The following is a 67,972-nucleotide window of genomic DNA, read 5'->3' as shown; positions in this document are numbered from 1 at the left end:
TCACATGTAACTGAATTAAAATAAAGTTAACAGTATTTCTTTCAAGACATTCATGTATTCAAATTAGAACAGGAATAGTGATAATGTGGCTGAAACAAACCATTTCAGAAAAACACAATATAAATAGGAATTTCATTTCCTACAAATTTCTTTTGTTAGATGATGACTTCCTCTAGAAAGGTATTTTTCAGGATATTTTCCACATTTTTTTTTCTATTTTACTCATTTGTAATGAGGTTTTTCTTTTTTCTTCTTGTTATTTCCCCTTTTCCAAAGGACAAATGTCAGTTATTTCTTTGATCTTTGGAGAATTACTCTTAACAACAACATAAAACTCGGGTCAAATCATACTGTAAGTACAGTAATAATAGCTGGTAAAGCTTGATGGCCTCATTGTGAGTAGTCCTGAGGATGACTATTGTCTGTTGTAGTAATTGAATTTCTAGATAATGTTGTAGTAATTGAATTTCTAGATAATTTAAGGGGAAGTCATTATCATAGTCTATGTTTTTCATATTACAATGAAGTCCAGGTCAATATCGACTTATTGTACCTTTTGACAATAATAATTAGTCCTTTTTGTGACTTATCTTCTTTTATTTGAATGATTTTGTGTCTGAGTAAATTTCTCACAAAATCTTTGTTTTATTTCTTTTTTTTTGTCATCATGATACGTAATGTGGCCATTTATGTGAAGTAAATTTTAAAATGATAAAGTCACATAGGGGACGGAGACAGCTCCTAGATGTACAATGATTATTTATTTCTGCTTTTTTAAAAATTGTCCATGCTTCATGGTTGGTTATTTAAGGGTGATGAATTCTAAATTCATAATAAATAATCAACAGGAAGAAACAAATAAATCCACATGAAAATAATAGAGATATTCTGGTAGTGTCTGCTTTTCTATTAATTTTCTCTTTCACTGACTCCAAAGATTCAATAGCCATCAACACTGCCAACCTTGAACCTTTTTATGTGGAATCCTGTGCACTAATCATTATGCCTTGAACCTTTTGATGTGGAATCCTATGCACTGATCATTATTCCTGGAACCTTTTGATGTGGAATCCTGTGCACTGATCATTAAGCCTTGAACCTTTTGATGTGGAATTCTGTGCACTGATCATTATTCCTTGAACCTTTTGATGTGGAATCCTATATACTGATCATCAGGCCTTGAACCTTTTGATGTAGGATCCTGTGCACTGATCATTAGACCACCATGCCTCCCATGGGTAACTCATGGGTCAAGTTTTCATGTTCAGTATACAGCTGATAGATTTAAAAAGGTGAGACACTTACATGTCTTCACTGTCAAAGTACTGTTCTTCTTCATCTCTTCCTCGTATGGTCAGATCATCATACTCATCATTTGCGTCAACTGAACTATAGTCAAACTCTTCCTCTTCACCTCTCATGAATTTGTCTTGCATTGCACTAAGAAATTCTTCATGGAGCATAAGTTTTTCTTCCTTAGTAGGGCATCCCTTGATTGGACTCCCAGGTTCCACTGTAAGAATTAAAGGTGTTTACAGAAATGACTAGAGACTGACGATCATCATAACACAGCTGATTGTCTACAAGAAATTATAATCTGGCCCAGGTTGTTCAAATCTGAGTTAAGATAACCCATCGTTAGCAAAAGAAAATTCAGTTCAAATCTTTTTGCTCGCAATTTGATCATTGGATGTTCTAAAAAGAATAGGGAAAGTTTTCTCTAAAAGACTTTGGAAAAAAGAAATATAGAAACCTGCATTAAAATTTAATCCTGTGCTAGCACTAATCGGCCTTTGAACAACTGGGCCCTGATGAAGACTTTTGCTCAAGTTGTCAAAACATTAGTCACAATTGGACAATCATTTTTTCAGCATAACTCTCACCCAGAGAGCTACACAACATAGTTAAATAAAATTTTTGTTGGTGTGCTGTGAGAATTTCATGCTATATCCAAACAATTTCCTCAACCTAACCCTTTATTCCTAAGAACTAAACATCAATTCTCTATGTTGTTTCCCATACACTTCCTATGATCTAATATCTAAGATTTTGGCGTGGTATCAAAGGACATCTCCTAACTGAAGTGAACCCTGTATGCAGGTGAATGGAACATTCCATTTCTTTTAACCACCCCCCTCCCCCCTCCACACACACCTGAAGAAGGCCAGATTCTGATACCCAAAATTTTTGTTGTCATCACTTTTATTATTAATTTTTTAATCTGAAGGGTTCAAAATTATGTTGGTTTACTTGAAAAAATATTTAAACAGGCCCTATGCCACACCTCTTCAATGTAGGGTGTATATTACAATGGAGAAGGTGACTAAATTAAATAATCACCTTTATCGATTGAGCTGTCACTCTCCATATCTGATTCTTCCTCTTCTTCTTCTAGACAAGCCTCTTGATCTCTCTGATAATTGAGATACCAATCGTTCATTTCCTTCTCTTGTCTATTCATGATCACTTGTGACAGGCACAGATCGTCTCCAATTTCAGCTCTGTCCCGGTCAAGTTTTTCCTCTGCAGTAAGATACTGACCTATATACTGTTCGTAAAGAAGAGGAGACCTTTTTCTCATCTGCTCTTCGCTGAAGAAATCCGTGTCTTTCATTAATCGCTGTAAACATTCATATCGTCTGTTACGTATCCCTGTTTTCTTCTTCTTACCATCAAGGATATTTTTTACTTCTTTAAGACGAAAATCTATCTCATATTCTCCCCTTAAATGTTCGAAATTTCCTAGGTCTTTTTCGGAAAGATATCTTCCAAATCGCATAAGAAAAGAAGCTGGTTTTTTATCGTAAAGCTCGTGTAAAATAGCAATTTTCTCATCCACAGCTAATTCTGGTTCGCCTCTCTGCTGACTTTTTACAACAGCATCAGTGCTTGCAATGCGAGAAAGCATGTGTTTCACGTTTTGCTCGTGTGTATCTGTGATGTTTTCTTCTTGAGCACATGCCGCCATATTGTTTTGACTCCAGGCCTCGCTCCTTCATAGAATCCCGCAGTGTTTGACAGGTTAGACAGGAAGTCAACCGAAACGAAACCGAAACGCGGGAAATTTTCATTGATCAATAAATAATATCGTTTTCTGTCACATGATACTCACGGGATCGTGGCGTAACCGGTATAAACACAAATTGAAACTGGAATTCCATGGAATTTGGCTCGGAATTCTTGTCCTTCAAGGTCATCAAACGGACCGAAGAGAATTCAGAATAGGTCAGGGAAGAATCAAAGGGCGGGTATTCAGCCAAACGATCGGACTTTAGGTCCGATTTAAGCTTAGTAAAAGTTTCACATGCGAATTAGGCTCACTACGTATAAATAAACGATCGTACATTCATCTTCAACATGTCAACTTATACTTTATTATATTCATCGAAACAATATGACTTCCTTTGGACAAAAATCTTAACGATATGTACAAAATTTACAACATAATTCAAAAATTCAAATAGTTTGCATCGAATTTTATATTTTAAATTTAGAACTATCATAAGGAATCGAAGAAAAAAATCAATATTCAGCCTTTGGTGGGCACCACCTACGTACAACGTCTCTCTCCTGAAAGAGTTCGTATTCAAAATAACTACGCTCTCTAGCTACATGACAATGTTCTAAAATCTACATAAAATCATCGACTTTTTCAACGGACACCAAAAATATATTTTAACATTTAAATAAAAAAAAACAATCACTCCAGAAAGAGCGCGTCCATATTCAATAATTCCTTTAGTAACGACATGTTTACAACATTTACACTTCTTCGATCCTTTCAAAAAACGAACAACTTTGAAAATTTATACATAGACTATGTTAACTTCTTAACTAAACCAAATATACGATTTAAGAGTTCTAGTAATATCAAAGTCTTTTGCCAGCGAAGGCGATCAACATCGCACGGTCTATCGATTCGTCAAATGCTTCTGTCCTTTCACATTTGTAAAATCGAAACGTAAACAATGGAGCGCTTTCACAGCTGAGGTAGTTCGTCACGAACTTTATCTTCCCGCAAAGCGAAAAGCTTGGAGCCACATCCTGTCTTTCTCACTCAGTGTTGAGAACGTAGATGTACCAGAAAAGTTCGAAGCTCCTGAGATGGTCCTCGTTCGTTTCCTCCCTTTGGCTGGCCTTTGCCATGTGCTTGGCTCTTCAACGGACATACTGTCGATAGAGTCGATCGATTCTCGACTAGATGTTTGATAATCTGTACAAGAACAACTCCTTCCATTCCTCTGGCATCTCATCTTCTTTTTCCGGATCACAATTGGAAAACAGCCTCCGATAAGGAAGAGAAAAGCGACCAGAATTTTACCAAGAAGAGACATCTCTTACGTCTAGAATTAATGCGTGGACGACTGAATTGCTAATGAATTCGTCTGCCTATTTGAATGGTAACTATACCGACCTTTGTACCAAAACAATAAGAATACGACGCCATGACGTCATGACAAAATTACTTCTATGTAGGGTACAGTAAGTATCATTCTGACAAAAAGAAAATTGACGAGTCGCACGATTAAAATACCAAAAAAGAACATTGCCTTATTCGTGAATACCTTAATACCAAGTTGTTTTTGATGTATGGAATCTTTGATTTTTTTTTATAATCGCAATTTTCCTTCCTTGAAATAAAACCCTCGCTACACCTCCCCCGGTATGAAAATTTTTTTTACGCTAAATTTAACACTTTCCTTCGCGGGAACTCCGTGACAGTCTTGTGACAAGAGGTACACATGTCGTGCTATTATTCCCGGCATGTCATGTGCGTGGATTACTCGCTTACACAGCAAAAACAAAATTTACAGGAGGTTACCTGAAAATGTCGAGCGAAGGGCATGAACTTGCGATTTTTTGAGCAATAGTTAGATTTATGGGTGAAAATGTGCTCAGGTTCAGCTCTTTTTTTTTCTCTTTTTTTTTTCCAGTTTAATTCGCATTCTTTCCATTCCAAGACTGCATCCTATTTGCCTCTGATCTATAGAGTTACAATGCTTCGGCGGCTGCTGAAGGAATACCCTAAAAATATCTATTATGGTTGTTTTGATACCAGCGTTCTCCCAGGGTATTCCCGTGACTCGCAGAGTTCTGTCATAGGGTTGGCGATAAATTTAAAATTCGGGTGATGTAAAAATCAAGTGAAATTACACTTGCATTATTTGGGATGTTGTTTACTGACACGTCCTGGCGTGTAAGCCAAGCTTAGATTTCACTTCCTCGTATTTTCCTGTTTTTAGCTCCGATCACTTGATTGAAAAATATGATGTACATTAAAGTGTTGATTTCACATGTATTTATTTCGATCTCTCGTTCGACCTCTTATTCCAACGATTCTAACATTTTCCCCATCGAAATCAATACGATAATATGCCGAATGCTTGTCTACGAGACAAGACTGAAACGTATACCTTACAGAAGGCACAAAGCCAGTATTATTTGAGAGATGAAGTTCCACAAGACGACGATTGAATACAAAAATTGAATTGGAGAAATGGGCTAAACTTGCTCTAATCAACTTCATCTTTACTCTCTTCTGTTTGATTATACATGTTTCTTTTTATCACAAATATGCTCTGCATTAGCTTGCGTGCATGTTAATGTAGAATGAAACGGGAAGAGGATTGAATTACGACTGGGTTTTGAGACGTACTAAAGACGGGGTTAAGGAAGGTCATGGAGTGAAAATATTTTTCGAAGGGTTGTGTTGCAGAACAGAAATATGCAACCGAAACTAATACTCTCTTATTTCCCGTGAATCCGAACAGCATACTACAATACTCACCTTCCATTTATTGTCACGCGTCACGCAAGTGGTTCTCTATCACAAGAGGACACATCACATAGCGACACCAAACAACTGCCGCGCAAGAGACCAGCCACCAGTAAGCTACATACTTTAATTATGTTTTTAACAAATATTTTGGCACTTTTTCCTTGACGCTGATATCTGTGCGGAAACAAGCCAAAAAAGCAAGAGCTGAGAGAAACTCACACTATCCCAAACTCTGTAAAAAAAATTGAAAAAGTTATTATAAAATGGAACATCAAGAGAAATTGAAGATTTGCGTCACTACCGCGTTCCAGTCATGCGCATCAAGAATGCACGATACAATCATGAGGAGGCTAAAAGGGAAGTGTGGCGGCGAGCACGCGCAGTGAATAGCCATTTATGTGTCATCAAAGGCACACTCAGCGGGCAAAAGTACACCCGTACCCTATCTACCATAAAATTGAACTAACAATAGCCTTCCCGTAAGATATTAGTAGTAGGAAAAATTTACCAGAGACAAAGCGGACTTTCAAGAGTAAAAAGATTGCAAAAGCTTTTAGATGGCTACAGACGATCGTCAAATATCCACGGGTCCAAGTGCCAATTCGAGCAGACTGGAAAATGAAGAACCTAACGTTCTACCCGCTCTGAGAGGCACAGAAAGTAATAATAATCTTAGGAGAGGGAGTCTGCCATTTGGCATCTTTAGCCTGAATCAAGTTGACACAACAAACACTGCACCTCGAAGCTTTAGTGTCAATGGCACCCGGGCCCGGGACACGCCCATCACCTTGGGCCTCTGCAGGGAAAATAAATCAGCTTTCGAAGATTTACCTGTCTTTCTAGGGAAGATTGGTCAAAATAAGGAAAATAGGTGAGCAAAGTTATGCAAATGGAAGTCGATATCATCTGTAACGGAAAAGTTGTAAACAAAATGGTTCAGAGACGAGTCGACTGGAACAGAATGATTGTATAGGCTTCAACGACGAGGAAACTGCTGATAACATTTTATAGACATAGCTTCACTCAGAACAACTATTATAGGCTAAACTTCATTGAGTTTAATTACCCCTTTAGAAAAAACGGATAAAAAATTTGACTGATTTGATTTCATGGATTTCATGGATTTGACTCCCCACCTTCATCTTCTACCGAAGATGAAGGTGGGGAGGAAATAATTCCTATATTTCATGTTGGTTTAACATTCTATTCTAACTCTTGAGCATAAATTACTCTATAACCTTTCCTTTCGAGTCCAATATTCTCTCCTTCCATAACTTTTTTCCATAGTGAGGGAGAATCTTCACGACGCCCGAACGATGCGAATCTCAGTATTACCGAGTACGCACGCGAAAAAATAAAAAATGGAGTTGATTCGTCGTCGACCAGGGACAGAAATGTATGGTAAATTTTCAATGCTTGTAGAAATAAGACGTATAATAATTACTGGACGAGGTTTGATGGTACAAAGAAAGGAGTGCTCTGTCTCAGTTGAAGGGGTTATGGCAGAAATCAAATGCTTTCGCTCTTAATTAAATAATCTCTTCTGTTAAAATCTCAAATGGACACACGGTAACTCGGTTGCCCTCAGCTGTAAACATAATTGAGTTCTCTTATTCTGTACCAGTTCGGTCCAAATAGCTATTCACGAAAAACCTTTCAGATACTTTTGACGGGAACACTCTTCCAGACAAGGACCCCTGCTGCGTCCAGAGTAGAGCCTGAAAATTCGTTGTCCTCTAATTTAACCAGGTTTGTAAAATCGACAAGTTAGGAATTAAAAGGTCTTCTCTTTTGTGCCTTTTCTCATGAAATTGTTTTGCTCACGATATTTTTTGCTGTTTGTGGTGGTAATTTTAAAATATTTGACGCTTTCTCCTACAAACGGTCAAAGTAGAAAGAGAGAGACTGGTTCTAAGGTGTTCGTAGCTAAGCTAGTGAAGATTCGACTGTGAATGTCTTTATCCTACATGATTCGATGGCTTGTAAGTTGTTATCGGCCTTTCGGAAACTGTAATTTTGAATAAAGTGGCAATTCGTAAAACAGGCAAAAAGCGGAGAGCGCTAAGAATCAGAAACTCATCGATCCCTTGAGACAGCTAGTAACAGAACCAAGTTCAACAAAGAGACTGAGCAAAAAAGAAGATAAAAGGAAAGAGGGAAGCCAGAACGAGAGCAACGAAACACTGGACGCAATACTAAAGCAAACAGCCCATAGACAAACTGAAAAAGAAGTAGCTGACAACTCAAAAGAGCCGGAGGACAATGAGGACAACGCTTCTGAAAGCAGGGTAGGAACTATTGGGCTTTCTTTGATAACAAAGATTATGACCTCTAATGGTCGTAACTAAATAGTGATAGTTTCCCTACCGTGAAAATAATGATCAATGAAAAATTAGCAAACGCCAAACGTGTGGTTTCGCTTTCTGACGTCTTCTGTGATCTTTACGTCTGATTTCCGAAAAATCACAAGGAAGATGTAGAAAATCTCTTTCGTTTCTAAATTTCAAGTAAGATTTTCTCCTCTTCCTCTCCCCCCTTCGTATTCTTTTTGTATTCACGCGTGCCAAAGAACCAATCGCAATGAGTGTATAAAATTTCAAGTTACAATTTTTCTCTTCCTCTCCCCCCTTTGTATTCTTTTTGTATTCACGCGTGCCAAAGAACCAATCGCAATGAGTGTATAAAATTTCAAGTTACAATTTTTCTCTTCCTCTCCCCCCTCTGTATTCTTTTTGTGTTCACGCGCGGCTAAGAACCATCCGCAATGAGTCTATAAAATTTCAAGTTACAATTTTTCTTTTCCTCTCTCCACTTTGTATTCTTTTTGTATTCACGCGCGGCTAAGAGCCAATCGCAATGCTTGTATTAAATTTCAAGTGACAATTTTTCTCCTCACCTCCCCGCTTTGTATTCTTTTTGTATTCACGCGCGGCAGTAATGGGCTCCTGCGCGCGGCTAAGAACCAATCGCTATGCGTGTATTAAATTTCAACTGGCAATTTTTCTCCTCCTCTCCCCGCTTTGTATTCTTTTTTGTATTCACGCGTGGCTAAGAGCCAATCGCAATGCGTATATAATTTAGCCTAATATATAAACCACGCTGGTAAATAAAAGCTCGATGAACTTCGTTTGGAAGAAAAGAAGTACAATTTGTTAACTTAGCTGTATATGTCGCAAAATAATCGCACAGACTTCGTCGTAAAAGTCCACTTTTTAATCTTGTTGGCTTTTTATTCTGCTGAATTGGGACACGGAAGTTTCAAGACAAACTAAAAGGAAATCACTTTTTAAACTTTTTGAAGAAATTAATTTCTTAGAGAACAATTTTTTGTTACCGCTATTCCCCTCCCTTCCTCGAAAGTTTATGTTTCCGCTTAAATCAGTTTGGGAATACTAAGAAAGGTCTGTACTTGGAGGCAGATTCACAGTTTCGTGCTGTAAAAACCAGAGCCTTAGTCTCGGTTTTCTTTTCCACTTCCAGGAACGTTTTGATATAGTGGAATCCCTTTTGGAGTTTCCATTCTTACCTCTTCAAACCGACAGTCGCCGTAAATCATCCCCAGAGTCTTTGGAACCATCTTCTGCCCCCGCCCATCAAACTGGTGCCTCTCGCCAGAGACATTTCTCTCTTGGAGGCGTACCACAATCCCCGTCTACTTCAGGACAGTCCGAAGCCCTTTCAGCTCCGAGAAGTTCCAACGAGGCAACGAGGAGACGAAGCTCGCAATCGAGGAGGAGCTCCATAGCCGCATCGTTGGCAGGGCCTGGTGAGACTAAGAAAGGTGCGTTGGGATTAGGTACGCTGGCAGCTTCTCTAGTGAAATGGAAAATAAATAGTGCGAGAAAAGTGATAAGGACGCAAGAGACCATTGCTAAGGTAAACTTTTACTTCGAGGTTACCAGGAGCTCTCTCAACCTGGTTAAATAACCTAAAAAGGAAAGTATTTCTCTGATCAGAAGTTAACAAAACTATGCCAAAAGCTTCCTTATTCCCTTTTAAAATATACAACAGAGCCCTTGTAGTCTTTAAAAAATATCATTCAGCAGTTCACTTGTGGTATAAGGCCTCCTTGCCATAAGTTTAAGGTAAAAATGTAATGTCCTAAATGTTTCTTTTTTCAGGCAAGATAAAGTTCTTGAATTGTTTTTACTATTTCAGGATGCCAAGCACCAAGAATTTATGGATAGAGCAGCTGACCGAATCAAAACTGAGGTAGGTGCTGGAGATTACTGATCAAATGGAAGCAATTAAAGGAAAAAAATTGTATCATTCCCTGTGATTAAATGTATAAGAAATGATTGTTGTATTGTAGCAAATGCCGGACTGAAATATTATTATTTTAGCTTCCAAGGTCTTTATTGATCAGTATCCAGGAAGAGGCTTATCCTATTGTACTGAGAACAGCTCAAGGTACTGGAAATTTTACCAGATATTACTAAAACATATTATCAAAAAAACATGCAGAATTCAAGTTCTATGCCAGCATATTGTGCCCTTTATCTGTAAAATGAGAGGTTTGGCATCTAGTCCCGACCACATACCCCTAAGGATGGCTGGAATTCAATTCCAGAGTACAATCTTGCCTGTCACATAGCTAAAAGAAAGGATTTGGAAATTTTGCATGATTTGAGTGTACATAACACTTACAAGTAACAACCTTTTTCACATACTTTTACATTTCAAGTTACTTTCTTAATGCATAGGTTAATATTGTAAAACGAATTTGTTATTTTACAAGCTTATAGATCTCAGCTGGGAGCAAAACATAAGCTGACAGTTCAAGCTTCGGAACGACTGGCCGACCTTATGCGAGACCTTACCAATCCTTACTAATACAACTGTCAACAGTATCAATTTATCTCTTCTTTTAATAGAAAACTGTATGAAGAATTTTACTTAATAAACCTTTATGTGTTTGATTGAAAAACTGTCCTGGTGTCCAAAATCTGCTTTAAATATCTGCTACTAAGTAGTTTTTGTTATTCAGGATTTTTTTTCTTCTTACATTAGGCTTATATAGCATGGAGATACTTAACTCTCTCAAGACATACTAAAATCTGCTATCTCCAAATAAAATATTTTTTCTTATTGCTATAAACAATTTCTCCTTTTGAATCACTAGTAAAAATATTAAATTCAAAAGTGACATTCATATGCCGTCTATATTTAGGATTTCGCCTCAAGGTGGCAGAACCTTCAATAAAATTACCAACATGAACAGTCACTGGCTCTTCTAGTAGAAAAAGATTTTGTTTCCAGTGAGTTTGTTCTTGATCAGGTGCTGTTGACAGTATCACACATTCTGATGTATCTGTGATGGGTATCCCTCCAAAAGTTACACTGAACCATGAACACAGCCCATGTAATGTGCCTTCCTTACTAATCACAAACTCAAAATTTTCCGACATCAGTTCAAGATTTTCCTTCACAAACGTGGACATGTCAATATCCAAAAGAACTGCTCCTTGAGACAAGCAGTCCCTTGGGTCAAGCTCATGGTTATGCAAAGGTCTGTTAAGAACTTCTGTCTTAGCTCTGTTAAGAAAAGGAGAAAAATCAAAACCATATTGATTGTTCCATGCAGTAACTTTCTCTTTATAAGCTTCTTCTGCACAACAAGGTACAACAAATAACTTTGCATTTGAAGGCCATATCACACCATCAGGCTTCAACCATCTGTCTCGTGCATACAGCACTGTGTCGATCATAAACTCGAAAACAAGGAACGTACCCATCCACTCAGAGATAATAATGTCAACTTTCTCTGGTAACTCAATTTCTTCAATCTTTCCTGTGATAACGGTGATTATCTTGTGTAAATCGTTTCTTTCAACGAGTTCTTTGGTCAGTTCCCCGATATCTACACTTCCATCCACAGCGTAAACTTTACTTGCCTTTCCATCTTTAGCACAAAACAAGCTCAGAATCCCTGAACCACATCCAACATCTAAGACAGTTTTTCCAATGAAAACATCTCGATGCTTTTGGATGGCGTTTCGATAAGCAAGAGTTCTTGGATGATCGCTTAACATCTCAAGGTGGATTTTCACTTTGCCGTATGCGCCAAAGTACTCTTCATCCTGCCAATCGTGATTCTGTGTGTGCCGAGATAGGTACTCAGAAACAGGTACCACATAGGACACCGGAACATATCCACATATCTCATCTAGTTCGGCCCACCACCAAACACTGGAACTCTCGCTTAAAATAGTCATTTCGTCACCTTCGTTGAAGCTCAATTGAGTGTTATCTTCTGCGACGAAATCAGCCATTGCAACAACTAATTTTGGAGACTGTTTTTCTCTCTTATCCACATCGTTGTTAGCAGCCATGTTGGCCGGGAAGAATGGTGATGAAGCGAACCAATCAACAAATCCCAGCGGTCATCATTAAGGCTAACCAGTTCGGAGAGCTTTTCCTCTAATTTTATTTTTCCAGATATGAAACTACTCTTGCCTTGCGGGCTTCAAAGCGAAATCTAAGGGCTCATTGACAGGTCTCCATGTAAAATTATGTGGCGAGAAATTGGCGAGCGCAAAAGTTTTAGCGAGAGGAAGGCGCCCTTGCCATGATCATTGCGTGACCTTATTCCCAGACCACTCTCGGCTTGCTAGCCCCTCTGAGGATTCTTCCCTATCACAGTTCAAAGGGTATCCATCTAAAGAAAATATGAAAAACAGCTTCCTATCATTAACGCCAACTACTGTGCGCTCTTAGTCATTGTGGCCTCCCAAAAGATTAATGCTAAAATGACAATACCTGACTAAGATATTATTTTGGATGTTTCAAACTCTTCTTTATATAGTCCTATATTTTCTTGGGGGTGTTGTTTTTCTGTTCAACTTACTTAAAATGTTATTAAGAGATCCTCGCAGCTAAGAACACTACCGAAACGAGTAGTTGTAAATAGGACCTGAAAAAAATTCAGGCCCGTACGGGATTTGAACCCATGACCAGCTCCCAGTTGGCTTGTTAGCTCAATTGGTAGAGCGCTGCACCGGTATCGCAGAGGTCATGGGTTCAAATCCCGTACGGGCCTGAATTTTTTTTTTCAGGTCCTATTTACAACTACTCGTTTCAGTAGTGTTCTTAGCTGCGAGGATCTCTTAATTTCATCCCTCCACCGCTGTGCAAATATATGAATTTTCATATATCTAAAATCTTCATTCACTTGGATGTTTATTTGGACCCAATTCATTGATCAGCTCCCAGTTGGCTTGTTAGCTCAATTGGTAGAGCGCTGCACCGGTATCGCAGAGGTCATGGGTTCAAATCCCGTACGGGCCTGAATTTTTTTTTTCAGGTCCTATTTACAACTACTCGTTTCAGTAGTGTTCTTAGCTGCGAGGATCTCTTAATTTCATCTCTCCACCGCAGTGCAAATATATGAATTTTCATATATCTAAAATCTTCATTTACTTAAAATGTATTGTGATACGTTATATGTACCGCCCCTTGGCAAAGCTAAGTAGCATGAATGTCACGTTTCTCTAAATCTATCTGCTGTGACTTTTGAAGAGAACTTTTCACGGATACATCCCTCGCGGAAATTTTGTAGCTATTTGACTACGAGTTACAGCATAAACTGAAAAACCTGTGCTGTATGTATATTTAAATCCTGTCAATGTTAAAAGCGGAATATCATATTTCGCGTTGATAATGTACCGATAACGTACGGCCTGGATAACATAAGTGTCAGTTTAAACTTAGATCATGCGGTAATGCTGTCAACAGAAAAACTTTGTCACATCACATGTGGGCGCATGGCCAAATTCACGCGAAAGTCAAGTTGTAGCTCATTGTTGACTGGCTAGTACAAAGTATGATTGCCTGTACAAGGGTTTTATGTCGATTGCACAGCATGTTTTATTGAGTAAAAACAAACAATCTGAGCAATTATGGGAGCACCGGGAATTGTAGCTTTCTTGTTTCTCGGTGGATGTCTACAATTTTTGTTTCCAAGAAGACGACAGCGAACACAAAGAGGAAAGAGAGATTGTGCCATAGATGGTAGGAAAATAAGGAAAGTTCCCATCAACGAAACGTTTAGCAAATCACATGAATCGTCCGTTAGCCGTAAAGGAACGAAAAAACCATCCCGAGTTTCCCACTTCTGTGGACCGCAAAATCTGAACAGAGAAGATCAGCTGTGGTTACAAGCATACCGCTTTGGAGCGAGATAAACAAGGAACATTTTCAGCCTGCTACACGTCAAATACACAAGATGAACTTAATGGAATTTTTTATTATATTTTTTTTATTTTGAAATCTGAAAGAAGGGATGCCGCCTTTGTTCCCAGTAATGTTTGACAGGATGTTTTAACAACCGCAACAGGAAACCCGGAAGTCAACAATAATTAGCTTCAGCCAAAACGACGACATGCATTGAGAGACACTCGTGCTATTGTGAAACTTAATTTTTTGCTTAAACGCAATTTTACAATGATTTCTGCGGTGAACGAATATTGCAATATTTAAAATGATAGTTGCAGAGATTTCATGTTTATACCCGCTAACCGGTCTATTCGGACAAGATTAATTTGCCTTAGCATAATTCAGTCAGTACTGAGGTCATTGATAATTATATCAATATTTAAAAGGGTAACGAGCAAATTTTGGTTCTTGTAGAAATGAGCCACTTGGATGCTTTTTTCTATTGACATATCATGCTTCAGTAATGTTTATTGGTTCAATTTTTATTTGCTACCCTTGCTATATGTTTTACCCGCCCGGAGCTAAACTGTAATCTTATTGTTTACAAAAGATAAAAGTTGAAGTGGCCTTTGATGAGGGCAAATCTTTAAAGAACAACTAATAATGTTATCAGAAATGCACATACGATAAAAGAGACACGATAAGTTTTAAATTACAACTGTATAGTACGAATGTAAAATTGTATGACAAACTTTGACCGATAATGTATTCTTCAGCGAGCTGATGGGTTGCCAGGTTTCAGCTTGTAAAGCAAAATTATTGATATAAACGGGAATAAAGTTTTGCGGAGCTACGTAAAAACCTGTTTAAGACTATTGAGGAGAAACAGTTACTGAAGCTTGGTGTACCAAGTCGAGGTCAAAACCAGGACAGGAGCAACACAAGCACAAGGACCTGCTCAGTCGCATGCTAAACAAGCAACCATGGTGAGAATTTGAAGCCTACGTAACACGTTGTATGGAAAAGAAAATAACCTATTCTCCTCATAAAGCGAAGCAAGCGCTTGACACGAGAGATGGGTTAGTATTATGATTTTCAACGATTCCTCGAGTAAATTAATGCCGCAACACTTTATGCTTTCATGCTTTCAGGGAGTGAATAGATTATCAACCTTCGCCCTTCTCCGCGAAACATGAATCTGGGACACCTGAACATAGCTCAGTGACAAATTTTTCATTGCTTGAATGACACTCCTCCTAGCCTCATAAATTTTAATAGCGTTCGCCCAAAACTTTAAAAAAAATTTCCAATCCTTCAGCTGCAATATAGGTTTCCCCTGGTAAACAACATTTACAGTAAGGCATGAAAAAAGCAGTGCTGATAATTTGCAAGAATAATAATCTTAATACTAGTAATAAAAAAATGAATCGGTTGACTCAATTGGCCACTGGATTAAAGCATGCTCTACAGACTGCAAAGGAGACTTGAGGTGTTCTGCAAACGCATACTCCCCAGGGTGAATTGGAACACTGGTAAATTCGCGTAACATACATCCCGTCAACCTGAATAACCGCTGACTGTCAGCTATGTCTGGGTGTTCTCCTCCAAGTAGTCTCCGTCGAATGTAAAGCGCACGCCATACAGACTGCATCGCTGAGTTTAAACAGCTTAACTCATATTGCGTCCATCCAAGAAGATGATAACTCTCTGCAGTCCTTATTTGTTCCTCTCCAAAAATTGTTTGTCTGATGTGAGGCGCACGCAGTGCAGACTGAAGAGCTAAGGCAAAGTTTTTCATCTCATGCTAGGTCCAACCAAGTAAATGGTAACTGTAAGCTGTTCTTGATTGAATCTCTCCAGAAAGCTTTCGTCTTCGTCTGCACAGCGCTCTCTGCGCAGATTGAAGAACTGAGGCAAGATCGTGTAACTCATGTTGGGTCCACCCAAGAAGGTGGTAACAGTCAGCTGGGGGGAGTGTCGGGGTGCTCTTCTCCAAAGAGCCTCTGTTTGATATCAACGCACGCTCTGCATATTGGAGTGCTTAAGTGAAGTCCCCTAACTCATTTTGCGTGCACCCGATTAGTTGGTAACTTTCAGCTGTGCATGAATGTTCCTCTCCATGCAGTTTGCGTCTAACAGCAAGCGCATCATGAAAAGACCGAAGCGCGGAGGTAAAGTCAAACAAAAATGCTCCATTAAGAGTCAAACTCGTACTTCAAATGCTTCAGCACGAAGCTATCCTACTACACCACTGACTTACAAAGAGTCCATGTCACAAATATTCTTCAGCCTACTACCGAGAACTTATTTCATTTGTAGCTACTATATAAGAGTCTCCACCAGAAGGACTTCTGTTGATAGCATTTGGACACATCTTTTTTCAAAGGCTGCCAGTGGAATTGATTATAAAAACCATAACTGTCTTTTCACGCGGAATTCAGTCCTACGCAGGACTTTTACCTACCCCGAAACTTATCAGTTTTCAGTCCCATTTCGTACACGTTTGGGTTTCAGTTAGTTCATCTAGCAAGTTGAAGATTCAACGCACTGTGAAGAGATAATTTGAGTCCATAAAATGAACTCATAATTTCATCTAACATTTGTTTCACATTCTTTCCCAGAAAATAATTCATTATGACATTAAGCTTTGTCTGTTTGTTTGTTTTGTTTTGTTTTGTTTTTTTTTCGTTGTTGCTTTGGTTTTTTTGTTTTTCAGCAGTTTTACCCGCTAACACGCCCGGCGGTAGGAGACCTTGTCGACTTACTTGAGCTACTTTTGAAGATTTGTTTTCCTGCTTCGTACTCCTTCTACAAGAGGAGCGTTTATTTCTTTCTTTCTGAATTCTGGACTTTTGCAATAATGATCCAGAAAATCATACTGTCGAGGACCATCCCTTCAGTTTTTTTTCGTTTTTTCTTGTTTTATTTTGGGAAAGTGAACTTTCTGGACATATGGGGCGGGAAAGCCACAAATGAACAAAATCCACATTTCTCAACAGCTGAATAGTTAAACCAACACCTTTATTTTTTAATTATTTGCTTACAAGTAAGTCCATCGTTACTTCGATTAGGTTTTTTTCCCAAGAATCTCAACACTACGGCTAGTACTTGAAGTAAACTAGTGATAAGCCTTTTTCTGACAAAGAATCACAGGGGCATCTTTGGTGTACCGTGGAGTTTCAACACTGCAGTTATAATCATTCCATCTTCCTTTCCTGGAACCTGTTCCCCACATATGACCACATTTCTCTGAGAGCTTATGGTTGTTTGGTTCACCCGGAAACCAAGCATTGTAGCCAGTTAGTAGAGTGTCATCTGCCCAGTAGAACTTATTGTCTGCCTTACGATGAAGACCAAGCCATACACCAAATAGGGTTACTTTTTTCTGCTTGACGAGGAGCCCGAAGATGAACTGATTCTCTGCGCTCGATGTGATCTTTGCGAGGTCTCCGCCGAGCCTTTGGCAGTTTCGTCTGGCGTCTTCCCATTCCAAAGTTTGAGTGTCGATGATGAGGAAACAGGAATTTCCATGGCGCACCCAACCGTCTGGACAGGCCGACCCTCTCTGATCTAAGAAGAGGTTGCTGTTAATAGACAGACAAGTCACACATCTATAGATCTTCGATCAGGTGCGCTTGTAGGTGAAGCTGGTAGGGGAGGGAAAAAGTCAGGGAACACCCAGGGGCGCTGTGACTGACTTTCGGGTATTCGAACGTAATTTAGTTGAAAAAGTTTAACTGTCACTGTAAATTTTGATAATTTCTGGTGGTCAATCTGTGTTCCTTAAGCAAGATCCATAGCAGTTGCTTCAATAACCGTAAACAAGTCAGATTTCCCGAGAATGAAAAAACTTTTGCAGGGAGGCATTATTTCGAGAAGGGTCCGATTTAAGAAGTTCACGAATTCAAAGAAAAAGAGACTTCGAACTTTTTCAGAACGTCAACAGCTTGAAGAAACTCCAGTCTATAACGATGTTTCTCAAACAGCATCAATAGAAATTACATAAACTGAACAAATTTTGAAAGTTACCACAATCCGAGTACCTGTGGATCGTTCGGCGATGTAATCCACTTTATCTTTAATGTACTTCATCATTTCACGATCTCCTCTTTCCAATCCACAATTATTGTTCACCACAAAGTTCTGATCTGCTTTACTTTTTTTGACGGGTTGAACGCTGGAATTTTGAGGTTTACCATCAGAAAAGGTCCTCATTATTAACATAAAACAAAGTAGCCATACGTAATTCGAACAAGCAAACATTTTCGTTTAGCGCGGCAATTTGTTTTAGGGTTTGTTTCAAGAATTTAACCCGATGATAGTGCAGAGCCTTCAAACACCGTAGCTGCTACTTATTGCTATATGTAGCGAGGTTTTATTACAAAACAAATAATTTACATCTGTGAAACGAGAACTTTTTCGAGTGTGTTGTGTACACATCTTGATAGCGGAAAGGACACGGACCCGGAGGCAATCACTTCTTATGTAAATCTGACAGTGTTGATATTAATCCACGATACCAATGTTTATCTAAAAATATGTGAATAGCCGCATTTTTCACCACGTTAAATTCTCCCCCCTGTTTGTACCTACTATTTCTGCCTTTCTCAAAGAGGATTTTGTCCGAGCGACGAAATATCTCCAAAAATTTAAAAATTATCATACAAATTTCGTACTCAAGACAATAATTTTTTCTTAAGGTCAGTCTCTGGGTCATGACAGTGTCTATATATTTCTACGTGTATTTATAAAGGAGTCGTTCAACCCATTTCCCAATGTTATTTTAGGAAAAGAAATTGTGTACTTGAAATATAACACATTTAATTTTGACCGTATGGCATGAGAAAACAAGTAACGGAATGATCGTCCTATGTTACAATTAACTGCAGTGAGAGTTGAATTTTTCGCGGTGCCGTCAATTTATGCCGCGATTTGATAAACATCATGCGCGGCTTTGATTTTGGCATCTCAGGAGTGAAGAGGGCAGAAAGGTATGGATGGAAGGCCAAATCTTCAGCTTATCAGTTTCCTAAATTTTATTCTAGCCACAATAAATACAAAAGGTTTGTTGGCAGATTTATTAAAAAAACAAAAACAAGTTAACACACAACAGAAACTAAAATTAAGTACACCCCCTAATAGATTAAGATGAGTGTTCTCCTTCTCCTCTTACCTAAATTTTATTCTAGCCACAATAGATAAATAGGTTTGTAGCAGATTTATTTTTAAAAAATATATTAACACACAACGGATACTAAGATTGAGTATACTCCCTAATAGATTATGATGGATTCTCTCCTCAGACCTCTTGTTGCGTCAAGGAGGAGGCTGACTGCGTCACAGGTAGGGGGGCGGGGGGGATATTCTACCTCAGCGCCTCTGCGGGGGACCTAGATGAGCCATTGGTGACAGAACCAAAATTGACCCATACGGATGATTTCTTTTCTACAAATTTGGTTCTAAAAATTGGCTGTTTCATTTTACGAAGCATCAAAGCGTTCAAACAAAGAGTTGTAAACGTTCTTAGCATCCGGAGCGCGTTCATTGCTGGTTGCAAGCTGGGTCTTAGAGGACGCAGCAACAGAACAGCTCATGAAGCATTTCTTCAAACACCTGGACAGTGAAAGAAGTGCCAATGAATCTCTTCACCACGCCAATAAGGGACTGAGAAATAACGGCTTCACTAAAACCTCCTAATGGGCTCCGTTTATGCTGATGGGAGATAACTTCACATTTGATTTTGAGAAATTGAGGTAATTAAATATCTTTTCAGTGATTATACATACATACCACTATCTAACTGGGCTTGTTCGTGTTACTAAGTAGCGATGTATTTCTTTTTATTTGTGAAATTTTTGGAAGACGTTTGATACTTTTATCTAATGGAAATATTGTAATGGTTTGTTAACTAAACTTAATTGATAATGGTTCAGAGTTGCTTCTGTATGCAAGATATTTCATACATATTTGACCAATGCGCTCTACAGTTGGAACTTCTCCAATCATAACAAATACTCAACACAAATACTCAACATCTTTGTATGTTTTTGTTAAGGAAAGAAAAACCAACTGCAATGGAAAAGAATGAGGGAGAAAAGAAAGAGAGTGATAACTAACTCTTTTATGAAGATTCTTCTCCTCTTCAATTGTCTTGAACAAGAAACTGGTGGTATTTAACAGACTTTTAAGTCCATACCTCAGTCTCCCTGGATCTGCAAAGCTGTTATTGGCAAAGATCAAAGAAAACTAAAAAAGGCACCAACCTCATGAGTTTATCAATTATCTCTCCATACAGACTTCTTAATTTTATTAATGAACTGCATTGCAAAAATTACATAACTCCATCTCAAATATTTACAAATATAATAATAAGTTAAATTTAAAAGTTTTTTGTATGCAGTGTAAAATATTGATAAAACCGTACTTTAGTGATAAATTTGACAATATAAGATATAATGTAAAATATCAACTCAGCTTTGTTTTAAAATTGGTTAGTTTTTATTTTTGCCAGATTCTTTTCCTCTGTACAGACCAAAAAGATGATTTTCTTCCTCATGAATCTGATGATGTTGTCAGTAAACAGATATTTTAATTTCCAAGTAATGACCGTACTGGAGACACCAAGGCACTGAAATACAAACGGTAAACTTCAATATGATAAGCATATTCAAAGCAACCTTTAGGGCTTAAAGATATTAATATCAATAAAAGAATGGCTGATTTTTCTGTTGTGGGGGAATTAAACATAAGTTACAGAAAGACAGAAGGAAGGTTTTTACTTATTCAAGGTCATAACATTCCAATACTTTCCACAAAAATATTCTTGGACTGAAATTGTTTCAAAACTTTATAAAAATTATCATTTAACCATGGCCTTTCTTAATTTTGTTTTCCTCAGAAATATAATTTTGCATGTATTCCATGACTGTCCATAACTTTCCAGATTTTCCATGATGTAAAGAAACCCAGAACAAACACACTTAAGTAATGAAGACATCTTTTTTTCTGTTCTGGAGAGACAACTAAGTTTACTACTAGAACATCTTAAGTAAAATTAAAGAGAGAGGAAATACAACCAGATTTTCATACTTGAATACTTTTTGAAGTCCTGAAGTGGGCTGCTCACTATCTGTCAAAGGAATGAAATTTTTTTTTTTACATAGGTTGTTTGCATTGTATCTTTTAAATCAATTATCTAGGAGATAATTAATTTGAAAGATACAATGCAATGTAGACATAAAATTGGAGAAGTGAGATGCAGCTTACCATTTATTGCACTGGCTAGATGTATTCACCAGTTTACAACTGAATAAAAGCAACCTTGGATCTTATCTCTAAAAATATATGAAAAATTCAACTCTATTTTTAACCACAATGGAAAATTTGGCTTCTTATATTTTCCAAACTTAACATTTATTTAATTTGGAAAATGAGTGATTTTGCTGACAGTTCTGTTAATTGCAAGATGCCCTAAGTTATTTAAATCTTTTTTTCTTTAAAATGTTCAGTTTATGTAACATACCTTCAGTTTGCTTATCATCTTTACTTGCCAAATTTTGAAGTCTGAGAAACTCCTTCAGTTCCTTCTCTTCAACATCATGACGGTTTTTCTGTCCATACTCAGTAACTGAAATTAAAAAGCCTTCAGGTGATGCCTGTGAAATCAATGGATGCCTAGAAATTTTCCACAAAGTTTGTCTAAATGCATTGTGTAATTCACAAGGTTAAATTTACTACTAATGTTTACTCTATAAGCTGCACAAATAGAAAGATAGACTGATCTGGAAGAAAGGAAACAACAAAGAAGTCCTGATGAGTCAGATGTACAGTGAAGAACATAGCTTCTTTGCTTTTTCCTTTATGGTTCCATAGCTTTCACCAGTTGTCTAACAGGCAAGAGAGGTCACAGGTCTTTACCTTTTGTCTAAGATTCTAAATACTAAGAACAACCAGAAAATGCAAGATATTAAAAATCCTGAAGCTACATACCAATTCTCTCTTTGCTACCACTTGGCTGTAAAAATAATGAAAACATCTGGTTTGAATACATAGGTAATTGTCATGAACAAGTCCCTGTAAAAAACCTATCAGCTAAATAATGGCAAACAAAACTTTTTTTTTTCCCATTCCTCTGAAAGCTTGAACCCTCTACACCTTAACATCAGTATGCATATTCTCCATACTGTTCTCTAAGCATTTCTGTCAAGGCTGTCCAGGAGAATTTGTTCAACAATAACGAGCTTCTTAGAGTAGTGATCATTTTCATTTTTAATGATACCTTAGTGTTTGATTCAAGGGTAAAATTGTGAGGAGAAATTAGATGCCAGTCACTCTTAGGGATCTAAGGGTTAAGTTATGCATGTATAATGCACTTACTATTGAAGTCTGATTGACATGCTCTTCCTGTTCTTGAGCTCTGTCTAAAAGACAACAATAACAGACACACAAGAATATGATATTCATATAGGACCCTCCAATCTTCATCCTGTTCACTATGATGCACCTCAGCCATGAAATCTTGAACATAAGGTGCACCTCAGTTATCCAACACCATAAAAGAATAATATTAAAAATCCAAAGAGAGTTGCTACATTTAAAACAAAACTTAGCACATTTTTACTCAAGAAATATTTACATTAGTCTTTACTCTTAATATTTTTCAAATATTTATTATGTAAAAAACTGTCTTTAACATGTCAGCCAGGACTAAAGATTTTCTTATTTATTCTATAATTTATATTTATGGCAACTGCATTGAGGTCAAATGTGCCCTTAATAAGAACTTATGTATCATTATTAATACCATTAATACATTTACAGAATTGATCATATCCGATTGGTTTAATATACCTGTCTGTACAATTTGTCCATGGTTTTTTTGTTTCTCTTCCACATAAAATGTAAAGGAATACTTATGAGCCTCTAGGAAATGACCATGCTGAGAAAATACCAGTTTTTCTCTTGTTTCCCAGTAGTTTTTATCTAAAAGCTTTGGGTTAAGTTGGTTTTGCAACAAATGTTTCATCGGAAAAGGACATGACAATGACTCTTCACAATTGTCCCCCACTATTATTTCATCTTTGAAAAACAATGGCAAGATTTCTATGTAAGCCCATATTTTCTTTTTGCATACAGTTCTTTGATAAATTCAAATGATTTGAAAACAATAAATTATCTTTAGGGCTTAGGCTTTGTTTTAGAATAGTATCAGATTGGACATAAATCTTTCCATAACATCCATTAATACTACCCACAATATAATATTCCCATCAGCATTTGCAAATTGTCAATTCAATTTAATTGCATTAATTGAGTAGGTGGACATTTTCAGCATCAAATATGATCATGACAAGGGCTTATGTTTGTCATTATTAAATAAAATCCCTGTCTGGAAACTCTGGTAAAAGACAGTGTTATTTTAAGCCTCTTCCTAGGGGCACATCTTAATCCCTTATTGCTATCTTCTTCCTGGGTTCTCTCTCTCAGACTTATGAAATGTTATATGTTTAGTTTTGTAGCAATTAACCCTTTAACTTCCAAGATCTAATGGTCAACTCTCCCCTCCAGCTACAACATATTTCCTTTTAAATTGGTTACAAGAATTTGGTGTTGGATCAAGACAACAACTTCTTCTTGATATTTTAAATAACTGCTTGCTGGGTGCTGTATAGATATTGCAGGAGAAGTCGGATGTTAATCACTTGTGGGTTACTGTGTTAAAAATTAATAATTACTGATTGCTAATGCAGTGTATTTACTGTTAAAAGGATACATGGATAGACGACAAAATTATCTGTTTGCACTGGTATAAGATCATATGTGTTCAATATGGCACAAACAACTCTCTGAGGAGAAGGAGTTAAAATTATGCATAATGATTACTTGAAATCAGACAGTCTGTAGTGATGATTCCAAAAGGTTTTTCAAATTTAAATGGACTTTGACGTAGGTCCGACCAAAATGAACTCACCTCTAGATCTTTATTGTTTTTGTCTTCTAAAAACAACCGTCGAATACTTTCTCTGTTTGGGAATTTAAGAATAGAGACGCTTTGGTAATTTATTGGAGAAAAATAACAGCAATGACAACATGTACATAACAGCGACATCAAACATGTGAAAACCAATCGCGTAAAATTACCTGTCAGAAGATTGTCTACAAGTCACCTTAATCTTATAGACTATATTTTGGTATACTACGAGTCGAATGTCTGGTTTTTTGTCGAAATTAAAAGGCTGTAACGGCATTTTCTAGTCAGTCACTTGGCTGAGTCACTTAGCCTGACTTGACTCTCCCGCCATTTCGTGTGAAAGCGCACCTTACTCCAGCCTCGATTTGATTAGCCGAGGAAGACTAAGGCGACTGCAAGTGCCACAGTGAAGATGGAGGATTTCTTAGCCACGGTACGATCCATTTCTGCCGATAAAGATTACGTCCAACTTGCAGATTATTTAAACAGATCTAATGATTTATTAGCCAAGTATGCAGGCCAGATTGATGCTGCGATTGCATCGCTTGATCCTGATCAGCATTCATTGGCATTCATGGCTCTATTGTGAGTATCTCGTTCAATGTTCCTGTTTGTTTTTCTGTAATAATGATCGGCTTCCGTTTTTATTTTCTGTTTTAACTGCTTGTTCTTTTTTTGTCCTGATTATTGCTTAGGTTGGTGAAACTATCCTTACCAAATTATGGAGACTTTGAGTTGTTATTCAGTCAGATTCAGCAGTTCATAACAATTTGCTCAAAGGAACAAATCCAATTTGCTGGGGATAAGTGTAAGTCGTTGTCAAACTATTCAGTCTGGGTCGTTTTGTTTGTTTGTTTGTTTTTTTCCAATAACATTTTTATATTTGTGGTTTACAGTCGCTCACCTGTGTCATTTCATAACGCATTGCTTAGTGGATCTCAAGCAGGTAAGATATTATTTTCAAGCTCTTTACTATGCATTAGAGATTACCCTAGGAATATAATTAGGCTAAATCGATGGCCTGAGCAGTTTTTTATTCAGACAAGAACATTTTTCCCCGAATGAACTTTTTAGAACAGACTCACTTAACAAGGTGGGTTTTCAGATATTTTTTTTATTATTATCTAGGTGTTTAGCTTAAAAATGGATGAAAAGAACCTAATGTTATTAATAGTATAGGGACAAATTGCTAACTATTGTTTTGTTTCAGCCAATGAGAGGGATAAGAATGATGTGTATTGCAATAAAAAAGGCACAGCAGTCCCCTACACAACTGACTTCAATTCATTCAGATCTTGCACAGGTGAGATCTCTTGCTGAAAAAATGTTCACTTTACAGCAGGTTAAAGTTCTATTTTGCAACTCTGTTTTGATCATGTTTTCATGTTGCACTCAGACTGTCATGATTGTATCAAACATTAGAAATCAGATATTATTTCTTTTGTTCTCTTGACAGCTTTGTTTACTTGCCAAGTGTTTAAAGCCAGCCCTCCCCTTTCTGGATACAGATATAACAGACATTCACAAAGAGGTAGACCATTATGTCCATGAGTGACCAAGAGAGAATTTTTCATTACAATATCAATTCAATATCAAGCAGACACATGATGAGAATAAAGAAAAACATCAATTAGGAGATGACTGGTTGATCCAATACCAAATTCTCAAAACTAACAAAAAGAGAACTGTATAGCAGACAGCAATGAGAGTTGACAATGGAATCTAGGGAGTGAAAGGGTTAAATATTTTATGTTTGAGTTCGAGTTTATTCTAGCTAATGCTGTTGATGAACCAGATCAATATCAATATCTGGGCAACTGCCCACCTACCCCTTCCCTAACCCAACATTAACCCTAACTTGTTATCAATTGACTGTTTTTGGGTTAGGGAAGGAGTAGGTGGGCAGTTGCCTAGATACTGATATTGATCCAATGAACCTACAAGTGCAATTTAAAGTGACTTCAAGGCTTTTAGGCAATAGAACCCCTCTTTCATAATTCACAGTTAACAAATGGATATAGTTCTCTGTGTGTGTTTTGTTCTTCACTGCAGGGTGGGAAGTATGATGCAAAGGCATTACTCAGTTATTGTTATTATGGTGGAATGATTTACACAGCTCTGAAAAAATTTGAAAAAGCTCTGTACTTTTATGAAGTGGTGAGTAATCTTAAATGCTGTTAACATGTTTAATGAGATAGAAAATTATGTTTTAATCTTGTAGACAAGGTATTTCTATATCTCTATCCCATTTCCGTAGATGGTGATTTGTGCATGTAAAGTATTATTTTTTTATGTTGTTCATTTTGTATCTGTTGTACTGAGATCCCCTTAGACTTTTGGTACCTCAAATAAAATTTTACTTGATTAATTTAAGGTATCCATAATAATTGCTTTCTTTAAGTATTAAAATGTAGTAGCACTTGCTTGTGTAATAGGAAAGTAATGTTCCTTATCAGGAGGTAAATAACCAAAAAATAAGCCTTTAGAAAGAACAATAAACTAAATATCATTTTGTATGTTAGAAAATGTTAGAAAGCCTCTTTGTGACTTTATAAACTTAAGAAATATACTGAATGGTTGTCACACATGTCAAATTAGGTGGCAGATTGAATTGCCAGAGGTCTGTTTTCCAAATCAATAATTTCTTAACTCTTAACTTAAATTTTTTGTTCTTCAGGCAGTCACCTGTCCAGCTGTTGATGTTAGTCATATAATGTTGGAATCATACAAAAAGTTCATCCTAGTTTCTCTCATTCTTCATGGAAAGGTGAGACTGATATCACTAATGTTTGTGCTTTGTTAGTTCACAGATGTTTTGCCCCATTGCAATTTCCCCCGATCAATTTCCCCCATCAGTTGCCACAGACTTTCACCACAGTCTCCTTTACCAGATTGTGTTCTTTTAGTCCTTTACAGCCTAAAATCAGTATGTATATTCTCCATACTGTTCGCTATACATTTCCTAAGGTTCTGACAAGGAGACTTTGTTCAACAATCTAGAGCTTCTTTAGTTGGTGATGATTTATTTTATTCTCATGATCCTAATGAATGATTCAGCAGTATTAATTTAGAGAGAAATTAGATGTGGGTCACTCTTAGGGTTTAAAGGGTTAAGAGAAGAGGGGAATAATAATGGTCTTAGTAAATTTCCAAACATGTGCAATTCATCTAAAAGGAAACACATTCTGCCTCTGAGGAAATTAGTTGAAAGATTCCAAGACAAATTTGTGAAGGTGGAAGTAACCTTGCTGTAGCTGATGGGATAAATGTGTCAATATGAGGCAAACTAGTAGTAGAGAAGAATTTGCAATGGGTTGAAACTTCCTGATACTGCTATGAATAATTACTAAAGCTTTTATTTTTGTGTTGAACTTTCAAGGAAAATGTAGCTAACCAACAGTTTGACTTACTCAACAGATTATGGACCTTCCAAAATACACTTCACATGTGGTAATGAGATTTCTTAAGGTAAGAATGAATTTAAACACTTCTCATTGACACAAATGCATAATATAACTGGGACTCATACTGTCCTCTTGAAGATGATATTCGTCCATGCAAATGTGTGATGCATTGGTTTAAAACCTGTTTAGTTTTTTCACAGTGAACTACGTAATACAGTGTAGTGTGATATATTTTTATGCAAAGAGGTGAACATGAGAGAATGGGAAACAAACAAACAAGAAAGACCTTTTATCACTTCTTCCAAAAAGGCAAACTTTATTTATTGGTTATCTAAGAAAATAAGTGAAAGTTTTAAATGAGCAAATTTTCTTTTCAGCACTGTGGTATGCACCATATTTGTTATTACAAAACAATGATTGAATAAATCTCTGAAACAAAAAAACAATGGATGATTTAAAGAATCATTTGTGTATGTTTGATTATGGGCAGCCTTTCAACAATATCATCACCTGTTCAGTTTACTTTTATAGAAGACATTGTACTTTTTATTTAAAATAAATGTATTTTATGTTATGTCCTTATATCTCAGCCTCTGAGTGCTTCATATCATGAACTTGCATCAAGTTACTCTTCAAACAATCCTAATGAGGTTCGAACAGTAGCTACAAAGAATGAGGAAACATTCAGAACAGTAAGTAAAATGTGGAATGAGTAGTTAAGTGTTATCTGTCAGCCAAGAAATTATTTCTGCTGTACAGAACACTTTTGGTATCCATAATCCTTTTACATAATTTTCTCCAATGTTTGTTCTTAACTTTTTAGGAAGGAAGTTCTGTACTTCCAAATGTAAATGCAAATTTGGGCTTTTGGAGGTAGTTAGAAATGAGATGAGCCAATAAACAAAATTGAAAAAAGGTAAAAAATAAAATGAATTGGCTACATATGGAGGGTTTTCCCTAATTGTTTTAAATAGTCCAACTTTATATTGGAGATCATATATGAATTGATTGTATTGTCCAGATGGTTCTGATTCATATGAGAATTTCTTTGGTTGATTTTTTTGATGGAGTGAAGCAGATCTCAACAGACTCTTTGTTCTTTGTTATTGTACTGTGTTTAAGAATAGTCTGTAGTATTCTGCTTAGCCAGTTGTGAATAATGGTAGATACCCCTTTTGACAAAAGTTAATTTATTATGTACTCTAGGACAACAACGTTGGTCTGGTGAAGCAAGTGGTTAGCTCTCTATATAAGAAGAATATTCTCAGGCTTACAAAGGTATTTTAACTGCCAAGTTAAACTTGAAAAAGGAATACATAGTTACAAAACTGAGAAATGGGAACAGGTTTAGGTGGAGACTTGCATTCATTGCATTCCAAAGCAGATGTGTTGGACATTAGAAAGTTCTTTGACTGGGTTCAGTTTTAAAATAGAAAAGTTAAGAGTGTGGGATTCTAAAAAGTGAATTCGACCATGTTCATTAGGGTCCAGTGCTTAGTGGCAATTGACAAGAAAGCATTTTGGGTCCATCATTTTCTGACGGCATTATGCAAATGAAGTAGGGTAGTTTGGTGTCATCAACTGAGTTGATAGCGTAAATTGGCCACCGTAAAGAGTTTAAGAGCTGACGATTCAAGCATTAGCCCTTCGTCAGAGCAAAAGATTGCGTTCTGACGAAGGGCAAACGCTCGAAACGTCAGCTTTGTAACTCTCTACGGTGGCCAATTTAACGTTATCAACTCGGTCGGTAAAACCAAATTACTCTGCTATACTCTCCCACCGCACCACAGTTTCTTTAGAAACTTACCCTCTATTGTTATGCAAATGAACACTGTTTGTTTCGTGGCGCAGTCGTTGACGACTTATGCCCTCATTTGCTTTTTATAATTTTACGTACATGACAACTGATGGGGTGAAAGGGTTGTTTTTGACACAGAAACGATTTGTTAGACATCACTTTTATTGACTGCGGAAATGGCAATCCAGATCAGTTTTTGCGAGAATGGTGACACTGCAACGGTTTTTTGCTTTGTTAATCAAGAAAGGGCTCAATTATTGTGCAATAACGATGATAATACAGTTTTTTTGCTTACAAAGAACGCCATAAAGGTTCTCAAAGAATACAGTTCACTGTAACTTCTCTAAACTTGGAGACAAGATGTGGAGAACATATAGACGAGTTCAACTTGTTATTAAACTCGCCTCCATATCCAAATGTCCCTACTTAATTTAATTTTTTTTGTTAACCATTGTTTTTTCTTTTTGTTTGTCTTTTTTTTTTTGTCAGACATTTCTTACCTTGTCTCTGTCAGACATGGCCAACAGAGTGCAACTAAGCAGCCCCAAGGAAGCCGAACAGTACATTCTCAACATGGTAACAACATTTACATTGTGCCTCTAAGAACAACCTTGGTTTGTGGAAACAGTTTATGCAAAGAGCAAAAATCGATGTGTTGCTGGAAGTAATGTGAAACTGGATTGGACTGTACTCGTTTTGTATAACTTTGCTTTCTGATTGGTGTAGAAAATTCGTGACACGCTGTCAACCAATCAGATGCAAAACTAAAAGCCGTCACAGCTTTGTGTCTCGCGTTTTCCCGCGCTACAGGTAGTTCCTGCCGAAGTTGCTAGTTGCCCTCTAGACTTAGTAATACATTTTCCTTCGTTTTGATCGGCCGTTGTCACCACATCTAAGCTCTCAAAGTTTTTGACACACGTACGAAAACGCAGCGCGTAAAGTACATGCATAGTGTGTTGATGAATCCTTTTGAAGTCTTTAAGTAATATTTCTCTTTTCTTTCCAGATAGAAGATGGGGATATATATGCAAGCATTAATCAGCGAGATGGTATGGTTTCCTTTCATCAAAATCCGGAGAAGTACAACAACCCAAAGATGTTGAAAAAGCTCGACAGTGAGGTATAACTGGTTGTGCTTGGTGTATGAGCGTGTGCGTGTGCAAACAGGGGAGGTTTTCATTACTTTAGATAATGTGGCAACATGGATTGCAAATAATTGAAAAATTAGGCCAAAATAGTCATTGTATATTGTCACTGATGAAGTGGATAATAAAGCTCCTTTGTTCTCTTTGCAGATGCGGCTATTCCAACATCTCGACGAAAAGCTACAACACATGGACCGAGAGCTGGCTACAAACCCACAGTATGTTCAGAAGGTAATACAAGTTTTGTGTTTGAGAGTAGTGTTCCTTGTTGGAATTCCGTCGATATCGTCATTTTGCCGACAATTTTACGAAATTATCTCGTTTCTCATTTCAAGTCGGGATGAACTGCAAATTAATTTAGAATTTCAAAAGTATTCAAAAGTGAAACGTTCCCCTTCGTTGCTAGCGTGCATTTTGATTGAGTTTCCTTAAATCTAGATCAATGTAATCTTGATCACACGGCCAATCAGAGCAAAGTTACAAAATTACAAGGAGCCAATCATGAATTTAAGTAAAAGCAAGCACGCTGTCTAAAGTGCGGGTAAAGGTTTGCAGTCAAGTCACCAACGTTGTGTCAATGTTGTATCTGATTGGTTGAGGGGATGATATCAACTTTTTTTCCATTGACTCTGTGATAAACTCATGCCTCTTAACCAATCAGCTGCGAAAATGACCTGTTCTCACGCATTTTTTTCGCGCTTCAGGCAGTGTTCTAGTTTTTACCTTGAGTTCTTAGTGGTTCCACTTGATATTTACCTTTGCTTTGTTAGCCTTTGTTCTTACTCTGGTTTGATTCTACGATAATTTTTCTTTCCTTTTTTCTGTTTAGACCATGGGAACACATTGTGACGAGGATGTAATGATGAGTAGAATGAGAGGGGATGAAGGACTGATGTGAGAGCCATGTCTCGTTCAACAATTTTGCTTCTGAGCATGTTTGCAAATCGATATCTTCAATGACCCTCTGTCTATGAAGTTTGTACCTTTGAGAAAGTAGAAATTATGGAGCTGTTAATCTACTTAACTCTGTACAGTAGGAATTATTGAACACGTGACTTAAAAGTTAACCCTCGCTTTCTTTTAAGGGAACAGTAAAAATAAAGTTTAGTAAAAATCTGGACTTTGTTAGCGTAATGATGTTCGCGTTTCGTTTTGTTTTGTTTTGGTTCATTATTGTTTCTTTCTTCTCGATGACATGGGACTGGGTGGCTCCATTCTTTTTTTCCCTTTTTTATATATCTGGTTGCTTTTCGGGGAGTTGTGGAAGTAACACATTTTAAAATTTTAGGGTAAGCACGCCAAAAATCTGTCGAGTCCAAAAGAAATGGAGAAGGGGGTTTTTCTGTCTTGGTACTTTACTGTAATGACTTCATGAAAAGAGAACTTTAAACGTTTTCCAGATTAATGCCATCTCAGCCTTAGAGAAAGCATGTTTCCGGGAGGCATTTGGAATTGCACCGTCTTGTTTGTTGGATTATAATTTAGCTGAGAACGTCTTCAAGGGTGCAATAAAATTTGTTCTTATCGTGTATCCTGATTTAGTTTTGGCATGTCTTTTTACCACTTTCTCTCTTTGGTCAATTAAAGCAATGATCCTCGCAGGAGAGCACCAATTTCAGCAATTGCAGAAATGAACCTTGGTAAAAAATTCAGGGCCCCGACGGGATTCGAGCCCATGCCTCTCAGAGCGCCCTAATCAACTGAGCTACGAAGCCTTATGTTGGGAGCGAGGCAAATCCTTGATGAGGTTAAATGGGGGAAATTTGGGGTACTTTTGTTTTGCTCGTTTTCAAGAGCGATATTCATTGTACTTGCATTGAAAATTTCATCCAAATGGAACCGAATGGTCTTCTTTTCTTAACATTTTAGTCGACAGTGTCTCGAGAGATGAGAAATATAGCAACTGAACTTCGCACACATCAAATAATCCAATTTTAAAAAGTGAAATTTTAACTTCAGTTCACAGTCTTTTGCATTTAAATTTAAGTTTCTTTCTTTCCCGACCGACCAAGTACCGACATTAAAGTTTTTAAATCTATCCTGGAGTGGCTATCCATAAAGCTTGCTTAATTTTCCAGTCTGTTAGTTTATGAACATTACTATGACAACGACGTTATACGCAAACTCCGCTAACTCGTTCGAAAGCAAACAATTGTTGGGTTGCCTTTGGTGTCCACGAACTTATGTTATAACTTTTATTCCGCTCGCGCTGATCTTTAAGAGGTTTCAGATGAAATATATATATCATATCCGTGAACAATGACTATATAAATTCATTCACGCCGTAGGAAATGCAAAGTGAGTGAAAGATTGATGTTGCTTCACATGTAAAATGTTCGATGACACTTCATCGCCAACTGCGTTCTAAGCGCGCGCTGTTACTCATATTTTCTGATCTTACTTCGCTCCACAGAATACCGTATCCTCGGCAAGAAAGGGGAAGGAACCTTCTCAGAGGTTCTGAAAGTTCAGGATATTCGAGATGGTACTTACTATGCTTGCAAGAAGATGAAACAGCGCTATGAAAGGTAGATTTGATTTCTAGTCACGGCATGACTTAGTGAGCTGCGGCTTCCCGCACGGCCTAAGCATTGTTCTCCTCTTAAGTAAGGAAAAGAAGAGCTTTTGTTGTTTTTGTTGTAAGTTTTTACTTCAAGATGTAATGAAATTGTAGGAAAAGATTATGTAAGGTACTTACATTCGTTTTATCTTATATATTTTCTTCTTCAGCATTGATCAAGTGAACAATTTGAGAGAGATTCAAGCTATGAGACGCTTGAGTCCCCATGGAAATGTGGTTGAATTGAAGGAGATTATCTTGTAAGAACATATTTGTAGCCCTAAACTTATTTAACGAACTTGATTTTCTGGGGACAGTAGTTGAATTATGCAAATCTTCGAAGCACTAGCATGTGAAACTTAAATTTGTCGTTGAACGTGGTCACAAAGATCTTTCATCACCCCTGAGCTCTGGATTGAACATTTTAAAGCCTTTTGACCACGAATCGATGTTATTCAACAGAGTCAAATTACTTTTCGTGATATATTTTGTTTAAAATATATTCGGGATCGCATGTATATTCATTTCAATTCTACGAACAGTGATGTGGAATGGTCTAATAAGCTGTTTTTGATCTGTTAGTGCTACGGAAAGTACATGTTTTTAATAGAAGAGCAGTTAATTTACACTTCCTCGAAATGAAAGGAACAACAAAATTCTTTGAATGAGATCATTAAATTCACACGTATGATCGTGAGGTAATTCCACTCGCCGCTCATGTCAAAATTTTGCATGCTCGTTGTCAAATGTAATGGATGTTAATTGATTTGGCGTTGGGAATACTTCGTTTATAATTGGTTAGTTAATCTCCTGCAAACAATGTCGAGATGAAAACTGTCAACAACTGATTCTGTGGCGTGGGGTTTAATTGCTTTTTAGTGTTTATGGACCTTAATACCTGTCTATGTTGTTGTTGTTGTTTTTTTTTTATGAAAAAAAGAACTTTCAATTTCATTTTGTATCCTCTGCTTTTGAGCGTGTTAAGAAATGATCACCAGTTTGTTAAAACTATGTGATTTGAATACTTTAGTGACAAGAAGAATGGAACTTTAGCCTTGATCTGTGAGCTAATGGATATGAACCTGTATGAAATGATAAGAGGTAAGAGCTTTTATGAGAGCATTTGTCAATTAAATTTTTAAATTTTTTTACATTTGGTTTTTAAGATTTGATGGGAGAAATTTTGAGCTTTACAAGTATTAAATAGTTTACAATATAGATTTTTCAAATTCTTACATACTTAACATTATCATTAAGGAAAAGAAAAATTTAAATAAGTACAATTATAAAATAAAATAGGCATAGACAACTAACTAACATAACTCCTTAAAAAACACCATATATATATATATATATATATAGTCTTGAAAACTATTTTTTTTAGGACGGCGACACTACTTGCCAGAAGCAAAGGTTAAAAACTATATGTACCAGCTTTGTAAGGCCATTGATCACATGCACAGGTAAGATTCAAGGACTGGTAAGATTATATTTGGAAAATAAACATGCATGTACATCTAACTCCTAATTAATGCCAAAAAAAATTTTTTTCACTGCATATTTACTTTCCATTTTTCAAGTAATAGTGGATCAAGTTGGCATTTGATGCAAGATTTACCAAGTTTCTGTATTTTTACCCTTAAACTCCTGAGATCTGATTGTTGATTCTCTCCTTTCTAGCTGCTATATGTTTGTTTGCAAATTAGTTACAAGAGTTTGTTGTTAGATCAAGACAACAATGCTTACCTGATAAGTTTGATTATTCTTGTGACCTGTTTACTAGTAAATCACATCTGGCAATTGAAGGGTGATACACAGACAGTGATGAGTTGTATGTTAATCTTTTATAACTGATCCCATTCTTTTAATACAGAAATGGAATATTTCATAGAGATGTTAAGCCAGAAAATATTTTGGTTAAGGTAACTAAAGGGTCTTTTTTTATGTTTTAGTTGTACATGACCTTATTAGCATGATTCAAGGGTATTTTCAACAGTTTTGAAGTATGTTCAACAGTTTTGAATTACTGGTTGCTCTAACTTGGAGGAAAAATAAAAGAAGGAATCACTGATATTTTAATTATCTTTTGATGTCATCTTGTTCACTTAACTTATTGTTTCCTGTGGTATGGTTTGCCTGATAGAGCATCTCTAAACAATTTGTCAAGGTTATTTCATTTCACCAAAAAGTTCCATCAATGAAAGTAAGCTTTTGTTGACAATGAGAAGTATTTCAAATTCATGGTTTTTTTATAAACTGTCATATTTCAGGATGATGTTGTAAAATTAGCTGACTTTGGATCATGTCGAAGTGTTTACTCAAAACAGCCTTACACTGAATACATATCAACTAGATGGTGAGTTGGGTACAAACACAATATTTGCTTGACTGCATTTTCTGTGATGACTTAAAAACAAGTTACTGTACATCTACTATTAGCCGAAGAAAAACTCTGAAGAAGAAGAAATGTTTGAGTAAAAGCTCTGTCCGATGAGAGTGATATTTTTGATCAAGGTTTAAATTTGTTTGGTCCATAATTAAAAGTTAGGGCTTTGCTTTGCATAAAAATTTGCAGAGAAATGTTTAAGAGATACTGTGGCATATGAGACAGCTGATCTACTCTCAAAGTGCTGTCCTCCAATATAAATGGGTACCAGCAAACTATTATGGTATTCTATTGAAGTGACAGACGTGGTTGCCTGGGGTAGACTGCGTGTCAATTCCAGTAGAAGAAACAAGAGTCCGTCATGTTGTAAAAAGCGCTGTAAAATACTAGGAAAAGCATTATCAGTGGTGTGGGCTCCCTTTCCCATGTGCAGAATGAACTTTTGTGAGAAAATCTAAGAGTTCATGGCAGAAATTGACTTAAATGAAGCATTGACAGTCCTTTTCAAAAGCTTGTTCCACCTTGTTTATCAATTATTTGTTTGTTTTCAGGTATCGTGCCCCTGAATGTTTATTGACAGATGGTTACTATACCCATAAGATGGACATGTGGAGTGTTGGTTGTGTGTTCTTTGAAGTTCTAAGGTGACTTGAGCTCAAACAAATATTTTTATCAACTATTGATTAAATTTCTTGCGTTTTTTGTTTTATAGAGGAAGGAACTTATAGGTAGACATAATTGTCAGAATTATAGTGATGTCTTGAGGATATGTGTACTGCTTTTAGATATTCAGTATGCAAAAGTGATTTTAAACTTATTTGATATGATTTCTTCTTTGCTATTAAAATAAAAGTGTACTGTGAAATAATTTTAACCAAAATTAATTATAATCTTAAATAGTCACTAGTCTAAGAGTTTCCTAATATTTTTAATTAACATAAAACACATGTTGAGAATTTTCAAGTTTGATTTGGCTTATATATGTTCAAAGGAAACATTTTTGTTACTTTTATGAACTTTTCCAAAGCTGATCTTCACAGTTAATGAATAGTATGATGTCACATAAATGAAAGAATTATTATGAAATATTACATTTAATATTCATTATTTTGTATTCACAGCTTACATCCTCTGTTTCCTGGTTCTAATGAAGTTGATCAGATTGCCAGAATTCATTCTGTCCTTGGAACACCATCACCTAACATACTAAAAAAGTTACAAAAGTGAGTTGAACTTATCAAGTGATAATGAATTTTAACTCTTTATACTTTAATGTCAGTATGTATATTCTCCATACTGTTCTATATACATATCTTAAGGTGCTAACAGGGAGAATTTGTTTAACAATCAAGAGCTTCTGTAGTTGGTGATCATTCCTTTATTGTTGTGATCTTAATTAATGTGTCATTTTGGGGTGATATTGTAAGGAGAAATGAAATGCTAGTCACTCTCTAGGGCCAAAGGGTTACCATAACTGGATTTTTTTCATCAGCTCACAGCAATTTACAAATAAGCTAAATAATTTTTCTCCTTTTGTCTTTCAGTAAATCACGCAGTATGAATTTCAACTTTCCACCCAAAACAGGAAGTGGCATCAGTACCTTGCTTCCACATGATCACGTGTCTCAGGATTGCATTGAGCTTATTGAACTCATGTGTGCTTATGATCCTGATGATAGGTAATTTGAATCAACCCTTTGCACCCCAACATCAGCATGCATATTATCCATCCTGTTCTCTAAACATTTCTTAAGGTGATGATAAGGAGGATCTGTTTAACAATCAAGAGATTATTTTGTTGGTGATCATTTCCTTTATTCTCCTGGCCTTGAAGTTTGATCTAGGGCAATATTGCAAGGAAAAATTAGATGCTAGTCACTTGCAGGGTTTTAATGTCACTACATGGCTTAATAATTTTTAGGGGAGATTTATTTTGTAGATTGGTGAGATTTTTTCCTTTGAAGGAAAATTGTTTTGCAGTTGGGATGACTGATTATCAGTAACTTTTGCTTGGAAAAGATGTTTTGGGAATTTCTGTTTGAGCAGTGGAGAATTAAGGAGGAAGGGAATGTGCAGATTATTTTCCAAGTTCTCCAATGTGTCCTATAGTGTTTCCAGCTTCTGTTTGATACTTATTACTATAAATGTTCTTTTGCAATTTTTTTCATAGAATATCAGCCAAACAAGCTCTGAGGCATCCTTACTTCAAACAACTCAGGTATAGTTGCAACCTAAATAAAGTCAATTACAAAGAAAATAAATTAAAACTTATGAAAATTAAAAGACACACATCATTAGGAAATGAATTTGTCTACTAAGCATTTTCTCGTATGTAGATAGCCTTGATAAAAAAACAAATATGAATTATGTTTTATCTTTAAAGTATTTTGAAGAGGTTACTCATTTTGGGCTTCCAAAATATAACAGCAGGAATTTCAGTTTGATGGTTATAAAAGAAAATGTGATGTCTATAGAATAAAAATTTAATGTCCTATGTAGACCAATTAGTTTCCAATTGATTCAACTTAACAGGGAGTTAGACAAAAGGCAAGTTGCCACCAACACAAGGTATTCATCGCCATCCGAGGCTTCAGTTATAACCAAACCACATCGAATGGTGAAAAAGAAGGTGAACTCCTTGTACAGTGTATATCTGAATTGTGTTTACAGAAAGGCTTTCATTTTAAGGTTGAGCTTTGCTTTTTCCTCTGTAAGGTTTTTCTAACACATAGTTTTTTGTTATTACCATCAGAGAAAGCATGTGAGAGGTCATGCACGTTCACCAACTGAGGTAAAGTTTCACAATTTCTGTAAGAGGCTCAAAAAATATATTTATTGACTACTGATATCATACATACAGAGAGCATAGTGTGCAAAATGTCAGTAGATAGCATTTTGACTGTCAAAGATGGAAAGCTTAATGCTGAGATTTACTTCAGGGGTAACATCTCCATGTGTAACAGTCAGTGGAATGAACAGCAAACATCCTCCTTTCTCCGGAAGATCATAAACTTTCCAATCATTATACGTGTTCTTAAAACAAGGAAGGATAAAAAATTGAGCATTCTAGTGAAAAGCATGGGACTAAGAGAAAACTATGAATTTTAATATATTGTGATTATAGTAAAATCAGTTCCATGCCTTCTTTAATGTAATATTTTTTCTTTGTTACAGTCTATTCTTCCAAAAGACGATGGTTTTGGCCTAACTGGGGGAATAGTTGCTCATCAACAGCCGTCATTACCATCTTTAGGTGTAGGCTTCAAGACCAATGCATATGGTACAACTTTACCCAAGATACCAGTTGCAACTACCACACATACAACAACTTTCCCAACATCATTTCCTTCAATTATCCATCAAGAAAAAAATAAAGTCAAGGTGATTATTTTCATTAATGGTCGCTAATTACAATCATTGACAAAATTGAAGAAACAGGTAAATACACTTGTGATAATTCTCTGAGATGGACAGCAGAGAATTTAGAAAAACTTTACTCTCAATTTAAGCTGTTGTATTTGTTTGACTGTGTTGTCATTAGAGACAAACAAGGAAGAGAGTGATTTAGGATGCATGTTATGACTAAGATTAATGGATGGTTACAAGTATATTATTTTACCAAAATTTTTGAACACTGTGATGGAGCATACTATACTACAGATCAGGATAAACCACTGTTGAGTTGTTAATTTTATCATGATAAATGTTGTTCAGTATGTATTGTGGTTTTTTTTTTCCAGAATCAAACAAGCCAGAAGTTTGGACATTACACATTACCAGCAATTGATAACTCAAAACGAAGTGGTGCTCATGGCTTTTGAAGGAACATTTGGTTTCGGCAGAGAGATTACAAAGTCTGAGAACTATTATGGGTTGTGCACATGTATGACGGTATTGTAAATAATGAAGGCTTGCCTACTAGCGTCAGTTTGTTTGCATCTTGGCCTTGCTAAAGCAAGGCTGGTGTCTCTCAGAGATCATCAAGGAGCCTTAAAGGAGGATGTGCATTCCTTTTCCTTTTTTCTAAAGAATCAAACTGCTCTTTTCAAAAATGTCAATGAAAACCCCGTCAAAAGGAGATCAACTTAATCAAGGTTTAAACAACAAGAGGACTCTATCCTATTACAGAACTTATTTTTAATTATTTGTGATATTGAAGACAGGTCCTTAGTTTCCTGCCATCTTTATGAACATCTACATATATGTATTTGTTCAATGTTATCTTGTTATTTAAGATATTTTAGTTAGACAAAGAAATGCAAGGTATCCTATAAATAATGTACAGAAAATATTTTTATGAACGAGAAAGTATTTTTTACATGTTCAAACATTGTTACATGTAGGTGATGATTTTAAGTAGAATTTGATTTTGGAAAAAAAATAATTTAGCTGCCAGCCCAACAGCTTTGATTTCACATTTATAAAAATGTGGAGGATACCTGAGATTCTGTTTTTAAAAAGTTGATATATTTCAACAGTATACATTGTCAGCCATGTCTAGAAAGTCTGCCCTTTTTAATTCATCTGGTGTTACAACTCCAGATATTCATGGAATGTTTCTTTAGTTATTCCTGATTGAAGACACATTCTTGGAACAAAAAAAAAAGAACACAAACTTTGAACAATGGCTCACAAACTTTGGAATAATGGGAATGGAGATTGCTGATTACAGATAAGGCCTAGGATTGTTCCTTTCTGGAACACTTTCAGGAATTTTTGTTTCCATTGTTTTCTAAATATTCTAAAAGTTTATTTATCTTTCAGTTTCAACAAATGCAGTTTATTCCAAACTCCCAATGCATTGCATAATTCAGTTTTCCTTTTTTACATCTCTCAAATCAGATGTCCTTTCAGTGGTAGTTGCAGAATTAGATTGTCAATTAAAATATTTTGTGAACTAGGAGATTTTTTCTTATTTAGTGAACCCTTTCTGTATTATTTTCCTTTTGTAGGGTTTAATTAAATAGGTTCCACATTTTTTGTTTTAAAGAAAAGGTACTTTAGAGAATTAATTTGGATAACAGACATTCTACAGAGAACTGAGTTGTCTAGTTAGATCTGTAACATACTGTCAAGATCTTAACCAAGTTAATTTTTGTAAAAAAAAAAAAAGATTTAATTTAGTTTTGAATTGACAAACCAAATGTTAAGCTACAGCAATAGTGTGGTTTTGAACTTAAAAAATAAAGGTGTGAATCTATGAACAAATTTGCCTATTACAGCATTCATTTTCCCACTGACATTGTCACCAAACCTTCCTTCAAAAGAAACTCCATGCTCATACACACATTTCTTATGCAATTTATGGAAATGATATCTGGTCAACAGAGTTCTCAAAAAAGTGCCAAAGCAATCAAGAGAGCCATACCAGACTTCATCATCATCATCATCATCATCACCATCATCATCACTCATTGTGCCAGTAGGCACATAAGGCTGTCACATTGTCTGCCTAACCCCCTGTCATGTGCTGCTGCTTTGGCTACGTTTCAGCTCTTTCACCCTGCTTTGCCTCTCTTTCTTTTGAAAGTCCCTCTCCAAGTGGTCTTTGGTCTCCCTCTCGCCCTTCGACCTTCATGTGTCCACCCCAATGCCATAAAACAGTCATTCACACCCTCTCTCCTAAGTACGTGTCCTAACCAGTTCCACCTTCTCCTTTGTACCTTGCAGCTAACTTCACTGATCTCTGCCATTTCAACTACTCCCTTGTTTGTCATTCTTGCTGCCATCTAATCCTAAGTATCCGTCTTGGGCATTGGCATTGGAAACTGTTCAGTAAGGATAAGAGTCCTGATATTAAACATCCTTGCTTTATTCCTGACTTAATCTTGAACCAGTCTGATATCTTGCATCCATCAATTACTGTGCATTCAAACCCTTCCTATATGCCTACTACCACTGTCTCCATCTTGCGTGGAACTCCATGGCTCCCCAGGATGTTCCACAAGCTTTCTCTGTAAACTTAATCAAAGGCTTTTTCAAAGTGAGAAAACTGCAAATCCAATCATACCACAGAAGTCACATAACCTTTCCCCATTATCATTCATGACTTTAACACCAAATTTCCCCATTACCTCCTCTCTGTTAATGTTGTTACTCCCTACCTTAATGTTTAGATCTCCCATCACCACAATCATATCATGACTACTGCAGCTTGCCACAGAGTCTTGCAGCTGGTTGTAAAACTTATCCTTCTCCTCATCCATTGCATTGTTTGTTGATGCATATGCTTGTATCACCATTAGCTTTTTATGTTTTGAGTAGAATCGTGCTGATTTGCATTCATTCCATTAAGGCTCTCTTTGCCCTCACACTCATCATGAAGGCAACTCCTCCTTGTTGCACTTCCTCATCTCTCACATACACCACCCTCTCACCACCTTGCAATGCCTTGATCCTATCCCTTTCCATCTGCTTATCCCTAACTCTTCAATTCCACATCTTGCCATCTCTGGCAACTTAAATTGTTCACGTTTCCTCCGCTGTAGTCCTTATGTTCTGACAACTGATGGTGATCTGTTTCTTGGGGGCTACTACTATGGTAGCATATTAGCCTTTGGGCTTCTGCTGGCTTTTGCCCAAGAGCATCCTTATGGCTCCTGAGCAGCGGGGGGGGGAAACACCTCCATTTAGGGTTGTATCAGAAATTGCAACCACTTTCCCAACTTGTAGGACCAGGGGATCATCCTTTGGTACCCTTCGACCCTGTTTGGCATAGGGTGACCCTAACAGGAGTGCGAGAGACTTCAGCCAACATAGCTCTAGGGGTCAATTGAGACTTGCAACACTGCCCACACAACAAGGGTTGGGCTACTACTCGGAGCAGAAACCAGACTTCACTTCTATAAAAAACTTGATCTTAAGTCTAGTTATTGACCTAGTGTAACAACAGAAAAATTATTTACCTCATTAGTCCCCACCCTTGGCTAGTGGCTTGGTCTACATTAAAAGAACCCCTCCCTCAAACAAAAACGAATTGTTGCCCTTGGAAAATATTCCATCAAAGCAGCCAAGGACCACAAGACTCTAGAGGTCTGGAAGGATCTTGTTCCACTTTTGAGCAACACCTTTCACAGACCTCTGGGACCCACTTGAATCTTGCAGGCTTTCATGATGAGAGCGTTCACCATGGAGCACACTCACAAGCTCATCGTAAGGCTGTCCTCCCTCCTTAACTCTGTCTCCTTGACTCCTGCTCCGCAAGGCAAGTGTCATCCCCCATTTATGGTGTAAGTAAAGTTTTAGCTTTTTCTGGTGGTGAAATGAAGTGAAATTTGATGATAACCTTGTTTGTTAATCTTTTGGCCTCTCCTGCTTCTTGTCTAAATATCTCTGGCAACCAATTTAGGGATATTATTTGTGTCATCTGAATTGTAAACAGAGGATACTACCTCAATTTTTGACCTTTCTACTAAGACATCTTTCTACAGGTCTCAGATGGGGGCATGGAAACTAGTGGTATAGAGTATAAGTGTTTCTGTATCGCAATTCTGTTGAGGGTAGTTTTAAATACTTCTGCACAAATATGCTGGAGGTAACTTCACAAAGTGCCTTCAAACAATTAAAACACTTTTGTCCTTGAATGAAATCAAAGGCCTTTGTTCCAACAGGGTAATGAGTTTTTATTGCACTTCTAATTGAGGCTCACTATCACTCTGACTCCCTTTCCCCTTCTATGGTGTACAATCTGAGACTCATGAACAACATTTTTGGCAGTCAGGCCAAAATTTTAATTGACCTAATTCAAAAAAATTAAAAAATTTCTGTCTTAAAAATATCTTATATTATTTAAGATGTTCATCGACAATTGCCTAGAGGATAATATAGTTCTCCTAAAATTATGCAACTACAGATTTTAAAGACTCCACTCCTGGTTCGGTAACCTCTGACAATAACAGGCGCCTGGAACCACAGCCATTTCATCTGTGTTCGCGTTAGGGGGGTTCAGCTGCTCGTCAAGGGTCTGTCCTTACACTTATCTTACATGCTTTGACCTCGGTTGGGTGGCTTGAAAGATGATTGGTCGAAACCATTGGACATGTGAAGATCTGCTAGCTGTATGAAGACAAACATTGAAGTAGGGATATATCCTTAAATGTACCGAGGTCTGGATTCGATATCAAGCGCCGTATCAGCTTACGACAAGAAGACTTGCATATTCTAGAAGTACTTCTCCAAACTGTTCCTTTCCTCAGGGTTCTGAAAGTCTAAAAGATATCGTTCTTTTGGACTAACCGGTGTTGACCCCAGTAAGATTAAGCAGACTTGACCACTGTAGACATAAACAGCTTGTTTATATTGTCAGATAAACACTCTACATCTTCGTATACTTTCTTAGCGTTTCTTGTACTCCGTGTTGAGAAATCGCCGGGTCACAGGTTGCTCTACAACATTTGTAGTTATATCTTGCTTTCTGTTCCTCTTCCATCATTCTTGTGAGTTCGTGGTAAGGCATCGGTAGTTGTTGCCTTTGATACAAAAGGTATTCAATGCAGCTTTTTAAAAGGGCCGACTTAATGATTTGCGTGACATCTTCATTAAGATTTAATATAACTTCTACCTCTTTTGCCATATATAATAGTACCTAGAGAAAGAAATCGTCTGCTAAAAGATTCCTAAACAGTCGTCCTTGCGAATTTCCACAGCCCGTTTTCGTTAATCAAAGACGTGCCCGAAAATGACCCCAAGATTGGATATGGAACGCCTGTCACTTTCCTCACCGTGATGAGTTGGAACAAAATGGCGGACACTCACGAAGAAATAGTCCCTAGAGAACCAACCTCAGCTGTGTTTTCCAGGGCAGATTTCATGAAAGAGTCTTTTAGCGTTGACAGCTTCGTTTGGAAACTGCAAAGGGAGTGTACCTTTGGAAGTGCTAAAATCAAATTAGACGAGTATTTGAAGGCCTTGAAACATGCATTGATTGAGTTGATCAAACGAAGATTACGCCGACTTGTGAACTTGTCTACAAACTTGGTGAGTGTTTCTCTCGTTTTAGTGAAGAAATAGAAACTTTTCTGCAAGAAAATTATTTGTTAAGGTACGAGATGTCATAGTTTACAGGCTAATCTGTATAAACAGGGGATGAACGGGGAAATATGTACTGAAGCTTTTGATGATTTAGGGGTCGTTTTCGGGAAATTTCTGACGAGGCTAGAGGCCAGAGGTCAGATGGTTCCTAAGGGAAATTTTGATGACCTGAGTTACTTTTTATTCAGACGAGTAGAGTAGTCTTTTGTTATATGATCTCTTTTATTTTGCTACTAGTCACACTCCTTTACAGAAAAGCATGATATACACAGTGATGCCAACCTCTGGACATCTCAAATCTGGAGATCTCTTTTTCAGACCAGAACCCCCGCGACCGAATTTGCCAATGAGATTCGGCCCTGGAAAATTTATTTTTTATTTGGACGCGCTACCCCCCCTCCTGAGTAATTTTGCAAGAAAAACATGGATCTATCTGTCAGGGACTTAAATAGTTGAATACTCATCCAATCAGACTCTCACTTAAATCGGATTGACAAATAAAAGACTCTCTTCTTTTTGAATGAACAACATGTTTCATGCAAGAAAATGAAGCCAGAAACTGTAATACAAGCATAAGAAGCTAGATGATTTTGGAATTTGGGAACATATGGAGCTTAAATCTTAGTTTTTTGTGAGCAACTGATCCAAACTTCCTTTTATTGGGAGTTTTGGTCACCTGTATGCAAGAGTGGGAGATTGGCTCTGTAACTGCGAGACTCCCTGATAATCCAGGAGAGTTGGAATATATGTATACATTTAAAAAAAGTGCTAAATTTGAGGAAAACTAACTAAAAGAAACACAAGAGGTTTACCTGTGATGGAATTGCATCCATGTAAACTTCTAGTTACCAGATCTTCCCAACTGCAGAACTTGGACTTCCCAAAATTTTAACTTCTTGGATGACACTTTACACATTTTTACAATCATTGAATACATTTTAATTCTAATCGTGGTACTTTTTAGGATCAAGGGCCACAAGTTCATCAGTTGAATTACTGTTGTGTGCTACCCACCTTAAATAAAGTTGTTTGTTTGTTTATTAGGTTGGAATGGATAAGAGTATTGCCAACTTGTCAGTTCCTCTTGGTCAACTGAAGGAGGAAGTTTTGGTGAGTATATTTGCAGAGAGTAAACTGTAATCTTTGTTTAGAATTGGATTAATGAAAGAAAGTTAATGGGAATCCAAGATGTTTGAAGGTATCACTCTTCAAGTAGATTGAAGTAATTTGACTGAGTGAATTTTGTTTCCGTAAACATTGCAATTGTCTATCCCTCAGCTCATAAAGTCTGACCTTGATGGAACAATTGGTGCAATAGAAGACAAATTGGATGAAAGAGCACTGCTAAGACAGACAAAGGTATCATAAAAGGACAATCAGTCATATAGCTTGTTTAACAAACTGTAGATATCAATTTTTATGAAAGAGTAATCATGGTAGTTTTTTGGTCAATAGATTTCTCTTCTTTAGGGATTTTCAAGTCACTGAAAACAGAGGAGCCTTGAAACTCATATTTAAAAAATAATTCTTTTGGTAAATTTTTTTTCCTTAGAAAAAGAGTGTTTGGGTTTAGATATTTTCATGTACACATTTTGGGAATAGTCAGTAATAAATGAGGATTCTATGCATTAGCAGAACTTTAAAAAGAACTTTGCTATTGGAGTCTTGGTTTATTTTTATTGCAAACTTCTTATTTCAAATGTTTACTTTTCATCCAAGACGTGCATGCAACATTTATTGAACATCACAAAGTCACTGGAAAAGATTGAGAGACTCTTACAAGGATCCCGCCTCTCTCAGGAAGTGACAGCTAAAGAACCTGAAGGGTGCGTAAAAACTAACCTTTACAAGTATTTTGGAGAATTTTTCACTTCATCAATGCTAAATAAATGACCTTTGTATTTGTTTTAGGGATGATGACTCTCATTTGATTGAGAGAGTTGCCAGTGAATTTAATCAGCTGCAGTTTTACGTTACTCAGAGTCAGGGTCATCCATTGGTGGAAAGTATCAGAGGGGTGAGTTGTTTGATTGGTTGATTCCTGAATTAATAAGAAAATGTTGCATTATGTGTAGGAACTATGCAGATAAGATATTTTATTGCAAAAATATCAAACTGGCACTGGTTAAGTTTGGATGTTATTTCATTACCTTATTCTGCCAGAATGCTAGTGTGACATGGTAGGAATTGAATGTTGTCATTAGGTAGGAGTTTAGCCTTGATGAATTAAGTAACTACTCCTAACATTTCAATACTTAAATCAAAAGCAAGGTAATGAAAATATTTAAACCAGTCAGCAAGTGGTTGCCAAATTCTTCTATCAACTGAATTTGTTTACTACCTCAGAAGCAGCAGCAAGATTTTAACACAAATACTTATTTTAACTGTTTCTTTTATATTTCCTTGAAAAGCGCATTGCTGCCATCACAAGTACCCTTCAAAAAAAATTGGAAGCAGCATTTCAAGAAGGGCTCCAAACAGGAGAATTGAATCTGTTGTCCAGAGTGCTAAGAACTTATGCTATCATTGACAAGACAAGAGATGCTGAATTGTTGTTCAGAGAAGTTACTGTTAAGCCATATATGAGCGAGGTAAGAGATCTGAACAAGGCAAAACCTCATTTAGCAACAAGGGGTATTGCTATTTTATCTAGATTTGGTGTTAGTCTGGTTTATGTTGTTGGTCAGATTTCTGCAGTTGTTCACCTGTTTATATCAGGAAGTAACAAGGGTTACTGTTATGCCAACTGCAAATTCAGCCACTTCAGTACAGTTTACCAACCAGCATTTGTCAGCTTTACCATAGTTTCCTGGCATTCATTACTCTTTTGTGGAAAGCAGCACTGGTAGACTTAATATGTGTCTTGCCCAAGAACACAGCTCAATTACTTCACCAAAGTTGAGACCAATGCTTTTAGCTCACAAACTCTCAAATTGCTACATCTCCTATGGCGGTATAAATTGGATAAGTTTACTAACTTTGTACAATTTCTCTTAAGGTTATTGATGAGAAGATGTTGACTGCAGATCCCTCTCAAGGCCTGTTCAATGTGTACAACAAAGTTCTTGAATTTGTCCCCAAACACTGTGCACAGATGATGAACATAACATCAGGTAGATTTGTTGCCAGTGATGTGGAGATGTTCGGTGAACAGAGAGCAGGAATAAGAGGCTTTGATTTCTTAGTGAATGCTGTGTGGCCTGAAGTAGTGGGTCTCATTGATGCACGGTTTGGATCAATCTTTGCCCCTGGTAATCCAGATGCATTCCATCAGGTATTTGATGATAACAATGATAAAATAATAAAAACAATAACAACATCAATTGACCACTCCCCCAGTGGGGCTTTTCAAAGCCACCACAATCCAATCTCATCATAAATGAACTTTGAACTTTGAATTAGACTTAGAGTTAAACAATCCTGACTGGCCTGAGGCAGATCAGTTGGCCATATGCACAGCCAAGGAGTTGAACTCTGGGCAACTGAAAACAAATCAATTGAGGAGCTTGGTGGAGGTCTTGAACAGGAGACTTCTAGATTACAAGTCCAGCTCCTTACCCATTGGCTACGCTGCCTCCTTTATAGTACCATTAGTGATTTGTTAGTCTGCATAGCAGGCTTGTTTTTACTTTGTAGTGTGTCTGGCATTCTGTCATCTTAACAAAACTACTTTAATTAAAGTGATCTCAAATTTACGCTACAGAAATACATGACCACAATATGGTTTATCAATAAGTTTGAGGGTTTGTGTGGTTCTAAAGCAAGTGTACAAAGACTGCGGTCACATCCCAGCTTTACAGCTTTCATGGCAAGGTGGAGTTTGCCAGTCTATTTTCAAATCAGGTGAGTGTAAGATTATAAAATTGTATCTTGTTTTTCTTTCAGTTTTCCATTAGGCTTTGCAGAGTATCATATTTTTGGTTCACAATTTTCTGACTGAAAGTAAGTGTGTTTTGCTCCTTTCTTTTATTAATTTTTAGTGTCTTGTGTCATTTAGGTTCCAAGAAATGGTAACTAAGTTTGAGAATTCACTCCAGTTGACTCAAGACAAGACAAAAGGTACAGTTTAGTTCATTTGGTTGAAAAACTGTAAGTACTCTGCATTACTTGGACGGGAAAGTCTCAAACAAAGGAAATAATTATAGGTAGCTTTAGGTAATAAATTTTTTTAATCTGGCTGAGATGTTTTAATTTCATCTGGTACAAACAGTACTTGAAGTCTCAAGGAATTAGAATGGAAAAGGGAATTGTTCTCTGTTTTGTTTTGTGGGTTTTTCTCAGGACATATTGTGAATTTGTTTACAAATTATTAGAACCATGAAATAGATTTTTTGTGGTACAAAGTGAATAAAAGTCTGTTTTATTATTAATTATTATTAACATTATTAATTTCTGCTCATCACAGATGTTCTCTTGGACTCTGACCTATTCTTGACATCAGCTGTGAGTGTCTTGTGGTGGTGCATTGAGAGATGTTGGCAAGACTCAGTTTACATTCAGGCCCTCTGTCACAGATTTTGGAAGATGACCCTACAGGTAAGGATTTGAAAGGTAAAACAGTCTGTCCTTTATGTTCCAAGCACGTCTCTTCACTTCTCTTTCACTTCTCATACATCCTGGTTTGTAATGTCTACTATGGATTTTTGCCTGAGCTTAACATTCCTTCCAGAAAATGGGTAAGATACTGTTTTTTTTTTTCCTGTAGCTTCTGTCACGTTTATCTGTGTGGATCAAAGAAGATGTTTCATCTCAAAAGGTAGTCATTGTAATTGGAGAGTAAGTTGATAGATTTGTTTTTAGTCACTCACAGGAGTGACCTGAAATCAATTTCTCCCTTGAGTATCAGTTTATTTTGAAGTAGAAAGGTAATGAGAAGAAAGAGAAACATCAACAAAGGGAGATTATTTAACACAAAATTCTCAGATCTGACATTGTTAGAAATGTATGACAAACAGAGTGAAGTATTGATAGTGAGGTTTTCTTAGAAAATTTTTCTAATTTATTTGATGAAAAATTAAATAACACTGCAATGGAAATAAGAGAAAATAACTCATAATTGCATTAGCTTGTTCAAAGCTCCCAATTGAAAAAAGACAAGTGAAAAAGGAAGTACACAAAAATGGTAGGGTCACTGCTTCCCTTATCATTACATCTGTTACTTGTCCATTCTCTTGCTCATCTCCTCTGTCTAAGAGCTTGGAGCAGGCTGTAATTGAAGAAGCAGTGAGAGTAAGAGATGTCTATGTGTGCTCTCTCTTTTGTTGTTTGTGTGGCATTATCAGACTGACTCTAAACAGACGAAGTGTAGTGAGGCTTAAGTGAATCAATGAATTTTATTAGATTAGTGATGGTGACACAAAGCAAGGATCTGGAGAGGAGTCTACATTGTACTTAGTTCATTTGCTCAGTGACTTAAACACTCTTCTGACAAAGGTGGGTTTGGAATTTGGAACACCACTTGAGGAACATAATTTGATTCTGAGTTGATAATAGTCACTCCATCATGTCTGTCAATATTCTTGGCATGTTTCACTGTTTTCTTGCCAGACTTTATTGGAGGTTGTCCCTCCTTCCCATCCCCAATACAATGTTGAATTGTCTAGTTTGCTTTCAGGCGTAGTTCAGCAAAGTCAAAAGGGAATTTGTGGGGTTAAGGGGTTACTAAAGACCTCAGAAATTCAAGGAATTTGTGAAGGAACGTTATTTTCTGTGGTATTTTATCACTCATTGTGGTCAAGATTGTTTTCCTAATGAGATCAGTTTATTGGAGCAAAAAATCCAAAATGTGTGTGAGATATGAAAAAAGTATGAGTTAGTCTCATTATCTCAGGGAGCTTCTTTCCCGCTTCTTTATCTTAGGTGCCAGAGTTCTTTAGACTGGATATATTACCTAAACTACGACAAACAAATATTCAAGACACAGAGCTCTTGTCAGGTTGGTTTATCCCTTGCTTTCTTTTTGCCAACAGTCATTTCGCAGCCAATGAGACGCTTTTATCTTAACACTCAACTATTCTGTTTTCAGAGGCCATCCTGGAGTCTTGTGGGGCCATTCAACAGATGGTGCCGACACTGGAGGCTCAAATTGTGAGCCAAGTGGTGAATAGAGCCTCTCAGGGACTTGAAGCTGTTAAGAACATCCCCAGGTTATATCGGAGAACCAATAAAGAGGTAAGCCCTCTTCACTTCCTACGATATTGGAGTGATAAGTAATGACACAGTTATTTGAAAATAGAAGCAAATTAAAGCAGTATTCAGTAATACAGCGTATTTAACAACAAAATCGAAGTTCTCAAAGCCAATCGGGAGAGAGCTGGTTATCGCAAGCAGCCAGTCAGATTTCAAGGCGAACTCTTGCAAACTGCTTGAAACGCGGGAAAAAGCGTGGCCAACCCTGATTGGTCGATAGATTAGCGTGAGTTTTCTAGACCAATCACAGAGAAGAAGAAAGCAAAATTAAAGCAAACCCGGATGTACTAGAAGCAAAACATTTCAAAACAAACACTAACCCTAACCCTAAGGAAGATTTGTTTCTGTTCTTGAGTGTTCTTCAATTTGCTCCAGGTTCCTTCAAATGCCATATAAATATTTGAAATTCAAAGAATTCTGTCTATGTTGATTCTCGGCAGGCTCCAAGCAAGTCGTCTCCATTTGTGAGCAGTGTGCTGAAGCCTGTGCGTGAATTCTTGGAACAGACCCAGCCTCTAATTAAACAACAACAGCGCCAAGCCTGGGCAGCGACAATCTTACAGACTTTGCTCGTTAAGTCAGTGATTTTTCGCTTTCGACCTCTACCTTTTTTTTTCCTTAGCATCTATTTGTGTTCCTTTTTCCGTTTTCAACCACTGTTTACATCTTACTTAATTGAGATTCTGGACCCTATGTTTTTACAGCGAGTTGACATATCTTTGCCTGAGGATGCGCGCCGGTTTTATGGTTAACGCGCTAGAATTCTGATTGGAAAGTCTGGGCTCGAGTTCTAACTGGCTATGTTTTATTTTCGGGCCAAACACTTTCCCCTCACAGTACCTCTCCCAAATGGGAAATATGCACCAACAAGCAGGCAGGGCTGAATATGATGGTATGCGGGGGCATAGAAAAAAAAACTCACCCTCGCTTCTAGCTTCATTCTTCAGAAAATGGGATAAGTAACAGTTCTATCAGTGTGGCCGCGAGGCTCGTATGACCCAAGCTAATACTTTTACGGGTGTGGTCATGTATATTAAAAACCCGGGTTCTTGGCACCCTCGGGCATATTTTTTACTCTTTTAGACGTAGCTACGCCCTTGATTCCCTTGTCAGGAAACCGATTAGTCCTGTAGTCTTGCTCTGTTTGTCTGATATATCACTTGTTGAAATATCGAGCACATTTGTCGTTAACCAACCACTGTGTTATACATTAACTGTTAATTAAATTTTCCCCAGGTATCACGCCGTTACAGGCGATGTGCTCACGTCCATCAAACGCACTGAAGACAGCTTGATGCGTCTGAAACGCTCCAGAAAGCAAACGGGACCTGGAGCGAGTGGCCAAGCTGTCAGTCAAGACAGTCAATCACCCATGAGTGATGACGACAAGATTCGTCTCCAGTTCTCTCTCGACACGGAAGAGTTTGGACGAGCGGTAAGGAACAATGATTTACTTCATATGATATTGAAAATGCTTACACTAAAATTCCTTCACTAAGCCTAAAAGTATACTTGATCTAAATTTAACTTTCGGTTTTGACCAACTCAGCCCAACTTCATTAATCTGAAAATTTTTCCTAACAGCTAAAAGAACTGGGTGTCGAAGAGAACCGAATCCCTGCTTACACCGAGTTACTCAACACAGTAAAAGCCGCACGTGCTTCGAACATCGCCAACAGCTGAAGCCAGAAGCAAGCTTTGGGCTAAAAGAATATGGAATTTCCGTTTCCTTTAACCTAAATTCACTTCTACGGACTTAAAAATGGGTCGAAATGGAACACAAACCGTGGAAGAGATAAAAGTTCGTCTAATTCATTCTACCAGAGAGAGAGAGAAATGAGGACACCGAAGCGCAATTGTGTTACTGAGAATTCTACCAGAAGCTTGCGTGTGAAACACGATTAAGGGAACAATATAGTGATGTAAAGGTTAATTGATGTTCAGTATCGGTTATACATCAGATATCGTGGCTTGTGTTATTTTTAAATTGTTGGATATTGAGCGGTATCCAACCTTTGGACAATAAGAGGCACGGCTTACCCTACCCGTGCCTCTCCTTGCGGTCATGGTCACTGATACAGCACGTGTTTTTGAGGGTATACGAAGAGTAAACTTGTCTTGGTATTAGTGCGCTAAGTGGAAATAGCGAATATTTATTGGGCCTAAGGACCTTATATTTATGTCACGAAGAAAGAGACTTGAAAAGGAAAGTTTTTAATCGAGAACACTTTCATCTTTCTCCTGTATGAGTCGAGTACTCTTCTGAACGGGACGTTTAATGTAATTATAGAGAAAATAATAATTTTATAGAGACTTTCAATTACGTACTTAAATTCCAATAGAATGTGAATAGATTTCTAGACAATAGCTGTATATTAGCTCAGGTTAAGAATATGACAAATGTTAATAAGCGCACGATTTAGTGGAATAATGGAAAAACTTACCAGTACTTTTTCAGCTATTCTGGAGCTTTTAATTGTTCAGTTATCATTTCTTTCATCACCAGAAAAAATAATGTTTCTACTCCTTTTAAGAACTTGAAAAAACACACATAGAATACATTTTGAATTAATTCACTTATTTGAATGGAATGAATGGAACTTTATTTGCACTTTACCATGGTTATGTGAAAATCAAGACTCTTACTTGAGTGTCAAAATAAACATATGAAATGCATCCTTTTAGAGGGGAATCACGTGAGAGCTTTTAAACAAACGTTCAAAACGCAAAAGAACAAAAGGTACTAAGTTGCAGTGAAACTTATGCCACTGTTTAAAATGGTACTGAACCAATCGCTTTAATGAGTCACTCTAATTACAAAGTGCGCGTGTCCTCAACACTTTGAATGACGTATCTGACGATTGTGACGTGAAAGATTCGTTATCAAACGCAAGGGAGTTCTTGTTTTATGTTCGAGAAATCATGGCAGACGAAGCGAAGAAAGATATGTCTATTGTTGAAGATAACGTTTTAGAAGTTTACGAGGTAGAGGATGGAGCTCTCCAAGAGTGCATGATGTTTGTTAAAAAATTGAGTGAGACAAGTTTACGTGAGCTGGAAACCGAGAGGAACAATTTAAATGATCTGTTAGCCGAAGCCGAAAAGGAAGTGAATAAATTGAAAACTTCTCTCAAGAAAGCTAATGAGAACGTAGAGGAACTTACATCGAATGTGAAAGCTGAAAAAGAGCAACGCCATAAGGTTGAAGATCTTCTTGAAACAGTACAAACCACTGTGGATGAGTTGAAGATTGAATTGAGTCGCAGTAACGACTCAGCTGAGGACGTGCAAAAGATTACGCAGGAGAAAACGCGGGCTCTGACGGAGGCAAACGAAGTGATTGCTGAGATTACTGAAGAGAAGAAAGCTCTGCTAGAGGAGATCACAAAACTGCAGCGCTTGAGATCCCAGGAGGAAGAAAATACTAACGCTATACATCAGCGGCTACTCAAGGAACAAGAAAAAGTGTTGGTTCTTGAAGAAAAGCACGAGGAAGAAATATCACAATTGAATCAAGAGTTGACTGAAGTACAGAGTTACTTGACCTCGCTGAAAGAACAAACCGCTGCTGAGGTGGCACAGCTCAAACAGAAACTTGACCTAGAGCAAAAGATGAACGAAAGCTTAAGCAATGAGGCTGACAGCTGTGTTGATGACATCAAGAAACAGCTTGTGAAAGTCTCGCGTGAGAATGAAGAAATGCAAGCAAGTAAAAAATCTCTTTCTGATCGACTGAATACCGCGGAAGAGGAGATACTGATACTGAGAAGGAAACTAAATGAAGAAAAACAGAGGAGAGAGGAACTTTACCAACATGACAAGGCGCATCTTGAAGAAACAAACAGCCAGTTAGAGAAAAAGATATCGGACAATGAGGTTTTGAGTGCGGAGAAGGAAGAAATTGAAAGGAAACTTCTTTCTTTAGAGGGTGAAAAAGAAGAACTCATAAGTCGCGCCAAGAAGTTGGAAGAAAGCATGGAGGCTACACGAGGCGAAATGTTATCCCTTCAGGAAGAGTTAGAAGCCTCAAAAACTTCTCACAAGGTACCTTCTGATCATGATCATACTGAAGAGGCCGCTGACTCATGGGCGAACAGAGTGGAAGAGGCAGAAGACTGGGAACAAAAATACAAGGAACTTGAGATTGAGCAAGAAGCGTTGCAGAAGCAGTTTACACAGGTCAGGAAACATCGTAACCGGGTGCTGCGGGAGAATGGAGGGCTACGGCGTCAGATGTCCATGGCAGCTGCTCAGCTTGCAGTCACCAATCAGAAGTTTCAAAGGCAGCTTCAGCATTTTCGCACGCAGCTAAACATGGCCGAACATTTGTATCGTGAAAAGATGTTGGAATGCAGTATTCTTGAAGTGCAACTTAAGCATCTTCTGAAGTCCTCTAATTCTTCCCAACAAAGTTATGATTATTCCAGCAGCAACTCCGAAGACCAATCGCGTGAATACATCAACCGATCCATTAACTTTGGTCGCCGTCACGACTTCTCAGTTTCCCGCCCTGTGCAGCGTTCACGCGATGACAATATGAGGCACGTGCATTACGCGGGAAGACAGCAGCATCCGTTCAAGAACGTGACACAACAGAAACGCGTTCTACCGACCCAACCCGATATCCAGCAAATTGAAGACGTCACTGTTGATGGCAGCGCAAATGGTGTGGAAGAGGAGTGTAACTTGCCAGATAATTGTACACCAGAGTATTCTGAGGAGCCTGTTGAAAGCATCAGTGATCCCGAGACTCCTACGCCTACTGACTTGGCAGCTTAGCTAATTTACAAACTGTACTCCAGCTGTTATCTGCTTATAGCTCAATAAATTGTTTTGATTAAATATTGCTCTAATGTGGTGTGCCAGTTCTTTACCATAATTAAAAATGTTAGCCTGCCTTACTGAATGCATGCTAAACCTCTTCCAAAAGTTCTGTTCTATCTAAATTTGCCAAAGACGACAGACCAACAAAACTTAGCAAAAAACTGAAAAAATTGGAAGAAATTTAAAAAAATAGAACATTTGACTTACGCTGTGAATCCCGCACAATGAAAACGATTTTATTTTGGGGCGCACGACAAACTGCTCAAACCTTAACAAAATTGCACCCTTTAATAATTTTGAAAGTTTTATTTCGCCAGTTTAAAGCGAGAAAATCTAACCCAGATATTGAAATGGAAACCCTGTTCTAGGCCTTCCATTAGTGAAGACAAGCGATAAAGGCCAGTGAGCAGAGACCAGTAGTTTATTAGCACACACCGTACCCAGATTCTGGCATTGGCTATTGAGTGGCTTGGGGTATATGCTTTATTGTACATATTTCCAATTTCAGACAGCCATTTCTTTGATAATTTGAATTGAAATCGTTACTGAGTATTTCTTTTACCATGCTTGCAAGAGTTTTTATACTTACTAGTAAATTCAATTTAGAATCTCAATCCCTAATATAATATCTTATGTTCCTATCTGTACAAGGTGAAGAGTTAGTCGAGATGGAGCACTGAGTCATCAGCCCCAGTCTTCACACGGTCATGCCAGTGGACAAAAATTCAAGATGTCGCGTGGTACCAGCGCTGGCTTTGACCGACACATAACAATTTTTTCGCCGGAAGGACGGTTGTATCAAGTTGGTGAGTTAATTGCTTCCAAATAATGATTGCTAAAGTGTTCAAATAACGATTTTTTTGGTGCTTTCCACGCACAGAATATGCTTTCAAAGCAATAAATCAAGGCGGATTAACATCTATTGGTCTTCGTGGGGCTGACTCAGCAGTAGTTGTGACTCAAAAGAAAGTCCCGGTGAGTTCTTTTTCCTTACTTACTATCCACACTATTGTCTGAATAAAAGAAACGTTGTGCTGTTACTGTCATTCAGGTTGATTTCACCGATTTTAATTTTACAAGCCGTGGAATTATAAACTTTCATTTCGGCTTCGAAATCGTTTGATCGAGATAGAGGATTTATGGTCGCTCTAAAATGTTAAGTTTGTTTCCCTATGAAAAATTGTTAGTTATTTTCCGTGACTAGTTTTTTCGAACTTGATTTAGTTATTTCAGAATAAATTTTATTCCTTTTTTTGTAAGAAGTTATCTCTACATCTAGATTGTGAAGTTTTTTACATGGACCTACTGAACTTCCAATGACAATTTTGACTTGGTAACCTCGCTTATTCTGTTAGGGGTATCCAACAACCACATGCAGGTTAAATAGACTTGATCTAGTATTAAATTTTAACCATAGGCTCACTGCATTGGGTAATGGAAAGTCTAGAGCTAAAGTTTTGAGTCTGTGTTTCTAAGACAGCATACCTCCTCTATTTTTTAAAGTGTCTTTCTGTAAGTCCATTATTCTACATTTAATGGTTTTGTTTGCAAGGTTTCATACTTAATTTTTCAACTTAGCACCTTGCTTGAACATTGTTATTTGTATTTTAAAGGCTTCATGTAGAGGTAAAACTGCAAATTTAACTTGTTGACATATATGATTATGAAAGTATGTTTGTTGGTTGTTGTAAACCCTGAATTAATTCTTGCTTTCTTGTTATTTTGTTTTACAGGACAAACTACTGGATGCCTCTACTGTAACTCACATGTTTGAGTTATCAGAGAGAATAGGATGTGTTATGACTGGCCTGATAGGTACTTTTATTACTTTGGACTTGAATATCTCTCTGTTCTCAGGAACCCTGACACCATACTGTCCAGGTTTTTCTGTATTTTGCATGAGAGATTGAAGAATTTTCACTTAACTATATTTCCACTTCTCTGGTGAAATCTTAATGGCTTGAGCTATCTTTTATGGAGACATAAAGAAGAGAATTTTTCCTGTCACTTTTCATCATTTTTCTGTCAATACAATTGTTAAGAAAACCCTGTAATACTTTATACACATACATCTCAAGATACACTTAAACTTCCACAATGCACCAAGATTCTCTTGGTTGATGAAGTCATCCTTATTGGTCAGTCTAGAACTAAAAGTGATTATGGGTTATAGCTCTTCACATGTAGTCTGTTAAAAAGTCCCAAGTTCCTGTGTTCTTAAGCACCTGTTATGCAATGATTGATTATAGAAGGTATATTCATAAACCACAATTTATAAGGACACCAAGTTGATAATGTGACCACAAGATGGGAGTAATCTACTTGGATCTTTAGCTTATAATGGGTCTGGCAATCTGACAATTATCCTTTGGCTACTTTTAATTCCCTGTTATTAATTCGTTACTGTATTACACTTATTTTGTTTGTAGCGGATGCACGTTCCCAGGTTCAGAGAGCTAGATATGAAGCAGCCAACTGGAAATATAAATACGGGTATGAAATTCCTGTAGACATGCTGTGTAAGAGAATTGCTGACATTTCACAGGTGTACACTCAAAACGCTGAGATGAGACCACTTGGATGCAGTAAGTGAGAAATAGTTGATTAATTAAGCTAATTCCCAACAGTTTTTTCTGTTTTGCTTTGTTTTGTTTTGTTTTTTTGTTTTTGTTTTTGGGTTTTTTTTGTGGGCCGAGACAATGTGGCCAAAGGCTTAGCAGGCTTGCCTTTTGGTTGAAAGGTTCTGGTTCTAGACCTGGTCTTGTCACTGTGTTTGTTCTAGGGCAAGACATTAATTCCCGCTGTGCCTCTCTCCATTAAAGAGTCTAAATGGATACAAGTAAACTGTCAGGGAATTGTGAAAATGCTTGGGGAAGGGGGAGAGAGGTAGCCTAAAATGGACTGGCATCCTATCCCAGGGGAGTAGCAATACTCCCAGCAGCTTCATGTGGTAGGAAGTGGAACAAGCTGTGGTAGGGTAGAGCCCCCTTGGCTTAAGCCCTGAATTAATTATGAAAGTAGATGAAAATAATTGTTTCATTTTTGCAGGTATGATTTTGGTTGGTATAGATGATGAAAAAGGTCCACAGTTGTACAAAACAGACCCTGCTGGATATTACTGTGGTTTCAAAGGTTGTAGTGTTGGTGTAAAGCAAACAGAAGCAAATAGCTTTCTGGAAAAGAAAATAAAGAAAAAACATGCATGGACACAAAGTGAAACAATTGAGGCAAGTATCTTGTGGTCTATGCAAAAAGTTTCCTCATTTGACCTAGAAATTAGCACAAATATTTTCCAGTGACAGATCATGACTTAGGACACATATAAAAGCACAGTTTTGCACTAATACAAGGCCTTTTTGTTTATTTTCCTAAAGTCTTTTCTTCTTAAAATATTTTTTCCACTTAATGAGAAAAGTACTCTGTGTCTTCTTCTGTATCCAATAAAAATGCTCTCCTGTGCAAATTGAATCTTGAACCCAGAATTTTATTTCAAGTGAGGTTTGAGCCCTGGATAATATCACCAGGAATTCCAAAGGAGACCTGTGGCTTAGGTCCTTAAAAACCATGACATGTATCTTATTTACATACCCACAGACTGCCATCAGCTGCCTGTCATCTGTGTTATCTGCAGACTTTAAGCCATCTGAGATAGAAGTTGGCATTGTGACAACTGATAATCCACGCTTCAAGTAAGTGTCCCCATGAATTAATTCATTGCATCTTCCTGTACTGAGTGAGTTTCAATTGATCATCCAGCCAGGCTCATGGTTTTGAGAGAAAATTGCAAAAATTTTTTGCTGCTTAGCCATATTTATTTTTGTATGTCTGAAAAGAAAAAACTGCAAACTCTGTTGCTACAAAGCAAAGTAATCACTATGACCCCTCAGAACAAAGAGAAATTTAACAAGGAACTGAAAGTAGCAAGAAGTCGAATACGTGAAGTGCAGGAAAGGTACAAAGGTGACAATCAGTTTTACTTGATGATCAGGTTGGTTGAAAACTTGGTGCAAGTTCTCCACAACAATTATAAAGTACAGTGAAGGAACACCAAAGGAATCTCAGATTACTTTTGAGTCTTTTTTTTTTAGAATAGCTCGCTTGATTATTGAATTTAATCCAGCTTTCAAGCTTGGTTTGACTTAGTGCAATTGACGATTGGTCTGGAAAATCTTGCACTACTCTCTCTACGAAGTGAATACAAAGCCAAACCAAAAAGTGACCTGATAACTCATTTTCCTGCACTTTGAAGTTGGTTACACATATTTTTACTTCGAGTTGTCATTGGCTCCTTGTGATATTTTCCTGTTTCCTATTTTTTTTCTGGCTTGAACACTCAACACCTTTGTGTTTTGAAACACATTGGGAATATTACTGAGTTTAATAGCTCCATTGTTGGTCTTACAGGATCCTAACAGAAGCAGAAATTGATGTACATTTGGTGGCCATCGCTGAGCGAGATTAGCTGCTGACTAGGAACATTGCTCAACACAGGAACTGACTGTCTAAAGAACCTACAAATGCTACTTGTAGACTTTCAACTCTGTTATAACTTGCTACTTTCACTCACAAAATAAAACATGATTGAATTCTTAACTTTGTTTCCTTTTGTCAATAAAGTGATAGCTCTCACATCATTATTTTGTAGCTGAAGTAAGAGTATCTTAATTGTTCTAATTGTTTCATCATGTTTGTTGACATTGAATCATATTAAGCATATAACCATGAGCACTCACTCCTGGTGACTATCTGCAAAGCTGGGGTGACAGTCTTTTGTGTTTCCATTTAAACAGTTTGACTGGTTTTAAATCAAGCTCTACAGCTTTTGTATTTGTCTCTTTCTAAATAAATTTTGTTGAAAAATTGTAATTTTACTTGAACTTGTGATATGAGATGCTGTTGATATTGAGCAACAATTGTATATAATGCAAGAATTTGCCTTTCTTGAGAAGTCTGTTCATCAAATCACTTAAAAAAACATTGTTTAAATTTTCCTTGTTAGCTTTGAACTAGCCTTGAATTAGTAGTACTGAATATGAGAATTTGAAACCAGCTATAGTCACAACAAATTGTGAGCTGATTTGTCTTTGTTTCTCAGGCTGTGATTGTTTGCAAAGTGATGCACATTGCATGAGTGCAGTTTGAAAGAAAGGGTCAAGTCCGTTGATTTGAGGCCGTTTTATTTTCGCTTTTGAGCCCTTCGTGGGATTTTGACTGATGTAGTAGTCATCAGAAGAGTGACAGTACATGACTGTTACACAACATGTTCAGATTTTTACCCATGCGTAGGCTTGGGGACAAATTACAAAGCATCCGAGTGGTGGCCTGGGAATAGTAACTTAAAAATCTGTTGCAACCAGCACTTTCCTAGAGATTTGTATGTTTGAACTTAAAAACACAATTTTGATGCGGTAGATGTGGCTGAAAGGACATTGTTTTGATGGGTGCATTTCTAGACAAACCAAAGACTGAAAAACTGACAAAGTCTGCGTCGGGAAATGGACTTCGCTATGGGCTGGCGTCTATGCAAGGCTGGCGTATTGAAATGGAAGATGCTCACACTGATATCACTGGCTTGAACCCGGAGCTTCAAGAATGGTCATTTTTTGGCATTTTTGACGGCCATGCAGGCTCAAATGCGAGTCTTTATTGTGCAGAGAATCTCCTAGGATGTGTTTTATCGAGCGATGATTTTAAATCGGCACTAAAAAACGGGCCATCTTCGCCTGACTTGGAGCAGCTTAAAAGCGGGATAAAGAAGGGATTTTTTGAGCTGGACAAAACGATGCGAGAACGCCCAGCCTGGATAAACGGGGATGACAAAAGTGGTACTACAGCCGTAACAATCATGATTACCCCTAAGCAATTTATCTTTGCCAACTGTGGAGACTCTAGGGCTATTTTATGTAGCAACGAGAAAGTGACTTTCCATACAGTCGATCACAAGCCATCCAACCCAGACGAGAAAAATCGCATTGAGAGGGCTGGGGGTAGTGTTATGATCCAAAGGGTAAACGGCTCTTTGGCAGTTTCTAGGGCTTTAGGAGATTTCGAGTACAAGATGGATAAAGTTTTAGATGCGGATAAACAACTAGTTTCGCCAGAGCCGGAGATTTCGGTGATTTCAAGACAAGATGATGTGGATGAGTTTATCGTGGTCGGCTGCGATGGTATCTGGGATGTGATGACTAACGAAGAAGTAGGAGATTACGTTCGCTCAAGAATGCTTCTTTCTGACGATTTAGAACTAATTTGCAGCGAGCTCCTCGACACCTGTCTAGCAAAGGTGAGATTGTCAGTTTTTATGTTGTTTTTGATCAGTTTTGTCGTCGGATTCACGTGGTTGTACACGTAATGTTAGGTAGTAACGGCAAATAAGCGTTTGTGTTAAAACAGTTAGCCTTAACTTTGTTAGGAAAGTTCTCCGTCGCATTAACTTGCAGACAGTCTGTTAATTGAAGTGATCTGAAATGTTTCATAAACAAGTGAGCTTTCTCAGCTGTTTTGAGCTTTTTAAACTAGAATATTTTAAAAGCCAGCTGCATAGTACGGATCGTATTGTTACAAATCCTACCATGTATTTTTCATGTGGATTGTACAGAAGATTTTACGGAGGCATAATTACCTAATATTTTCGTAGAGACAACAAAAATTGAGTAAAGTTATCTTTGATGTATTTGAAGCATAATTTTTTGAAGTTTTGCGTCGTTCACAACTCGTTAAGACATTCCCGGAAACTCTATGGCTTCAGATAAATAACGAGTGACTCTACCCTTAAATACCAGACCTCTAAGCACGTCTTTTCGCAAATAGTTGTCTTGATGTTTACTGTTAAAATGTTTCCATGTGTTCCTTTGGTGGTTTTTTTTTTTTTTGGCTTATTGATAATCCATATCATTTCCAAACTGACTGGCACCTTTAGAGTCATTTATTTTACATGTTTTTCCGCAGTGTATTAGAATTTGAGGTTCCTTGGTGTAGCTCATTTTCACTTTCACTTAATTTCACAGGGAAGTCGTGATAACATGAGTGTGATTTTGGTCACTTTCCCTGGAGCACCTCGAGTTTCTGAGGATGCCATTAAACAGGTACTTCATGTTAGTACAGGTTATTTGTATTGTTGACTTTATGAACCTGACAACAATTAAATTGCCCCACTTTTGAATTAGGGAAAAGACAAAGAATTGTGTTCTGGCACTATTTGCTAGAAAGGTGACAATCTTACAGTCATGTTTGAAAATCTTAATTGTAATAAGGATAGTGAGGGTCATTCTGCCATGTTTCCTGATATTTTCGAGGTTTGAATTTAAAAAGTATAACATTTTTTTTATCTAGGACTTAACATCACAACATAATATATCTCTTTAGGACTTTTCTCTTTTGTTTATTTATTTTTAGGAAGCAGACCTTCATGCTGACATAGAGAAAAGAATAGAAGGTAGGTCCAGTTTAACAGTAGAAAGTACTGTGCATGTCAAAAAATATAACTTTGCTCTGTAAGTGTTGATAAAATTTACATGAGAAACCACATTCTTCACCATCCCTCATTTCCTGTGAGGTGTAGCCACTGAAAGTTTCTTAAAGGGTTGATCAGTAGTGAGGTCATATGGCTTTTGGCGGTTTAGGTTTTTCCTGGTTAATTGTGTGCACTAAGCTTCAGATGTAGAGTGGTTTCTTGACAAAAGTTGATTTACAATGTTCTCAAGTTAATTGAGAACATTACTATGTCATCTTTTCAGCCACCAACAAGAGAACTACCTTCATTCAAATTTTTTAAAAATGATCCAGCAAACAAACTTTTGTTAAAATGGAGGATACAAAAGTTCCTGTTATTGATTTATTTGTTGTCTAAAAAATTGACTCTAAAGTTTTTCTGTAGTAAGCTCAAAGTACATTTTTATTTGTTCTTCCACTTTAGCGATACTCCAAGAAAACCCTGGTGGGGTTGATTTGTATTACGCCATGCATTTATTATCCAGTGAGGACATTCCTTCCTTGCCCCCAGGGGGAGGACTCCAGGCTAAGTAAGTATTACCATGGTGATGCCCTCAGTATAATTAACTTCCAGTACATAACAATTTTTACAAGTAATACTCTCTGTATTTGTCTTGCATTTATTTCCACTTAGGGTTGGGTTGTTCTAAACATGATTAACGTTACCCAGGATTAGTGTAAATTTTTTATTTATTTTTTTAGCTTTGCAATGGGATTTTTCTTTTAAAAAATTTTCCCCATTAGTTTCAAGTCATATTGAGATAGAACCCAACAAAACCTTAGCCCATATCCCAGGTTTTTGGCTTACTATAAAGTTTTTGTTTTGACTTCCATTTTACAGGCAGATTTTTGTTCAGAAGACATTGGAAAAACTGTCAGCCAAACAGGAAAATGAGGTGAAAAACATCCAATCTCACTTTTCTATATTTATGGCTTAAGCCAATTTAAACTGTCTAACTTTTCAAATGCTGAACCTGATACCCTCCAGTTGATTCAATTATGCTGTGAAAAAGAACACAAAACTGGTGGATATAAATAAACAAATCAGCCGACAAACATGTGCAAATGTTTCTTAATTTATCTTATACAAAAATTAAACACCACTGGTTTCAACAAAGCTAATCAATTCCTGACTCCTTGTTGCCTGACCTCAGATGCCTGTGCTTTGTACTATACAGAGATCACAGTTGTCTAGGTTTGATATATTCCTGGTCTCATTTATTAACTTTAAACAGGGCAAAAAACATACTCTCATACTGATTAAACTTGAATGCTACAATTTGAGGAGCAGAACACACTGATTTTGATTTTTAAATCAATTATTTGGTTTAACCAAAACAGGGTTGTAATGTGGTAATTTGAACCAGGCTTATGTTTATTTTCTCTGTACTTTTAATATTCCTGGCAGGTGCTTTCACTGTGGTGCCAGGCCCAACAAATTTTTTCTGATTGTTATAGAGCATAGTGTTATTTCCCTTGTCATGACACCCTCTCTTGTGTAGTAGAACATATGGAGAAGTATGCTCCCTGTTTGAAACCACATAATATTTATCCCCATGCCTCCATCCAAAAGTGGTAAAAAAATTATGACATCAAACAAGTATTGAGGTGCTGAACAATGGCTACTAGCCAACCTTTTACAAGTTGTCTTCAAATGTGTTAAAAATTTGACAGGGACACAGCTTTTCCTTCTTGTTCAGAACTGTGGCAGCATATCTATGATGTAAAAAAAATTCTCTCTCTTCTTTTTCACCTTTTGATAGTTTTTCTGGAACGATAATAAGCCGCATAAAGAGGCATTCCTTTACTCTAGTGTTCAGTAATATATCTAGAGCAGTAACTTTTTCTGACTCGTATGTTGAAGTTTTGTGTGTATGGTTAAGCTACTGAGCTGTTTTCAAAATGTGGGTGTGTTTTCCCGAATGTTAACTCATTTAAAGACAATTTCAAACAGATAGCTTACTTGTTTGAATACCAAAGCACAAATAAAAGTAAATTTGTCCTTATGCTTTTGAATGACATGGAGAAAACTGTATGTTGTTTGGATTGTGCTTCTCCTTTAACCCTTTTTACCCAAACATCAGGATGCATATTCTCCGTACTGTTCTCTGTACATTTCCTAAGGTGCTTACAGGGAGAATTTGTAGAACAATCAAGTGCTACTTTAGTTGGTGATTATTTTCATTATTCTCATGACCTTGGTGTTTGATTCAGGGTTAATAATGTAATGAGAAATTAGATGTGAGTCACTCTTTGGAGTCAAAGGGTTAAGCTGTTTCTATAGTGATGATTAAGTTTTTTTTTTAACATTGACTGTGTTATTATAGGCAGAGTGATGGACCTTAAAAGCCTGGCTGAAGACAGTGTTCCTGAAGTGTTTACCTTAACTTGTAATATGTTTGGTTACAAATTGTTAAATAGACCTTGGTGTGGTTTTAGATAGATTCAACATCGTGTGTTTATATAACTTTTTGAGAATATAGATTTGATTAGTGTACCAAATAAAAGCAACCAGTGAGTGATGCCATAACATATATCCTTGCATGGAAGCATAATTATATTCTCCTTACTAAACAAAAATGTTTATTGTGTGGGAGAGTAGTATTGTAATGTGTTGCTCTGGTTGTTTGCTACTTTGATTTTATTCTTGTCATGTCAACATTTGGAAAGAATTAAAAGGTTACTTGATTCATGATTGGGTTATGCATCTTGGCTAAAAATTGTATTTCTGTTTTACATGAAAGCCCGTTTTTTCTTCATTAACCCTTTTACACCACAGATCTGATAGACAGATCTGGCTGTAGGTGCTACTCAATTGTATGGTAAAAGGGAAATTTGATGTTACTTCTGTAAATTTTCTTCACCTGTTTGCTGGATATTGTATTGATGACGTATTAGTATTGTAACTTCAAAGAACAAGTTGCATGTTTCCTGTTTTTGGGAGTAAAAATGGTTCAGTCAAGTGTGTTTTTCAAGTTCTCTGTAGTTCTGGAAATAGAAATTCAGTGTTACTGTCTTGCCAATCCTATAATATGTGATCCATAATAAACAAATTGTATACCACACCAACTCAAATAAGTAAATCAAAGGAGAGCTGTGAACAGTAATAATGAATTAGAGGATTAAGTGACAGTTAAGAGTACAGGTACTTCAAAAGTGTAGTTGTGTACAATTAATGACTCTCTCTCTTCCATAATGTTTCTTCATCTGCAATCAGAAGCCCTTATTAAACTTGATACCATTGTAAGGTTCATTCTGTATAAGTGTCCTGTGCATTCCAAGTGTTTACTTAATCCCATCACTAAGTTTAGCAAAGTCTTCATGCTGGGTTCTGTGGCTGGTCTCGGAACAGAAATCACATTCATGATTGATATCCAGTGTACAGTGCACCAGACATATGTAGCCTTCATATGTCTTTGCCACAATTAATCTTTAGTATAAAATACGTTCTTGATAGTGGCATTAATTATATTCCTCAGGAATGAGTATTCTGATTGTTCTGGTGTTTGTTGTTCTGTAAGGATCATTGTCTTTGACTGTGACTGAGATTTTTTACAACCTGAGGGGAATGTTTTGAGGGAAAGTCTTTATTGGAAAGTCTTCATAAGAGCCCTTAAATGTGAGGATGACTTTGAAATGTGTTTTAAAATCTCAGTCACGATGAAACACTGCTCTTTTGCAGGCCTACCCTTGCCAAGATGACTACTGTTTCTTCCAGATTCCAACTATTTAGTTTAGGGTGTTTTTTGGCATATGTGTGTTCCATTTGTGAAGGCCTCTTAAGAAACTTTGCATCACTTCTTGTAAAAATTACAGCTCACTTTCATTTTAAGTAGTGCAAAACCCCCAGCCCCCTCCCCTTGCCCCCTTCAATACAATGGGGTAAGAGATAGAGAAAAAGAGAGGCCCTAGACCCAAGGTTGATTCCATCATTCACTCATTACATCAACGAGAGGAAATGTTTAGTTAAAAAGATTCTGAATTTGTTAGTTCTTATGCATTGAAGGATTATAAAAATGTAAATGTTAGCTGGTTAAAGACTGTCGTTATTTTGTATTTAGTACTTCACCAAGTCGGAGAAAAGTTATTACACACATTCACCTTTTTTTTAAATGTCTTTTTTTTTTGTTATGTCTTATTCATTATCTTGCAGACTTAGACCAATCAGAATCATTTTCATATGTACCCCATACTACAACAATACTCGCCGCGGATATAAGATCAGATTTGTTTGATCATAACTTCATAAAATAATTTATAACCCCATCTTCCTACTGCAACTTAAGCCAGACTCTCCACAGAAGATGTCTGCTTTCTTCAGATTCCTGTGTAATCCTGTGTGAATGTCCATCTTTAAGCTGTTGGCGTTTGTGTTCATGCGACGTCACAGCAGCCATTTTGTTGTCCTAAATAAAGTGTTCTAATAAAGTTGCGTAGCTGCTCACTATTTGAGTGACAACGTTCTGTAGGTGGTGTTTTTGGTCCTTGCTTTTAAGCTATATTTGCACGTTACAGTTAAGTGCAACAAAATGTTGTGGTAAATATTAGCCCCATGAATGAGTTTGACGCTAACCTACCGAACCTGCAATGACAACTAATTCATCACTCGCAAGGTGATCTGGATGCGAACGAGTATTTTTTTTAGTATTTGTGATAGGTGTTATCTTAAGCATTTGTTCATACGTCTACGAAGAGATTTCTTGAAGGTTATGTAACTCCTATCATACAGTATGTGTCCTCTACATCAACAGGTTCGCATAGAAGCCACAAATTTACCGGAAGAACTAATCACCCAGTACCTTCGGTTAGAGAAATAATTTTGGTCCTGTTTTTTAAAGTACGTTTTCCGTCCATCTCTTCCGTAGCACACATAAAAATGCTCCATGAACTGTTCAGGCCCCACAGGCGAATGGAGGGCCTCTGTGAAGACATCAACTCCATGATAATGCGCCTTAGACACATAATGTTCACGATATGGGGCAAAAAGAGGGGCGTCCCAAGTCAGGGTCACGCTACATAACACCAACACAGCCAATAAGCATGGCAAATAGCCCCAGCCCCAGGCCTCCACCAGCATCCGTTCAGCTGAAAAATGAAAAATGAAAATCCACATATAATGAAGAAGCGAAAATGTATCTGTTTCCGAAGAACTTAACGCTGTCAGCAATTTTTCCATTCTTTAAGTACAATTTAAGTAAATGTATGCCGATCTATCAATTGCAGACCATCAGTGACGTCATGA

At 37.1% G+C, this 67,972-nt stretch overlaps 11 protein-coding genes across 12 annotated transcripts; 6 read left to right on the top strand and 5 right to left on the bottom strand.

Moving 5' to 3' along the window:
• Positions 1-56: 56 nt before the first annotated feature.
• Positions 57-2,973, bottom strand: LOC131775111 (coiled-coil domain-containing protein 97). Its single transcript, XM_059091202.2, has 2 exons — positions 2,341-2,973; positions 57-1,513 (listed from the first exon to the last, which is right to left on the bottom strand). Exons 1-2 carry the CDS (start codon positions 2,966-2,968, stop codon positions 1,302-1,304), a joined length of 840 nt encoding a protein of 279 aa, XP_058947185.2. The 5' UTR covers positions 2,969-2,973; the 3' UTR covers positions 57-1,301.
• Positions 2,974-9,703: 6,730 nt separating this feature from the next.
• Positions 9,704-12,316, bottom strand: LOC131774667 (protein arginine N-methyltransferase 2-like). The gene has a single exon (XM_059090727.2). The coding sequence runs from the start codon at positions 12,109-12,111 to the stop codon at positions 10,840-10,842; it is 1,272 nt and encodes a 423-aa protein (XP_058946710.1). The 5' UTR covers positions 12,112-12,316; the 3' UTR covers positions 9,704-10,839.
• A 4,617-nt stretch (positions 12,317-16,933) lies between these two features.
• On the bottom strand, positions 16,934-18,275 carry LOC131775291 (perlucin-like protein). Its single transcript, XM_059091390.2, has 2 exons — positions 17,977-18,275; positions 16,934-17,503 (listed from the first exon to the last, which is right to left on the bottom strand). Exons 1-2 carry the CDS (start codon positions 18,194-18,196, stop codon positions 17,052-17,054), a joined length of 672 nt encoding a protein of 223 aa, XP_058947373.2. The 5' UTR covers positions 18,197-18,275; the 3' UTR covers positions 16,934-17,051.
• A 1,936-nt stretch (positions 18,276-20,211) lies between these two features.
• LOC131774742 (membrane-anchored junction protein) lies at positions 20,212-24,238 on the bottom strand. 2 transcript variants are annotated; one of them, XM_059090820.2, is made up of 9 exons: positions 24,074-24,238; positions 23,904-23,955; positions 23,706-23,778; positions 22,784-22,915; positions 22,310-22,353; positions 21,923-21,947; positions 21,456-21,560; positions 21,023-21,062; positions 20,212-20,561 (listed from the first exon to the last, which is right to left on the bottom strand). In XM_059090820.2, the coding sequence occupies exons 1-9, from the start codon at positions 24,178-24,180 to the stop codon at positions 20,522-20,524; spliced, it is 618 nt and encodes a 205-aa protein (XP_058946803.2). In that variant the 5' UTR covers positions 24,181-24,238; the 3' UTR covers positions 20,212-20,521. The 2 variants fall into 2 exon arrangements, with proteins under 2 accessions (XP_058946803.2, XP_058946808.2); XM_059090825.2 differs by lacking the exons at positions 20,212-20,561; positions 21,023-21,062 and adding an exon at positions 21,190-21,267.
• Positions 24,239-24,301: 63 nt separating this feature from the next.
• On the top strand, positions 24,302-31,370 carry LOC131774002 (COP9 signalosome complex subunit 3). The gene is made up of 14 exons (XM_059090006.2): positions 24,302-24,488; positions 24,599-24,711; positions 24,800-24,849; positions 25,114-25,206; positions 25,360-25,434; positions 25,956-26,060; positions 26,581-26,670; positions 27,321-27,371; positions 27,898-27,999; positions 28,514-28,585; positions 29,595-29,681; positions 30,112-30,225; positions 30,401-30,481; positions 31,080-31,370. Exons 1-14 carry the CDS (start codon positions 24,316-24,318, stop codon positions 31,146-31,148), a joined length of 1,275 nt encoding a protein of 424 aa, XP_058945989.1. The 5' UTR covers positions 24,302-24,315; the 3' UTR covers positions 31,149-31,370.
• Positions 31,371-32,395: 1,025 nt separating this feature from the next.
• LOC131773995 (MAPK/MAK/MRK overlapping kinase-like) lies at positions 32,396-39,835 on the top strand. Its single transcript, XM_059089996.2, has 15 exons — positions 32,396-32,548; positions 32,664-32,778; positions 32,981-33,070; positions 33,841-33,911; positions 34,195-34,273; positions 34,684-34,732; positions 35,081-35,166; positions 35,748-35,840; positions 36,318-36,419; positions 36,741-36,875; positions 37,367-37,414; positions 37,729-37,825; positions 37,949-37,987; positions 38,371-38,577; positions 38,937-39,835. Exons 1-15 carry the CDS (start codon positions 32,542-32,544, stop codon positions 39,015-39,017), a joined length of 1,299 nt encoding a protein of 432 aa, XP_058945979.2. The 5' UTR covers positions 32,396-32,541; the 3' UTR covers positions 39,018-39,835.
• A 3,137-nt stretch (positions 39,836-42,972) lies between these two features.
• LOC131774010 (MAD2L1-binding protein-like) lies at positions 42,973-43,837 on the bottom strand. The gene is given in 5 exon segments (XM_059090018.2): positions 42,973-43,277; positions 43,280-43,376; positions 43,378-43,457; positions 43,460-43,549; positions 43,552-43,837. Coding segments are annotated over 5 exon segments (585 nt in total). The 5' UTR covers positions 43,769-43,837; the 3' UTR covers positions 42,973-43,176.
• Positions 43,838-43,923: 86 nt separating this feature from the next.
• LOC131775377 (conserved oligomeric Golgi complex subunit 2) lies at positions 43,924-53,097 on the top strand. Its single transcript, XM_059091477.2, is given in 19 exon segments — positions 43,924-44,037; positions 44,039-44,081; positions 44,084-44,172; positions 45,271-45,336; positions 45,505-45,585; positions 45,946-46,052; positions 46,138-46,243; positions 46,638-46,817; positions 47,225-47,500; positions 47,930-48,069; positions 48,224-48,285; positions 48,632-48,762; positions 48,932-48,982; positions 49,567-49,659; positions 50,086-50,161; positions 50,252-50,397; positions 50,856-50,992; positions 51,652-51,850; positions 52,000-53,097. Coding segments are annotated over 19 exon segments (2,184 nt in total). The 5' UTR covers positions 43,924-43,935; the 3' UTR covers positions 52,099-53,097.
• A 102-nt stretch (positions 53,098-53,199) lies between these two features.
• Positions 53,200-55,224, top strand: LOC131774867 (myosin-11-like). Its single transcript, XM_059090954.2, has one exon. The coding sequence runs from the start codon at positions 53,338-53,340 to the stop codon at positions 55,192-55,194; it is 1,857 nt and encodes a 618-aa protein (XP_058946937.1). The 5' UTR covers positions 53,200-53,337; the 3' UTR covers positions 55,195-55,224.
• Positions 55,225-55,946: 722 nt separating this feature from the next.
• On the top strand, positions 55,947-59,832 carry LOC131774167 (proteasome subunit alpha type-6). The gene is made up of 7 exons (XM_059090190.2): positions 55,947-56,045; positions 56,120-56,214; positions 56,973-57,054; positions 57,669-57,824; positions 58,288-58,466; positions 58,834-58,928; positions 59,644-59,832. The coding sequence occupies exons 1-7, from the start codon at positions 55,970-55,972 to the stop codon at positions 59,699-59,701; spliced, it is 741 nt and encodes a 246-aa protein (XP_058946173.1). The 5' UTR covers positions 55,947-55,969; the 3' UTR covers positions 59,702-59,832.
• Positions 59,833-60,584: 752 nt separating this feature from the next.
• Positions 60,585-65,889, top strand: LOC131774066 (protein phosphatase 1A). Its single transcript, XM_059090080.2, has 6 exons — positions 60,585-61,522; positions 62,247-62,324; positions 62,635-62,674; positions 63,155-63,260; positions 63,572-63,626; positions 65,058-65,889. The coding sequence occupies exons 1-6, from the start codon at positions 60,677-60,679 to the stop codon at positions 65,064-65,066; spliced, it is 1,134 nt and encodes a 377-aa protein (XP_058946063.1). The 5' UTR covers positions 60,585-60,676; the 3' UTR covers positions 65,067-65,889.
• Positions 65,890-67,972: the final 2,083 nt, after the last annotated feature.

The sequence above is a fragment of the Pocillopora verrucosa genome, chromosome 7, assembly GCF_036669915.1.
Source record: "Pocillopora verrucosa isolate sample1 chromosome 7, ASM3666991v2, whole genome shotgun sequence".
Lineage (NCBI taxonomy): Eukaryota > Metazoa > Cnidaria > Anthozoa > Scleractinia > Pocilloporidae > Pocillopora > Pocillopora verrucosa.
The sequence above is the reverse complement of the archived record's forward strand: the minus strand, read 5'-3'. Positions and strand labels throughout refer to the sequence as shown.

Bases quoted from the DNA above. Each gene is read 5' to 3' on its own strand.
- LOC131775111 (XM_059091202.2), bottom strand. From the start codon at position 2,968: ATGGCGGCATGTGCTCAAGAAGAAAACATCACAGATACACACGAGCAA. The intron at 1,514-2,340 runs GTGATTATTTAA...TAATTCTTACAG, and splicing joins TGACAGCTCAATCGATAAAG to TGGAACCTGGGAGTCCAATC.
- LOC131774667 (XM_059090727.2), bottom strand. From the start codon at position 12,111: ATGGCTGCTAACAACGATGTGGATAAGAGAGAAAAACAGTCTCCAAAA.
- LOC131775291 (XM_059091390.2), bottom strand. From the start codon at position 18,196: ATGTTTGCTTGTTCGAATTACGTATGGCTACTTTGTTTTATGTTAATA. The intron at 17,504-17,976 runs GTACTCGGATTG...ACCTCTTCTTAG, and splicing joins CATCGCCGAACGATCCACAG to ATCAGAGAGGGTCGGCCTGT.
- LOC131774742 (XM_059090820.2), bottom strand. From the start codon at position 24,180: ATGCCGTTACAGCCTTTTAATTTCGACAAAAAACCAGACATTCGACTC. The intron at 23,779-23,903 runs GTGAGTTCATTT...CCTTCTCCTCAG, and splicing joins AAAACAATAAAGATCTAGAG to AGAGTTGTTTGTGCCATATT. The intron at 21,948-22,309 runs GTAAGTGCATTA...TTATTTTTACAG, and splicing joins ATGTCAATCAGACTTCAATA to CCAAGTGGTAGCAAAGAGAG.
- LOC131774002 (XM_059090006.2), top strand. From the start codon at position 24,316: ATGGAGGATTTCTTAGCCACGGTACGATCCATTTCTGCCGATAAAGAT. The intron at 26,061-26,580 runs GTGAGTAATCTT...TTTGTTCTTCAG, and splicing joins CTCTGTACTTTTATGAAGTG to GCAGTCACCTGTCCAGCTGT. The intron at 29,682-30,111 runs GTAACAACATTT...TTTTCTTTCCAG, and splicing joins AACAGTACATTCTCAACATG to ATAGAAGATGGGGATATATA.
- LOC131773995 (XM_059089996.2), top strand. The intron at 33,071-33,840 runs GTAAGAACATAT...TGAATACTTTAG, and splicing joins GAATTGAAGGAGATTATCTT to TGACAAGAAGAATGGAACTT. The intron at 37,415-37,728 runs GTATAGTTGCAA...TCAACTTAACAG, and splicing joins CCTTACTTCAAACAACTCAG to GGAGTTAGACAAAAGGCAAG.
- LOC131774867 (XM_059090954.2), top strand. From the start codon at position 53,338: ATGGCAGACGAAGCGAAGAAAGATATGTCTATTGTTGAAGATAACGTT.
- LOC131774167 (XM_059090190.2), top strand. From the start codon at position 55,970: ATGTCGCGTGGTACCAGCGCTGGCTTTGACCGACACATAACAATTTTT. The intron at 57,055-57,668 runs GTACTTTTATTA...TTTTGTTTGTAG, and splicing joins TGTTATGACTGGCCTGATAG to CGGATGCACGTTCCCAGGTT. The intron at 57,825-58,287 runs GTAAGTGAGAAA...TCATTTTTGCAG, and splicing joins GATGAGACCACTTGGATGCA to GTATGATTTTGGTTGGTATA.
- LOC131774066 (XM_059090080.2), top strand. From the start codon at position 60,677: ATGGGTGCATTTCTAGACAAACCAAAGACTGAAAAACTGACAAAGTCT. The intron at 62,325-62,634 runs GTACTTCATGTT...ATTTATTTTTAG, and splicing joins CTGAGGATGCCATTAAACAG to GAAGCAGACCTTCATGCTGA. The intron at 62,675-63,154 runs GTAGGTCCAGTT...CTTCCACTTTAG, and splicing joins CATAGAGAAAAGAATAGAAG to CGATACTCCAAGAAAACCCT.